The sequence below is a fragment of the Coregonus clupeaformis genome, chromosome 33 (assembly GCF_020615455.1).
Source record: "Coregonus clupeaformis isolate EN_2021a chromosome 33, ASM2061545v1, whole genome shotgun sequence".
Taxonomy (NCBI): Eukaryota; Metazoa; Chordata; class Actinopteri; order Salmoniformes; family Salmonidae; genus Coregonus; species Coregonus clupeaformis.
The window spans coordinates 41,459,529-41,511,100 of NC_059224.1; the positions used below are offsets into that span (position 1 = coordinate 41,459,529).

At 42.8% G+C, this 51,572-nt stretch overlaps 2 protein-coding genes across 4 annotated transcripts; one reads left to right on the forward strand and one right to left on the reverse strand.

Annotated features, from left to right (window-relative positions):
• Positions 1-6,643: 6,643 nt before the first annotated feature.
• On the reverse strand, positions 6,644-16,139 carry LOC121549133 (zinc finger and BTB domain-containing protein 25-like). 2 transcript variants are annotated; one of them, XM_041860994.1, is made up of 3 exons: positions 16,072-16,139; positions 10,676-10,867; positions 6,644-8,753 (listed from the first exon to the last, which is right to left on the reverse strand). In XM_041860994.1, exons 2-3 carry the CDS (start codon positions 10,846-10,848, stop codon positions 7,514-7,516), a joined length of 1,413 nt encoding a protein of 470 aa, XP_041716928.1. In that variant the 5' UTR covers positions 10,849-10,867; positions 16,072-16,139; the 3' UTR covers positions 6,644-7,513. The 2 variants fall into 2 exon arrangements, with proteins under 2 accessions (XP_041716928.1, XP_041716927.1); XM_041860993.1 differs by lacking the exon at positions 16,072-16,139 and adding an exon at positions 12,372-12,478.
• Positions 16,140-16,949: 810 nt separating this feature from the next.
• On the forward strand, positions 16,950-46,390 carry LOC121549132 (zinc finger and BTB domain-containing protein 1-like). Of its 2 annotated transcripts, XM_041860989.1 has the most exons (3): positions 16,950-17,121; positions 42,606-42,772; positions 43,146-46,390. In XM_041860989.1, the coding sequence occupies exon 3, from the start codon at positions 43,150-43,152 to the stop codon at positions 45,244-45,246; it is 2,097 nt and encodes a 698-aa protein (XP_041716923.1). In that variant the 5' UTR covers positions 16,950-17,121; positions 42,606-42,772; positions 43,146-43,149; the 3' UTR covers positions 45,247-46,390. The 2 variants fall into 2 exon arrangements, with proteins under 2 accessions (XP_041716923.1, XP_041716926.1); XM_041860992.1 differs by lacking the exon at positions 42,606-42,772.
• The last annotated feature ends 5,182 nt before the right edge of the window (positions 46,391-51,572 follow it).

Sequence of the window (51,572 nt, forward strand, 5' to 3'; positions counted from 1 at the left end):
TTAAAATGTTCTGCCTTCAGATAAATAGCCCAGCTTTATATATTTTGGGTTATCCATATTTGTCTTAACCACTTCCTATGTCAAATTAATTTTCAAATTAATAAATTAATTCATATAATATAGTCTTAGATAAAGGACAAATCTATTTACTGTATATATAAAGTATAGCAAGGCATATATTACAAGGTAAACATGATGAGACAGCCTGTAATTGCCTTGTCCATCATTCTATCTGAAGAAGCATGTCTATGAAAACATCAGCATAATTTCATACATTATCAGCTTGAGTCCGATTGATAGCTTTTTCTGGGAGAATATGATATGAATCTGACAACTGAAATTTCTACTTCAGTTATGTTAGACCAAAAGCTGTCACAACAACTTACTTCTGTCAGTCAATTTCTGAAAGTAGTTTGTTCAATTTGCTCAAGTTACCTGATAGATTTTTTGATGTATAATTGGAATTGAGAAATGTGTTTTAATATCTCATAAATACTGCACATTATTTAGGCATAACTGGAGGTTAATCAGGGTTTTGAAATAATTAACATGGCAATGCACATGACGTTTACAATTCTAATTGTGTCATTCTCTGTTGATATTCCTCAGGTTTGAGGATTTTTTCTGTTTGGTGGTAAGATGAGAGAACATTTCCATGACAGCTTGCTGTACATAAGTGAGATGCTTCTACATTTTTTAGCAATTAATAGCATTCACTTTGGTGCTGGGCTATAAACTCACCAATGGCGACTGAGGGGAGCCAAGATGGCCAATGCCAGGAAAAGGTTGTCTTGAAGAGGAAGTTGACCGGTCCACCCATACTCCTCCTGGGCAAATCTAAGTCCAAGAACCAGGGAGGTGACAGTTCTAAGGCTCGGACTAAGAAGAGAATCAAACGAATAAACATCAACAATGGGATTCAGATGGATTCCTCTGCCAAACAGTCAAATATAGAAGTTGGAGAGAAGGGATCATCACAACCTGTAGTCACTTCAGATGACCTCCATACGACCACAAAATTGGACGAGGAGCAAGCTTCACCTGAACTACCCACTGAGCCCTCAATGATGAAACCAACAAAGGCCAATTGGAAGGACATTGTAAGACAAGGAAATCAACAAAACATAGTTGGAGAAAGTTATTTTCCCCGGCTCTCATTTGCGTCAGAAGACCATGGAAGTATGCTGCAAAGACTTCAGTTGAGGATGGTGACCAGGGAGTTGTACAAACTGAGAGACTAACTCATACGGAAGCAAACTCAATGGGAGAAGACACCATCTCCTTGAGTGACAAGTATGTCCGCGATGCTCTTGACATCGACAACATCATGAAAATGAGGCGCAGGTTTACCATCCGGACATGGCCGACCTTCAAACGGTTCTTGATGGCATCCTACGTCCGAGGCCAAAGGCCAAAACAGGGAAATGTTGTACAGGAGTTATCTGAAGACGTTCAACAACAACCGTCATTGACCTTCAGGAAGAGATTTCAGTATTTATTGACGTGTGATAGGAGTGCACCTTCAGCTCTGCTCTCTCTGGGCACCCAGGACCTTGGAGACAAGGAGGCTGAAGCGGAGTCAATGGGGACACAAAGCAGGGGACAACAGTGTACATCTGACGTCCAGGAAGTTGAGCTTCTGGAAGAGGTGGCTGAGGTTAGAGGACAATGTACAGAGAGAGTGACAGTGAGTGCCGAAGTGAGCGCCCTGCAGACTTGATCAAGGATGTGTCCGACCAGGATGGCCTTGGGGTAGGGGACGAAAGCTGCGAGAGTCGCCTCCCTACGGAGGACCACCAGTACCTGTTGTTGTGTGGAGAGAGGCTGCTAGTGCAGACGGCTCGCTTGTTGGTCCAGGCAGCCATGAGCGCTGCCATGGATCAGCTCTCAATGGAACAGGGAGGCACTCCCACCACTATCCACAGGGAGGTGCAAGGGTGTCGAGATCACGCTTGACACTCCTTCTGGTGTGTCGTTGTAGCAGATGTACTGTCGTGGTCAAAAGTTTTGAGAATGACACAAGTATTGGTCTTCACAAAGTTCGCTGCTTCAGTGTTATGAGATATTTTGGTCAAATGTTACTATGGTATACTGAAGTATAATTAAAAGCATTCCATAAGTGTCAAAGGCTTTTATTGACAATTACGTTACGTTTATGCAAAGAGTCAATATTTGCAGTGTTGATCCTTCTTTTTCAAGACCTCTGCAATCTGCCCTGGCATGCTGTCAATTAACTTCTGGGCCACATCCTGACTGATGACAGCCCATTCTTGCGTAATCAATGCTTGGAGTTTGTCAGAATTTGTGGGTTTTTGTTTGTCCACCCGCCTCTTGAGGATCGACCACAAGTTCTCAATGGGATTAAGGTCTAGGGAGTTTCCTGGCCATGGACCCAAAATATTTCGATGTTTTGTTCCCCGAGCCACTTAGTTATCACTTTTGCCTCATGGCAAGGTGCTCCATCATGCTGGAAAAGGCATTGGTCGTCACCAAACTGTTCTTGGCTGGTTGGGAGAAGTTGTTCTCGGAGGATGTGTTGGTACCATTCTTTATTCATGGCTGTATTCTTAGACAAAAATGTGAGTGAGCCCACTCCCTAGGCTGAGAAGCAACCCCACACATGAATGGTTTCAGGATGCTTTACTGTTGGCATGACACAGGACTGATAGTAGCGCTCACCTTGTCTTCTCCGGACAAGCTTTTTTCCGGATGCCCCAAACAATCGGAAAGGGGATTCATCAGAGAAAATGACTTTACCCCAGTCCTCAGCAGTTCAATCCCTGTACCTTTTGCAGAATATCAGTCTGTCCCTGATGATTTTCCTGGAGAGAAGTGGCTTCTTTGCTGCCCTTCTGGACACCAGGCCATCCTCCAAAAGTATTTGCCTCACTGTGCGTGCAGATGCACTCACACCTGCCTGCTGCCATTCCTGAGCAAGCTCTGCACTGGTGGTGCCCCGATCCCGCAGCTGAATCAACTTTAGGAGACGGTCCTGGCGCTTGCTGGACTTTCTTGGGCGCCCTGACGCCTTCTTCACAACAATTGAACCTCTATCCTTGAAGTTCTTGATGATCCGATAAATGGTTGATTTAGGTGCAATCTTACTAGCAGCAATATCCTTGCCTGTGAAGCCCGTTTTGTGCAAAGAAATTATGACGGCACGTGTTTCCTTGCAAGTAACCATGGTTAACAGAGGAAGAACAATGATTTCAAGCACCACCCACTTTTTAAAGCTTCCAGTCTGTTATTCTAACTCAATCAGCATGACAGAGTGATCTCCAGCTATGTCCTCGTCAACACTCTCACCTGTGTTAACGAGAGAATCACTGACATGATGGCAGCTGGTCCTTTTGTGGCAGGGCTGAAATGCAGTGGAAATGTTTTTTTGGGATTAAGTTCATTTTCTTGGCAAAAATTCATTTGATCACTCTTCATGATATTCTGGAGTATATGCAAATTGACATCATCAAAACTGAGGCAGCAGACTTTGTGAAAATTAGCATTTGTGTCATTCACAAAACTTTTGACCACGACTGTACAGGCCCCATTTGGTTGGATCAGCAGGGTCTTTTTCATTATGGCATAAATAATATATATTTTGTAAACATTTTGCAATAGAAAATGAAAATGAGCATTTCTTATTGGACCAGTTTCTGTTTCAATCAGTTTTCTTTCATATGGTGTCTAATGAACACGACTCAGGCTTATTGAGAAAAGATACCAATTGTTTTGACAAGTATACATCTGTAAACCACTTTAAAAAAAAGTTGTTTACGACTTGTTGTTAACAGACCAAACTGCTGCTGTCATCTAAAATGCCAGAGAACCGTATTGACACAATTTTTTACAATCTATTTTCTAATATTATACAATAGGTTGCATTCAATTTTAACAATAACTATCACAAACGTTTTAACTGTTCCAGTGTGTCTTTGTGTGTTTTGAGAATGGTGGATCTTATACTTCAATTACAGTTTATCTATATATCGGAATAAGCTATAGTTCTTTAATTAATCAAACAGTTGATGATGTATTTAAGATGTTGATTATTTCACATGATGAAGGTGTTAAGCTCTCACTGAGTAGTCTTGCCCTCTGGTTGCTGTTTAATACATGTTTAAGCATAAATAGCAGAGTTAAAAAGCTTCCTCTCTTATGTGTACAGAGATTATACAACGCTTACACCTGTAACTTGTCATAAGAAAATATGAAGTACCCCAGTCCAAATAGAACTCTGTGCTGTCGTTCTTCTGTGTGAATGTTTACAATGTCATTCTACCATGGGAAAATAATGATAACACACTATTTGACACCTTGTGTGTCAGGAAAAATACACCAAAGTCCCCAGATGACTATTTGCTGCCATTCTGTCATCATTGCTTGTCCTCCTGGACTTCAGAGGAGATGTTACAGTAATTGGAAACAACACCAGCAAACATCTGTCTTCGTCAGCACAACATTTAATACATGGAGGCTTGCTGGTCTTTGTAATCGGATTTGGTTTCCCAAAGGCCTCTTTTAGAGGTGGGGTACTGTGAGGCAAACAGCATTGCATGGTATCATCTGCCTGAATTGTTTTTCATTTACATAATTAGAAGTGGACACCAGGACAATGTGTTATCCAATTATATGAGTCAACTCTCTGATTTGACAAGGAGCAGTGTGTGTGATCACCCCCTTGAAATCTGGTTATGGAGTAAATCACATCAGAGGAGTGAAGGGTGTTGACAGGCTTTTTACATTCCAAAAATATAATGTATTGGGTGAGAATTAATTCAGTTGTGAGGAGGACAATTGGCTATTCTAATTGAGTTATGTGAGTTATATCTGGTTGATTTGTTGTTTTATGTTACAGTATCCCATTCAAGCCCCCTTGTAAAATAACATTAAATACATTTTAGGAAAATAACAGTTTGACAGAGTTTAGTATTATTAAATGTATATAAAGTGCTGGTAGATATTTATTTATCAATATAACTATATTTTTCATTAAATGATCAAACAGACATGCAAAATCTCACTCCCGGTCTACCAATTTTTTGCTTCACCATGTGAAAATGATCTTCCCCAGTGAAGTCTGCAGTGTTTGGTTTCTGTAGCAATAAAAATATCTTACGTTTAACTATAACCTACAAATCATCAAGCAACTGGCAGTTTTTACCATTCCAGCTCTGTTTCTTAGTTGATCAGTTTCTCTGTTAAATTAGGAGCAAAAATAGTTTGCCATTTGTTTGGGAGGGACTCTGAGAATGATTGTCCTTACAGCCTCAGCCTCTTACTTTATGTAACAATATATTTTTAGACATTTTGTTATTATCATCAATAAAACTGGACAGTTAGATGGGTTCCAGCACTAGCTGTCCTAGATTGAATTGGAATGTATATAACCTACTGCTTGAGAGGTGTGCTGTCTCAGTCAGAAGCCATCTGTCAGTTTTAATATTTGATTGTTGAGCTCCAGAGAGGGATGCATAAAACATTCTGTATAGCCGTTCCATTACCCTGCTTCACTCAAAGGACCATGATCGCATCCCAAATCGCCACCCTTATTCAGAAGTGTGTACTTGCACACTCCCAATCATGGATTTATAAGCATAGGATTGGCGTAAGCATTGACTGGAGGGAGTTTCCACCTTTGTTAAATCCATGTCAGATATTTTGCAAGTGCACACTTCTGGAAAAAGGTGGAGAAATGGGACTCAACCCATCAAGCACAGTGTAGAGGAGAGGAGTGATGGTACCTTTTGGGGATGAGTCCTTCAGCTCTTAAGTGGCCTCTGGTGGTAACAGATTGTTACTACAAGAACAGGGAACAAAAAACCCTGGTCCTAGATCTGTTTGTGCTCTTGTCTACTCCATTGTAGTCCTTGTCTATCCATTTGGCATGACAATGAGTGACAAGGAGTTTGCATTATATATAAATAAAGACTGGCACTCAGGTTTGTGGAAACCGATGATTCTTATCAATGAGAAGAGTTACACTGGACAATCTCTTTAAAAAAATTAAAAAAATGGGAAAGGTGACAGATTTACAAAACATTAAACCACATTCATGTTTAAAGTGTATGACAAAGTGGAAACACCATAGAAGTGTAGCCAATTCAAACACACCAGAAGTCACACACATACCAACAGTACAAAAATGAAACACCCAAAATGGCAAATCTGATCACCAACTTCGATAGACAGTATAAACCTATCACAGTACATGCAGACTCCTGGTTTGACATTACCAGATCCATTCTTCTACACATTCTGATAGCCATTACCACATATCCATCAAAGGTGAAACTATAATCTCACTATCATAAAGCTGTAGAGCACTAACGAAGTTCAGAACATCTCTTTTAGTCACTTCTACTCATGTTAGCCTGTTATGAGCTAATATAAGTCCTTCCTCTTAGTGCTAAAAATATTCCTAGTGCTGAAAATATTCCTAGTCAAGGCCGCAGTCGGTCTTCAATGAGGTCTAGAGGGCCGCAATGAAAATTTGATATATTTCCTCACTGTCAAAATTAGCAAAAAATCTTCCTCTATCCATCGTTTGGGGAATTTTAGATGCTCCCTGACTGTCTAGCTTTCATTTCGGTGATTATTAGCGAAATGGACACAGTCAAGAAACTGTATGAATGTAGGTCCATTATCATTTCTACAGTTTCGATTTGGTTTCAGTTGATTTAGAATCAGTTTTGCCTTTTCGATGAATGAATGAATAAGACGGGAAAAACTCAATGAATAAGACAGGGGGGCACCTGATTCTATATCACCTCTCCTGTGACACTTGAAACATACAGCCCCAGGTTTTCCAGCTTGAAAGGTTTTGGGATGACACTTGTGACTTTGTCTCCTTTTGCATACTTGTCCACTTAAGTAGGTAGTACAGTCTTCCTGAATCCTCTGAATTCAAGCTAATTCTCTAGTTTGTTTTGCTAGTTTGTCAGGAGGTAATAAAGAAAACAATAAAACACCAAGGCACTGCTCACGGTTTTGGGGGGGTACTGCAACATTTTGGTCTTAAGAAGTCGTCCCTTGCAAATTCCTGTAACCCTGACAATCCATAACAACATTACATAGGCTCCATTTCAACAGCTACTTATTCGGAAAGTGCACGTTTTCAGAAAGAAATGCAGATACATAGTATTTGCTAATTTCCAATCAATATCAGCTGGTAACATATGACAACAGAGAGAGAACACATTTATCATGTAAAAACAATGTTCTATTCAGACATTCACTGAATAAAATAAGATACGGTTTACACTGGAATCACATCACAGGGTTTTATCTAACCAACAGAGAGATGACGGTATTGACAAAAGACAGGATATAACCGGAGAAGTGGAAGGATAATGACAAAAGGTAAGGAATCCGTGCAACTGAAACAGGGTCATGTTCAGTAGGAATCAAACTGAAGAAAACAAACTGAAACAGGAGGTATTATCTGGAATTAAGAATAAGAAACAATATTTGGGACTTCATGTATTTATTTTATTTCTACAGTTTGTTTGCACTTTCATTCCACAGTGACGGCATCCACGCTCTCTGGTGAAATCTCAGAGTCTAGCGAATAGCAGGAGCTGCCATTGTCCTGAGCTTCCCTGTTGGCCTCCTCCGTCAACATTACTGTGGTGCTTGCCGCCACCCCAACGCCACCACCGCCGCCCTCCGGTGGCCCCTCGCAGAAGTGTCCAGAGGCATGGATGAGCTGGCTGCAGAGGCGGCTGTAGCGGTGGTAGCGTGACGGCTTGCCCGTGTGCGTGTACATGTGCTCCTGCAGCTGGCTCTTCTGGGCGAAGCGCAGGCTACACACAGCGCAGGTGATCTTGCGCTTTCGTGCGTGACTGGTAGTGGAGATGGTGGTGGTGGGGGGTGGACTGGTGCCACTGGCTAGACCACCCCTGCTCTGCCTTAGCCCAGCAGCTAGCTCGTCAGCTAGGGCCTGGCTCTGCCTCAGGGCCTCCTCCAGCTGATCCTGGGGGGCCCCACATTGCTGCTGATTCTCAGGGCCCTCCAGGTCCCCTACCCCGCCCTGGGAGAGGCCCTCCATTAGTCCACTGGGGTCCAGGGTGCAGGCGGCGTGGCTGAACAGGTGCTTGCGGAGCCCCTCGGGGGAGGGACAGCGCTCGCCGCAGCGGGGACACAGCAGCGACAGGGGGCCATCCTTGAACAGGAGGCTCTGGCAGGGGCTGCCGCCCTGGGCCGAAGGAGACATTGGGGACCCTCCCCTTCCCAGCGCCTGTTGGCCCTCCCCTCCCTCCCCTTCCCCCTCCTCTACCCTCTCCTGCTTGATGCGCGTTGAGATGTCTGAGTCGTCGCCGGAAGCCACTGAGGAGACGCCACGGAGGAGACCAGAGAAGGGCTGACGGTCCGAGGAGGGGACGCCCTCCAACCCCACGGTCATCGAGAACTGTGCAGCGTGGGAGCGGCCCGCCCGGGTGGACGAACGCCCGTCCTCCGGGCTGCCTCCTCCTCCGGTCCCTGCACTACCTTTAGGGCCCCCAGTACCCTCTTTGTTGGCCAACTGGGACGAAATCTGAATACCATACAGGTTGGACATACGGACCAGGTCGGTGGCATCAGGGGACCCCTCGTCGGGGATACGGCACAGCTGGTAGGCATGCAGGAACTTGATGCCCTCCTGCAGGCGGCCCTGGTCCACTGGCTGCTTGGGGCCCATGCCCGTGTACATGATGTGGAGCAGGTAGCTGAACACATCCGGCTGGATGTCCGTGGGCTGGATTTTAATGCACTCGCTGTGGAGATGGTAGTAGACAGTGGGAAAGTATTATTGCTGACTATTAGCTTTTAGTCAGCAAAGACAAATTCAATAAAGTATCTCTTAGATTTTGTAGAGTAAGATGTACACTACCAGTCAAAAGTTTGGACACAGCTACTCATTCAAGGGTTTTTCTTTATTTGTACAATTTTTTACATTGTAGAATAATCATGATGACATGAAAACTATGAAATAACACATACGGAATCATGTAGTAACCCAAAAAAAGTGTTAAACAAATCAAAATATATTTTATATTTGAGATTCTTTAACTAGCCGTCTTTGCATTGATGACAGCTTTGCACACTCTTGGATTTCTCTCAACCAGCTTCATGAGGTAGTCACCTGGAATGCATTTCAATTAACAGGTGTGCCTTCTTAATGCGTTTGACCAAGTCCATATTATGGCAAGAACAGCTCAAATAAGCAAAGAGAAACGACTGTCCATCATTAGAGAGATGAAGGTCAGTCAATACAGAATATTTCAAGAACTTTGAAAGTTTCTTCAAGTGCAGTCGCAAAAACCATCAAGCGCTATGATGAAACTGGCTCTCATGAGGACCGCCACAGGAATGGAAGACCCAGAGTTACCTCTGCTGCAGAGGATAAGTTCATTAGAGTTACCAGCCTCAGAAATTGCAGCCCAAATAAACGCTTCATAGAGTTCAAGTAACAGACACATCTCAACATCAACTGTTCAGAGGGGACTGTGTGAATCAGGCCTTCATGGTCGAAATGCTGCAAAGAAACCACTACTAAAGGACACCAATAAGAAGAAGAGACCTGCTTGGGCCAAGAAACACGAGCAATGGACATTAGACCGGTGGAAATTTGTCCTTTGGTCTGGAGTCCAAATTGGAGATTTGTGGTTCAAACCGAACTGTCTTTGTGAGCCGCGGTGTGGGTGAACGGATGAACTCTGCATGTGTAGTTCCCACCGTAAAGCATGGAGTAGGAGGTGTTATGGTGTGGGGGTGCTTTGCTGGTGACACTGTCTGTGATTTATTTAGAATTCAAGGCACACTTAACCAGCATGGTTACCACAGCATTCTGCAGCAATACGCCATCCCATCTGGTTTGGGCTTAGTGGCCACTATCATTTGTTTTTCAACAGGACAATGACCCAACACACCTCCAGGCTGTGTAAGGGCTATTTGACCAAGACGGAGAGTGATGGAGTGCTGCATCAGATGACCTGGCCTCCACAATCCCCCGACCTCAACCCAATTGAGATGGTTTGGGATGAGTCAGACGGCAGAGTGAATGTAAAGCAGCCAACAAGTGCTCAGCGTATGTGGGAACTCCTTCAAGACTGTTGGAAAAGCATTCCAGGTGAAGCTGGTTGAGAGAATGCCAAGAATGTGCAAAGCTGTCATCAATGCAAAGGGTGGCTACTTTGAAGAATCTCAAATATAAAATATATTTTGATTTGTTTAACACTTTTTTGGTTACTACATGATTCCATAGTGTTGATGTCTTCACTATTATACTACAATGTAAAAAATAGTAAAAATGAAGAAAAACCCTTGAATGAGTAGGTGTGTCCAAACTTTTGACTGGTACTACATAAATACAAAACTAGCTCAAAATATCATATTTCTGACAGCTCTCCAAGTAAAACACACAAATATCATATACATTTTGTATATTACATCCTCAAAGATCATATCTTAACAGTCAGTGCAATATGAGTCAACACAGAACATACCTTCGAATGTCCAATATCATTGAAACAACCTCTGATGACCACTATTATGCTAGCCTACATTGTATATGGACACTAGACCATGCTACTGTACAATGCTAACTATTAACTTGAAGTGGGTAGGCCTAAACATAGGTATTTAACAACACCATGAGTGTGATATTGACAAATACTGTTCATAAAAGCTAGCAAACCTTGACTGATGAATGAAGATCATCTTGAAGTAGTTGGAGAAGGCAGCCAGGATGGCCCTGTGGGCCTTGAAGTATACGTTACCAATGGCAACGGTACAGTCGCACAGGAAGCCAAACTCCCTCTGGATGTTGAGCTGCTGCAGGAGGAACAGGCTGTGGCTGGACACGTCCATGACGCCACTTCTTGACCTCCTGCCACACGCACACAGTAATTAATATTGTATTATATACACTGGTTAAAATTAAAATCGGGAGAGGATATGTTGTGCAGACCTGGGTTAAAATAGTATTTCATTCCTATCAAATACTTTTAGCGTGGTGGGTGTGGTTTGCACTTCAGGGACTATTCCATTGTGCCTGGTAAGCTCAATAAACGACTAAATACACAAACACTATTGGTACCCATGCAAGGTCTGATTGCTGTGCAATGGCAAAATGTGGTTCTATATGACTAAACTCTTCCCCCACCCTATAAAACACACACCAAACATATGTTCATAAATGTCACACCTCTGACTCATGCACTAAGGCATTTCTCAAGGTGTTGCTGAAACAATGTCATACTCTGCTGGTCAAAGAACTGAAAGAAGCATCTCTCGGCCAGATGTTGGCATCTCCGTAACTTTCTACCTGTAGACATCTTAGATAATAAAGGAGTTTCACGTCTGGTGTGACAACATTGACACGCAAAACATTGTGGAACAGTAGGCTAACCTAAATACTTTGACAAAAAACAGTTCCCGATGTCGATGTAGCCTTGTAGCAAGGTTTTTACATTGCAACTGAGCGTGGGGTCAATAGAATTTACTGTTACACGGCAGTGTTAATTTTGGCACCTATTTTAGATTAAGTTTTAAAATACATTTGTCTTAGTTACATTTTAGTCATTTCATCCTTCATTAGTTTTAGTTATTATCAGTCAACTAAAACTATTTTAGTTTAGTTTTAATCACAGCCATTTTAGTCACATAGTCAGTGCATTTATTTTGATTAAATAATGAATATTTAGGCTACCTCTAACTTCCATCATCTGCACATTCTGATAGCCTTGTCCCCTCATATACTGTACCTTAGCTGACAACATTGATAATTGTGGCAAATTGTAACCAATGCCAGACATAATTAACCATATAGGCTATAAAGCCTTGGCTACAGGTTAAACAATGTACAGCTCTAAATTCTCTCCCCATCATTACCGTCAAGGGGGGTAAATAACAGTGGTTTCATTGAAAAGGCAGGAATTTGAGCTTTCCAAAAATGCTAGAAGTATTATTGTTGCAATCCACCGGGCATATTTATATTGTAGCCACCCTTTATTCAAATGTATCCATTAATGTTGTCTACTTCAAAGCAGATGGGACAATCCGATAGACTGTCAGACATTGCAACAAAGCATGCATTCTGCAACCACGACAGGGTCAGCTTTCGACGAATGGAATACGTAAATAACTGAAAATACCATCCTAAAAGATTGTCAATATGCCAGTCCCCTATGTAGCCTACAACCCACAGCTGGTCTCATGATAAATTCGCCAACTTGTTTCACGACAGCATAACATCCATTCACACACGTCTGCGTTGTATCAAGTGTTTCTACCGACCGAATCAAGTGTTCCTTATAGACTAATGCATGCATTTGGATACCCCCTCCTATTTGCAAAACAAAGCACATACGATAATTGGGAGTCCTTCTTACCACCTATTTGAGAAATACAGATTTATATTTCGTAGCCTATTTGTTGCTGCAGAGAAATTCTCGCACAGTCTCGCACGTCTTCATATGTGATTGTCAACTGAGCCTGTTATTCGTCACGTGACTGTACTGCGCCGTACATTTGGGACACTCTTTTCACTGCAGTTTGCCCGGTAGGCGGTGCTATACGTCACGGTGGGCGTAGATTTCAGCGCGCACAGTGTCAAGAACGAGCCGAGCACTCGCTCATGTCCGGATTGTGGAATCTATTTAACACACTGCGCTAAACCATATATGTCGCATTTCCACTGAGGATTTACCCGTGTTCTTTTTCCATCTATGCAGGCCAGCACCTGTGTCTCACTTGGCCATGGCTCCTGCGAACCTGCTCTAACTTGGAGACAAGCAGGGCCGGCTCCAGGCATAAGCGGTTGCTTAGGGCCCCAGGCCACTAGGGGGCCCCCAACCCCCAGTCAGGTCTCAACTTATTGTTTAGAGTTAGAATAGTAGAATACACAAGGTGCAAGTTCGAAATTTGGTTGAATCAGCAATTCTTCTCTTGTTATGTCAGTCACAGCCAGTCACTCAATTAGCCAGATCAGCTAACATTTTTTAGATTGGTAAATTAGTCTAGCCAGCTATCTAAACTTGTAGTTATCATGGCCGAATACCAACCGTTCACGCAGGGCATATGCCCAGGGGCCCTGACCTCCCATTGATTTTGTTAGTCACTCTCACTCAGATATCATTAACATGGCATAAGTCATGGCAAAATGAGTAGAATTGCATGAAATGTGCTAAGAAAATAAAACTCCACCCTATGGCAAAATGTGTAGAACTGCAGAACACTTAATACATGTTTTGTGGAACTCAGTCAGGGTCTCAATTTACTGTTGAGAGTTAGAATAGTATAATACACAAGGTGCAAGTTTGACATTTGGTTGTGCATCAGCAATTTTTGTATTGTTATGTTATGTCAAATCTATTCATGATCAGTTTAATATATTTAATTCAAGTACATTTATTAGATTGGCTCATAGCCGCAGGAAATACAGGTGCTAAGGGTGTTTTTTTTTGTTTGTTTTTTTACAAAAGTAGTGCACTGGGCCTTTACTAGTATTAGCGGACCGATAATCGTGGGAAAAAAATGTTTTCAGCATCTCCACTTAGGCAAAAAAGGTAGTTGTATAATTAACAAGTGTCTTGCAGGATTCAATAGAATCTTGCAGGGTTTAATACACAGCCTTAGTTAAGGTAGTAAATTATCTTAGAGCCAACACAGATGCCAAACAGCTCTCTACTCTTGGATTTAAGTGCTGCATTCGACACTGTTGACCATGATGTCCTTCTGGACAGACTGGAGCAGTGGGTTGGCCTCTCCGGTCCAGTTCTAAATTGGTTAAGGACCTATTTAACTGGTCGAGAGTTTTTGTCACCCTTGGTGAACATAACTCATAGAAAATACATTTCACATGTGGCATTCCACAAGGTTCGATTTAGGGTCCGGTACTGTTCAGTTTATATAGTGTTACTCCTTGGCAGCGTTATCAGAAAGAACAGCATTGATTTTCACTGCTACTCAGACGATTCACAACTTTACATTTCTGTGTCACCAGAGGATTTTAGCTCCACGGATAAATTATTAGATTGTATTAGTGATTGAAATACTTGGATGGTTCACAACTTCCTCCAGCTAAATCAAGACAAGACCGAGGTATTTATTGTTGGAGCCAAAGCACAGAGAGAGCATCTGGTCGCACATTTTAATTCACAGGCATTAAAGATAAAACACCAGGTAAAACACCTAGGTGTTATTTTAGATTCTGAACTAAATTTCGAATCACACATTGGGAATGTGACCAAAATAGCTTTTTACCACCTGAGGAACATTTCCAAGGTGCGGCCGTTTCTCTCTCAGGCTGATACAGAGAGACTCATCCATGATTTTATTACAAGCAGGCTTGACTACTGTAATGCTCTCCTGTCTGGTCTACCCAAGAAAGCCATTGGTCAACTGCAAAACATACAGAATGCTGCAGCACGGGTACTGACCAGGACCAGATGAAGAGCACAGTTTTAAGGACTCTGCACTGGCTGCCTGTGAGTTTTATAGTTCATTTTAACATTCTTCTATTGGTTTTTAAATCAATACACGGTTGTACACCCCAATACATGTCAGACATGCTTTTGAGTTACGTACCCAGTAGGTCCCTCTGGCACTGGCCTTTTAACTATCCAAAAGCCTAGGAACAAGAGGCATGGAGAGGCAGCCTTTAGTTATTATGCCCCCAGCCTCTGGAATAGCCTGCCAGAGAACCTGAGGGGGGCCGAAACTGTGGATATATTTGAAAGAGATCTTAAAACCCACGTTTTTAGCTTTGCTTTTCCTTAGGATGCTTTTTAGTCGTTCAGTTTTTATTGTTATTGTTTAGTTTTTTTTATCCTCTTATGTTTGTTGTGCACTAAATATTTCAGTGTTTATCTTCATTGTTTTTATTTTATTTTTCCTGTGAAGCACATTGTGTTGCATTCCATATCTGAAATGTGCTGTATAAATAAAGCTTGATTTGATTTGATTGTTGCCCCGTCCCTTTCTCTGCAATTGTCATTCTAACAGAATCCAGAAAGAACAAAACCATGTCCTCAAACATTTACACCAAAAGGTGCAAAGTTATGGGCAAAGACATAAAACATCCACATCATGTCATGTCCCATCAGGGCCCATGTGCTCTTGGTTGAGCATGGTGCTTGCAATGCCAAGGTTGTGGGTTTGATTCCCATGGGGGACAAGTATGAAAATGTATGTACTCCACTGTAGACTTACAGTTAAGAGTGTCTGCTAAATGACAACAACACAATGTCAAATTAAGTATCTTTCTTTATCAAATAACATGGAAAACAACCACTTTTTGAGTAGTATTAATGTACGATCCTTAAAAAACACTAAATGTAAATGTACATTACTGTATTGTACACATGCTGGTCATCTAGGTTTGTAGCTGTAGACTTTTCATCACCATGAAGAAAAACAATGCACAATACAGTAATTTAGTACATTGAGACATCAAGTGGGTTGTGATGATGTGGCTCAGTTGGTATAGCATGGTGCTTACAATGCTAGGTTTGTGGGTAAAATACCCATGGAGGACCAATATGAAAATGTATGCACTTCCTACTGTAAATTGCTCTGGATAAGAGTGTCTACTGAAAAGGAAGGAATAGACCATTTCAGTTTTCACATAGAAATAAGTTGCATTTGCAAAGTATTTCAAGAAACTGGAAAACATATAGGCTATCAAGCAAGCATTTTTATATTCCACAAGTATTATCAGATTAACTGTTTTCTACAGATAATTATCAGACTCAAGTTACAAATGCACTCAAATAAATGTAGTTTACATTTTTTTATAAAAGTAGTGCACAGTCCTGTATTAGCTGACCAATATAGAGGTCTTCAGCGCAGGCAAAAATTATTCTGCACTTCCCGCAGCTAATGATTGGCTTGATTGTGGCATTGACGTTGTTGGTTGTCTAGCAAAACTAGACGTTACACATCGTTCACTTTTGAAAAACTGGTCCTGCCACTTGGTAGCTATCGTTAGTTCAAAGCAAAATGATGTACTAATATGAAAGTGCAATTGTAAACTATAAAGTATAAACCCACCATAGCTTAATGTATGAATTAGATCACAGGTGGAGTTACCTGGTTACGGTCTCAGTTCAGTTATTTCATTCCACTCCTTGCAGGCTACCCCGTGTCATTTGCCAAAGACATGGGAAATGACCAGGAATTACTTTGGCAAATGACCGGAGTGGCAAGGAGTGGAATGTTTGCTAAAACGACTGGTACCCAGCCTTGGTTGAACGTTGACGCGCTTCGGACAGTCCCATGACATTGGGACAGTCCTTGCACTTTGAAACCGACGCACACCGTGACGTATGGCACCGCCCACCGGGCAAAATGCCATAAAAGAGTGTGTCCCATGTGCATTTTCTGTCAGGTCATACAATGTATAAAAATCACCTGTGTGTTTTTTTTGTAAATACAGTGTGTTTTACGTTATCCTAAAAAAAATATGCAGAGGAAACTTTCTAATGTACATGCCATGCTCAGTCAATGAGCGCAGTAAAGTTCTAATAAACGCATGCCTTGGAGATTTGAATGTTTATTCTAATTTCCCTTTATGCTGAAATGTAGCTGAAAGATCCAGACCTAGGGCGACTTCTGTAAAACTTTCAGATGAATCAAATGTGTAGCCTAAATCATCCTCATCGGTGGTCATTCTAGTAAATGCCTGTGCATGTGGAGACGAAATAAATAGGCAATAAACATAGCATATTAATCAAATTAATGCAGCGGAAGATACACCTAATTTAATTGTATAGGCCTACATGTATAATATAATAACTAGCCTACTATGCCAGTATCACATAAATCAAATGTTCTATGTTCGTCAATTTTACTTGCAAGCAATCAGCTGAGTAATGTTAACTGCCTTCTTATTCTACTGTACACCCAGTCTCGGGAGGGTTGGATTTGCGTGAGTTGGGCTCGATCAGGCTTAGTGCGGTGAACGAGCTCAAACAGCGGCTGTGCGGAAGTTCTTTCATCCGTGCTGCATAAGGGTCTTCGCCCTCGCGATTATTCTCGTCACAACTTTATGCTTGGATAAAAGCGGTTCAGGTGGAACATCTGGACAGTACAACCCAACTTGAGTTTTACTACATCCACAATCGGCCCCCTTTATTGTCGGTGAGTATTTATTCAGTGTTTTCACAGGGTAAACATTCCTGCGTTAGGAAAAACCCTGTGCCTTTTTCTCATAGCGTGAATGCGGGAGGCAGCGCGGGGGTGGCAGTGCGTGCTTGCGTGAGATATCCGACAACACTGCCGTGGAGCTCTCTCCATTTTGGTTTCACTTTGTTTGGTCGCCCGATATTTTCCACAATTACCACTCTGTTGCTCCGATCGGAATTATTCTAAATCTGTTTAGTTGATTATTACTTTTATTGCGGTATGATTGACAGCTATGATGCCCGCACGACAGTCTCCAAAATTGGCCAAATAAAATGCGTGGGTGGGATGAAAACCTCTCAATTTGAGCCGTCGAGAAGTCCTGACAAAGAAACTGCTATTTTGAGCCAGAAATATGAGGGCATCACTGTACTGACTGCACATTCTCAAAGTAGACCATTGATGATAGCAGAAAGGCTAGTGTACAGATGTTAGACAGATATTTAATTGTGGTCAACTACGTTCAAATGCATTCTAGACTATGTTATAGATTTAGGCTTGAATAGCTGAAAGACATTTCTGATGAACTCAACTTCCTTCACCATGGAGTGGTTTAGTCAGCTAAAGCTTGAAAAAAAATGCTACAAATGCTTAGTTATTGCAGACTGAACTCCACTATGTCAACACTGTAGAACCTATGTCATTGACAGGCTGTATATCACATCAAAATGATAAGCTATATAGAAATCGGTCCTTTTTGCTTCTCGAGGAACACACACACAATCTGAGCAGTTGGATGCCAGAGTCTGCCACGGTGTAGCACGCCTGGAGTTTAGGGGTTAAGTGCCTTGCTAGAATAACCGAATCCCGACAGATTTTTCCCTATTGCACCCTCTGGTTGCAGGCCCACCCCAGCTAACAAAAAACGTTCCCACAACTTTAGAGAAGTTTCCTTAAGAGTCTCGTTAGGTCATTAACTAATGTTTTCATAGGAATGTGCCCATGATATGCAATGAATATTTCCAAGAGACCATTCCCTTATTGTCTAATAGAATTTACCCAGAACGTAGTTACCATTTTATCAGAATCTAAGATATGAATGTTCTAGACACATTTTATGGGAACGTTGCAAGAACATTCATGTGTCCAGTTTTTTGTGGATTAGGAGAATATTCCATCAGCGTCCCACCAGACATACATAGAATATGGTTGCCATGTTCTCAGAATATAAGATATCAATGTTCTAGACACGTTTCATGGGAATGTTGCAGGAACATTTCTGGGTATCAGTTGTCAGGACGTCGCCTGATGGTCCCAAAGAAACGTTCTCCTTCCAAAAAGTTTAATTACAACTTGTTGCTGTTTCCGAGCCAATCAAGGCCCTGATTGGTGAACCACTGATCAATTCATAGCTCTTTGTCTGTTGCCAAGGTTGGGGATACTCACACACAGTGCTTTTAACATAGTGTTTTCAACTTATATATTTTACACACTTTGAAGTAGATGATTACATTGTGCATGTTCACTTATACAGTAATTATTATTCATATTATGTTCTCACCTGGGATTTGAACTCACAACCTCTTGGTTCACGGTACTCCGATCTTCCCGTTACGCCACCATGTCCAGTCATTGATTTGATTTACTTATTTCAACAATTTAAGAGCTTTCTGCGTAGTTGTCTAATGTTGGTGGAGCATGTTAATGTTTTAATGATAATCCTGAATCACTATGATTAATAAAATAGTTTTTTTTGTGAGTGTACTTTTAAAGTTGCACTATGCAGAAATCGCTCAGCCATTTCCTATTTAGCAAAATTTTAATAGTTCGCCTAATTTCAGTTTGTGACAAAATAAGCTAGTATAGTGTAGAGAATCATTGTACCATCTAAACCACTGTGAAATATATTTTCCATAACCCAAAATATTGTATTTTCAGCTGTTTGAAGCTGGTGTACAAAACCAAAAGTAAAAGATGCAAAAACGAAACTTAAGAACTTGAAGCATATAAATAGGGCACATAGAACAGATCTACCGCTTCGTAGACTTGCTTACAATGCGAATGACAGATGTATAACTCACATTTCTATTTGAATTTGGTCTGGTTGCCCAAAAAGTCACATAATGCCACTTTAACAGAGCTGAGATTTACTTCAAAGTGCATTCACCCTATTGCTTACACCTATAAAGTTGTTTCATTTACATAAGTGCCTAGGATTTTTTTCTGGACAGGGCCTGACTATACTGGCCCAATAAGCACATGCCCTAGAGATATCCCTTATTGGGATAGTGATTATGGCGTTTGTCATTGGTGCTGCTGGGTTTGAGACCCGCTAGGGGAATCACCCTACTTTCACATTCTTAGCTAAATATGTTAATGTCGTTATTTGGGAACAGTGACAACACACCTATCTGATCTAGATAAAATGAGTTTCTCAATGGCTGCGTTTACACAGGCAGCCCAATTATGATCTTTTTCCACTTATTGGTATTTTGACAAATCAGATCAGCTCTTTCTACAACAATTGGGCAAAAGCTCACGTTTGTTCGACGTGGTACATGTGGTGTAGATTTCAAAAGTTCTATTTGAGATGCTCAGCTATGTAGAATTAATAAATACTGATAATTTATGAGGTAGTGTAAATGTGGTCATAATCTGTGCCCAAGTGGAAATCCTACAGATTCCCATATTTCAATGAGAAACTCATTTTAATTAGATCAGATAGGTGCATTGTAACTGTTGGCAAATAATGACATTATTTCCCCTAGTGGATCAAACCCAGGCCACCAGCAGCAATGATGAACACCCTAACCACTGTCCCAATAAGGGATATGTCTAGGGCGATTGCTTACTGGGCCAGTAAAGTTAGTCTCTGTCCTGTCTAGAAGAAACCCTACCCCCTCCTCCCTAGGCACTTGTGTAGATCTGAAATAACTTGATAGGTGTAAGGCTGTAAACAATGGGGTGAATGCACAGTAAATCTCAGCTCTGTTAAAAGTACACTCAAGAAAAACTTTTATTGATCATAGTGATTCAGAAGTATCATTAAAACAGGTTAACATGCCCCACCAACATCAGACAACTATACTGAAAGCCCTTACATTTCTGAAATAAGTAAATCAAATCAATGATGAGAAAAGTCTGATTAACCAATACATGACACGGACATGGTGGCGTAGCAAGAACATTGGCATACCGTGAACCAGGAGGTTGTAAGTTCAAATCCCAGATGAGGACTGTTGAATAATAATTCCTGTATAAATGAACATGAACAATGTAATCAGTGTGTCAAATATGTCAGTTGAAAACACTGTACAGTATGTTTAAAAGCACTGTTTGTGTAAGTATCCCTAACCTTGCCCACAGACAAAGAGCTGAAATGGATCAGTGATTCACCAATCAGGGCTTTCTTTGGGACCATCAGGTGACGCCCTGACAACTGATACACAGAAATGTTACTGCAATGTTCCCATGAAACGTGTCTAGAACATTCATATCTTATGTTCTGAGAACATGACATGTTTGGTGGGACATTGATGGAATATTCTCCTAACCCACAGAAAACTGGAAACATGAATGTTCTCATGAAACGTGTCTAGAACACGGCAACCATGTTCTGTGTATGTTTGGTGGGACATTGATGTAATATTATCCTGTCCTCCCAAGTGGCGCAGCGGTCTAAGGCACTACTACAGCCTGGGGTTGTGACCAGGAGCCCCATAGGGCGGCGCGCAATTGGCCTAACGCTGTCCGCGTTAGGGGATGGTTTTTCCAGGGGGCTTTCCTTGGCTCATTGGGCTCTAGCAACTCCTTGTGGTGGGCCAGGTGCCTGCAAGCTGTCGTCAGTCGAAATTGTGTTCCCTCCAACACATTGGTACGGGTGACTTCTGGGTTAAGCGAGCAGTGTGTTAAGAAGCAGTGCAGCTTGGCGGGTCATGTTTCGGAGGACACCTCTTCCAAGCCTGTTGGGGAGTTGCATCGATTAGACAAGGTCGTAACTACCAATTGGGTAAATAAATAAATGGTCACATGAATGTTCTTGCAAGGTCCTATGAAATGTCTAGAACATTAATATTGTATACTCTGAGAACATGGTAAACATGTTCTGGGTATGTTCTGTTTGACATTAAAGGGATGTTTTTCTAACTCTAACTCCAAAACATGCTAAAAAGGTTCTCAGAAGGTTTTTGCTAACGTAGATAGAATGATCCCCTAACTAACGGAAAACTGGACACAAACATTAGGGGAACATTAAACATTCTCTCTCCTTAGAATTGTTAGCTGGGACCTCTCTAGAGTTCCTACCCCCACACTAGTTCAAGACAGGCTGGCTGTACTGGATATTATAGCGAAGTAACACTCACACTTGTCTTTTCTTACTAGCACTAACTTTGCTGGTAGCTGCTTATTGAGGAAAACATTAGCTTACTATGGCTGTGATATGCAGTTCAATGCACTAACTGTAAGTCACTCTGCATAAAAGTGTCTGCTAAATGACAAAAATGTAAAAAAAATGTTTTTATAGAATTAGGCTATCAGTCAATTTGATAATATAGCCCTATGTGTTTGTGTGTGTGTGTGTGCATCTGCGTGTGTGTGACAAGTATTTTCTTTAGGGTGATCTTATCGCGACAGTGTTCTTTTTAGTTTACCTTTTTGTGGCATAATTATGTGCCACATCATGCATACCTTTAAAAAAAATACTATTACAACATCCAATGTTTAGCCCTATTTTGTGGACTTAAAGATTGAATCCGCAGGTCGTGGGCACCCCCATGCTACTCCACTTCTTGTGTTGTGTTTTCACTTTGAACGAAAACAAGGAGGTTGAGCCTTGGGATGGCCTTCTGGGCAAGGTGTGTCTTTGCGCTAAATTCGGCCCACTCGAATGACCCTGCTGCCATGGCTCCAGAGTTGGTGAGAAAGGGAACGTCTACAGCTGCCAGAATCAAACACAGAGCAGATGAAGTCCACAAGCTAGCTAACTGTCCTGGTAGCAGGGACAACATTTTCAGAAAATGTAGACAGAAACAAACGCCATTCTCGGTTCTTGGATCTGAATCAACTCGACCCCAAAAGAGAAAAAGAAGCGAGAAAAAGACTGCTCATGACCAATCCAGAAACCGGATGAACATTGGAATTCATTTTGAAAAGTGGAAGAGTGACGCCGAAATGGCCACCGTTCTCAAGGACTGGTAGTGTTGGATTGCATTTTTTGCCTGCTAGCTACGTTGTTGCTAACCTTAGTGTGTTCAATGTTCAAGCAAGCTAACACGGCTACTTAGGTAGCTAGCTAACATCTGTATTCGGACTGTTTTGTACCCAAAGGAAGGTAACGATAGCTACATCATCTAGCTACACTGCATAAACCCCACAAGATGCCCAATGCCTTTATTTCAATTAGATAACATTAGCTAGCTAAAGCTAGATATGCAGATTGTTGACAAGATAGTGTGTTTGGTTTGTAGATGATAATGCTAGCTTTTATTTTTTTATTTTTTTATTTCACCTTTATTTAACCAGGTAAATCAGTTGAGAACAAGTTCTCATTTACAACTGCGACCTGGCCAAGATAAAGCAAAGCAGTGCGATAAAAACAACAACACAGAGTTACATATGGGGTAAAACAAAACATAAAGTCAAAAATACAACAGAAAATATATATACAGTGTGTGCAAATGTAGCAAGTTATGGAGGTAAGGCAATAAATAAGCTATAGTGCAAAATAATTACAATTAGTATTAACACTGGAATGATAGATGTGCAAGAGATGATGTGCAAATAGAGATACTGGGGTACAAATGAGCAAAATAAATAACAATATAGGGATGAGGTAGTTGGGCGGGCTAATTTCAGATGGGCTGTGCACAGGTGCAGTGATCGGTAAGGTGCTCTGACAAATGATGCTTAAAGTTAGTGAGGGAGATAAGTGTCTCCAGCTTCAGAGATTTTTGCAATTTGTTCCAGTCATTGGCAGCAGAGAACTGGAAGGAATGGCGGCCAAAGGAGGTGTTGGCTTTGGGGATGACCAGTGAGATATACCTGCTGGAGCGCATACTACGGGTGGGTGTTGCTATGGTGACCAATGAGCTAAGATAAGGTGGGGATTTGCCTAGTAGTGATTTATAGATGGCCTGGAGCCAGTGAGTTTGACGATGAACATGTAGTGAGGACCAGCCAACAAGAGCGTACAGGTCACAGTGGTGGGTAGTATATGGGGCTTTGGAGACAAAACGGATGGCACTGTGATAGACTACATCCAATTTTCTGAGTAGAGTGTTGGAGGCTATTTTGTAAATGACATCGCCAAAGTCAAGGATCGGTAGGATAGTCAGTTTTACGAGGGCATGTTTGGCAGCATTAGTGAATGAGGCTTTGTTGCGAAATAGGAAACCGATTCTAGATTTAACTTTGGATTGGAGATTCTTAATGTGAGTCTGGAAGGAGAGTTTACAGTCTAACCAGACACCTAGGTATTTGTAGTTGTCCACATACTCTAGGTCAGACCCGTCGAGAGTAGTAATTCTAGTCGGGTGGGCGGGTGCAAGCAGCGTTCGGTTGAAGAGCATGCATTTAGTTTTACTAGTGTATCGCGTCAAATTAGCCTCTAAAGTCCATTGCTCGCGAGATGGCGCTGTCGAGCAAGATAAAACATAATTGAGCAGCATAGAGTCGAGAGCGCAGAGGATGAGTGCCGCGAGCAGAGGATGAGTGCCGCGAGCAGAGGATGAGTGCCGCGAGCAGAGGATGAGTGCCGCGAGCAGAGGATGAGTGCCGCAAGCGCACAGACCAGTCGAGAGTGCAGAAATGAGGTCTAGAGAGCAGAGGATGTGTCCCGCGAGCGGACAGGCCACACTTGAGAGCTTGCAAGTGTGACTTTGGGTGACATTGCCGCAGATCAAAAAGAAAAATGTCTGAATAATTTAAAAACAAAAAACGTAAGCAAAGAAGCATGATTCAAAATACATTTGAAAGCATCGATAGTCACGTCTTTGTCAAGTTTTCACTCTCAATTTCTCAATTTGCTCTCTCAAGTCTTGGCACCTTTTGGGTTTCAATTTCTATTGTTTTCCGATTGGATTTCAGGCTGGTGGGGGGGCGGGCTTAGAGGCGGGTGCGTGTCTAGAAACTTTAGATTGGTCACTTACACTGGAGTAATGGACAAACTAACAAATACTGGCCTTTGGCCAGTCCAGTGTTGTGTTGTGTGATTGGTTGAGTCTTCTTGGATTGGATCCACTTCAAAGCTGTCTGTTAAGCTTGCTAGCCGGCTTGAAAAGTAAGCACCAAACGACTTGGGAAACCCAGCTTCAACTTGATACATAAGCAATTAAATAGCTATACTGTACTTTCAGCTGCGTAGAATCTACTTGCTAAAGTTAGCTAGCTAACTAATTACTTCTTAGCCAGCAATGTTCGTCTGTAGGGCCTAAAATGAACATGCAGGGCCTAAAATGAACACCCGCTACCTGCCAAATGCGGGTCAATTTTGGCATTGGCGGGTAAGATGCCTATTACACCAGCCACGTTGGCGGGTGGTCAGGGCTCCACAGTTTTTTTTTTTGTGTGTAGAAATAGTCAAGTATGATAACATTTATAGTAAAATAAATGCTGCAGTAGCTGTTTTCAAAGTATTTCTGCCATTTTGTTTCATAGCGGGTAAATTCATCGCACAAAGTCAAAGAACTACGAATCCTATATAGCCTATTCCACCTTGCGCTGCAACACTGCCTGGCTGGAGGCTGTGCATACGTGAAGGGCATAAAAGTAGGACTAATTTACTTGAAACAAAAGTCTACTGAAGCGAGACTCTGTCCTTGTGTTTCTTGGCAATTTACATTGTTTTGTTCACAAGCTAGGTTGTTTTTCAATATTTGAGTTTCAACTGCTAGGGAAGAGAAGACAATTCTTCTACTAGTCAGACAATCTCACAGGCAGAAACAAGACTTGAGTTGTGTTACCATGGTAACCTCCTGCCCTTAAAGGGGCAGGTGAACATTTTTTTGATATTTTTGTTAAAAGACTCCGGTCACAAAAAATGAAATTAAACAATATACCACATTACTTCTTACTAGTAATGCGTTTATTGTTTTAGAAACATGACAAAGAATGCTCATCCGTGTTTTTGTTGGTGTAATGCAAAACATTTTATTTTGTTTGGGAAAAAAAATCTAAGTGACTAATTGATTTTTTACTTCACGTGGAGTATGGGCATAATGTGGCTGTGATCTAACAAGTTCATTCATCATACACTAGGTCCTGGCCATAATTGTAATATAGCTAAATATAATGACTCCATTGTTGGAAATAACATGTGTGTACACATATAATAATTGCATAACGATGATAACAGTGAAAGAAAGGAAGGACTAGTGGGCTAGTTAAGAGAGAGTGCATGAATTGAGATGAAGGCAGGATCCAATATTAAGGGGTTTTATTAAGCCCAAGGGCACACACACACGCAGCATATGGGGATTTTGAATTATATGGAGACACGAAGGGGAGAACCTGCTACATTAACAGTACATAACCAGTGCCAAATAATATAATGTAAACTGAAATTAATTTGATTAACAAGCTAAACTCAGGTTAACATGTCATCATGGTACACACAGCATTCAGGACTGAGGACAAAGCAACGGCATGCATTCACCAAAAATGTAACTGAGGAAAACATATTTGTTTTATAGTAATTGTCTGATTGGGAACTACCATTGTCTATCAAATTACAGTGTCAAATTATTTTAATTTGGCATTGGAAGTTTTATTGAGTACAGGCAGTAATACAGGAGTCAACTCACATAGGGAGCCTCATCAGATCAGATGTTATCAGCAAGCCAGAGCCATCTGTGGAAAGAGGACAAGTAGAACAAAGATATGTGCAAAAATATAAAATGGATCATTCAACATAAGATTCCACCTAAAACAACGACATGAGCTCTGTCCCAATTAATCTAAGCTATCTATCAATGAGTACAGAGTGAAGCCCGTCCCTGCCTCAAAACACTGGTCTGGGTAGCACTAAATATCTGGAGATGAGAGAGAGGGATGTCACAAAACACTGCACTAAATCACACACAGAGAAAAGTGTGTGCAAACAAAACACAGGTATGTAATAGGGTGTATACAGACTTAGAGTAGACTCATATACACAATGTATATCCTACACTACACACATACTTGCATATACAGACCCATTACTCTCTCTCACGCGCAACAAACATACAGTTGAAATCAGAAGTTTACATAAACTTAGGTTGGAGTCATTAAAACTAGTCTTTCAACCACTCCACACATTTCTTGTTAACAAACTATAGTTTTGGCAAATCGGTTAGGACATCTACTATGTGCATGACACAAATAATTTTTCCAACAATTGTTTACAGACAGATTATTTCACTTTAAATTCACTGTATCACAATTCCAGTGGGTCAGAAGTTTACATACACAAAGTTGACTGTGCCTTTAAACAGCTTGGAAAATTCCAGAAAATGATGTCATGGCTTTAGAAGCTTCTAATAGGCTAATTGACATCATTTGAGTCAATTGGAGGTGTACCTGTGGATGCATTTCAAGGCCTACCTTCAAACTCAGTGCCTCTGCTTGACATCATGGGAAAATCAAATGAAATCAGCCAAGACCTCAAAAAAAAAATGGTAGACCTACACAAGTCTGGATCATCCTTGGGAGCAATTTCCAAATGCCTGAAGGTACCACGTTCATCTGTACAAACAATAGTACGCAAGTATAAAAACCATGGGACCACGCAGCCGTCATACCGCTCAGGAAAGAGACGCGTTCTGTCTCCAAGAGATGAACGTACTTTGGTGCGAAATGTGCAAATCAATCCCAGAACAACAGCAAAGGACCTTGTGAAGATGCTGGAGGAAACGGGTACAAAAGTATCTATATCCACAGTAAAACAAGTCCTGTATTGACATAACCTGAAAGGCCGCTCAGCAAAGAAGAAACCACTGCTCCAAAACCGCCAAAAAAGCCAGACTACGATTTGCAACTGCACATGGGGACAAAGATCGTACTTTTTGGAGAAATGTCCTCTGGTCTGATGAAACAAAAATAGAACTGTTTGGCCATAATGAACATCGTTATGTTTGGAGGAAAAAGGGGGTTGCTTGCAAGCCGAAGAACACCATCCCAACCGTGAAGCACGGGGGTGGCAGCATCATGCTGTGGGGGTGCTTTGCTGCAGGAGGGACTGGTGCACTTCACAAAATAGATTGCATCATGAGGAAGGAAAATGATGTGGATATATTGAAGCAACATCTCAAGACATCAGTCAGGAAGTTAAAGCTTGGTCGCAAATGGGTCTTCCAAATGGACAATGACCCCAAGCATACTTCCAAAGTTGTGGCAAAATGGCTTAAGGACAACAAAGTCAAAGTATTGGAGTGGCCATCACAAATCCCTGATCTCAATCCTATAGAAAATGTGTGGTTAGAACTGAAAAAGTGTGTGCGAGCAAAGTCAGTTACACCAGCTCTGTCAGGAGGAATGGGCCAAAATTCACCCGACCTATTGTGGGAAGATTGTGGAAGGCTACCCGAAATGTTTGACCCAAGTTAAACAATTTAAAGGCAATGCTAACAAATACTAATTGAGTGTATGTAAACTTCCGACCCACTGGGAATGTGATGAAATAAATAAAAGCTGAAATAAATCATTCTCTACTATTATTCTGACATTTCACATTCTTAAAATAAAGTGGTGATCCTAACTGACCTAAGACAGGGAATTTTTACTAGGATTAAATATCAGGAATTGTGAAAAACTGAGTTTAAATGTATTTGGCTAAGGTGTATGTAAACTTCCGACTTCAACTGTACACAGAGAGAGACTAGGTGTGTGTTTACTGTGATCCAGGATGGAAGAATGTCATCTGGTTGTCGTCATCAGGCATAGTGTTGGCACAGCGGCTGTTTGTTGAGATCACACAGGGGCTCATCACTGTCATCAACATCTCCTCCCACTGGTCTGGTAACTACGCCAACACAACAGGTTTCAAGTTTTATTAGTTGTGTATATAAGGGAGACGCATGGTATACATTGTCCAATGAAATGTTTACTTGCAGGTTCCTTCTGGACAGTGCAACAACGATAAGAAATAATACAAGATAAGAATACAAACATAAAGTAAATGGCAGTAGAATAGAATCTACATTTTACATAAGTACAGTGAGGGGGAAAAAGTATTTGATCCCCTGCTGATTTTGTAAGTTTGCCCACTGACAAAGACATGATCAGTCTATAATTGTAATGGTAGGTTTATTTGAACAGTGAGAGACAGAATAACAACAAAAAAATCCAGAAAAACGCATGTCAAAAATGTTATAAATTGACTTGCATTTTAATGAGGGAAATAAGTATTTGACCCCTCTGCAAAACATGACTTAGTACTTGGTGGCAAAACCCTTGTTGGTAATCACAGAGGTCAGACTTGTCTTGTAGTTGGCCACCAGGTTTGCACACATCTCAGGAGGAATTTTGTCCCACTCCTCTTTGCAGATCTTCTCCAAGTCATTAAGGTTTCGAGGCTGACGTTTGGCAACTCGAACCTTCAGCTCCCTCCACAGATTTTCTATGGGATTAAGGTCTGGAGACTGGCTAGCCCACTCCAGGACCTTAATGTGCTTATTCTTGAGCCACTCCTTTGTTGCCTTGGCCGTGTGTTTTGGGACATTGTCATGCTGGATTACCCATCCACGACCCATTTTCAATGCCCTGGCTGAGGGAAGGAGGTTCTCACCCAAGATTTGACGGTACATGGCCCTGTCCATCGTCCCTTTGATGCGGTGAAGTTGTCCTGTCCCCTTAGCAGAAAAACACCCCCAAAGCATAATGTTTCCACCTCCATGTTTGACGGTGGGGATGGTGTTCTTGGGGTCATAGGCAGCATTCCTCCTCCTCCAAACACGGCGAGTTGAGTTGATGCCAAAGAGCTCGATTTTGGTCTCATCTGACCACAACACTTTCACCCAGTTCTCCTCTTAATCATTCAGATGTTCATTGGCAAACTTCAGACGGGCCTGTATATGTGCTTTCTTGAGCAGGGGGACCTTGCGGGCGCTGCAGGATTTCAGTCCTTCACGGCGTAGTGTGTTACCAATTGTTTTCTTGGTCCCAGCTGTGGTCCCAGCTGGTCCCAGCTGCCTTGAGATCATTGACAAGATCCTCCCGTGTAGTTCTATGCTGATTCCTCACCGTTCTCATGATCATTGCAACTCCACTTGGTGAGATCTTTCATGGAGCCCCAGGCCGAGGGAGATCGACAGTTATTTTGTGTTTCTTCCATTTGCGAATAATCGCACCAACTGTTTTCACCTTCTCACCAAGCTGCTTGGCGATGGTCTTGTAGCCCATTCCAGCCTTGTGTAGGTCTACAATCATGTCCCTGACATCCTTGGAGAGCTCTTTGGTCTTGGCCATGGTGGAGAGTTTGGAATCTGATTGATTGATTGCTACTGTGGACAGGTGTCTTTTATACAGGTAACAAGCTGAGATTAAGAGCACTCCCTTTAAGAGTGTGCTCATAATCTCAGCTCTTTACCTGTATAAAAGACACCTGGGAGCCAGAAATCTTTCTGATTGAGAGGGGGTCAAATACTTATTTCCCTCATTAAAATGCAAATCTATTTATAACATTTTTGACATGCGTTTTTCTGGATTTTTTTGTTGTTGTTCTGTCTCTCACTGTTCAAATAAACCTACCATTAAAATTATAGACTGATAATTTCTTTGTCAGTGGGCAAACTTACAAAATCAACAGGGGATCAAATACTTTTTTCCCTCACTGTATAATACAGGAAGGCGCAATTTGTAGTCCAATATTTACACATGTATTAGGGAAGGGGAGGATTGGGGGAAAGTGTATACATTTAGCAGTATAATAAGAGTCTGGTAGCAACAGTTGTGATGTGCGTGTAGCATAAATGTATATGTGTGTGTGTATGTCTGTGTGGGTGTGTGCATGAGTTCTAAGGTGTGGAGAATCAGAGCAGGTGGTCAGTCCAGATCAAGTGTTCAGCAGTCTGATTGATTGTAGATAGAAACTGTCTCTGAGCATGTTGGTATCAGACCTCATGCTCTGATACCGCCTGTCAACAGTAAAGGAGAAAACAGCTCGTGGCTGGGGTGTGCAGGGTCCTTGATCATGCTGCATGGCTTCCTCAGGCACCATTTCGAGTAGATGTCCTGGATGGAGGGCCTTGCGGTCATGGACGGATCAATTCCCGTACCAAGCCGTGATACAACCGGTTAGGACGCTCTCGATGGTGCAGTGGTAGTATTGGGAGAGGACCCGGGGCGGCATGCCGAATTTCTTCAGCCGCCTTAGGAAGTAGAGATGATGTTGCACCCTCTTAACAAGAGTGATGGTGTTGTTGGTCCATGACAAGTCCTCGTGATGTGGACGCCAAGGAACTTAAAACTCATAACTCATTCTACTACAGTCCTGTTTATGTGGATTGGGGCATGTTCCCTCCTCTGCTTCCGGAAGTCAACAATCAACTCCTTTGTTTTGCTGCCATTGAGGGAGAGGTTGTTGTCATGACACCACAATGCCAGTTCACTTACCTCCTCCCTATAGGCTGACTCGTCGTTGTTGGTTATCAGGCCTACAACGGTGGTGTTGTCAGCAAACTTGATGATGGAGTTGGTGTCGTGCAAAGCCATGCAGTCGTGGGTGAACAGGGAGTACAGCAGAGGACTGAGGACACACCCCTGGGGGGCCCCTGTGTTAAGAGTCAGTGTGGAGGAAGTGTTGTTGCCAATCCTCACAGCCTGTGGACTGCCCGTCAGGAAATCCAGTTGCACAGGGTGGTATCCAGACCCAGGGATCTGAGCTTGGTGTCGAGCTTGGCGGGAACAATAGTGTTGAATGCTGAACTGTAGTCAATGAACAGCATTCTCATATACGTGTTCTTCTTGTCCTGATGTGTTACGGCTGTATGAATAGCGATGGACATGGCATCTTCCATGGATCTGTTGGAGCGGTAGGCAAATTGGAGTGGGTCCAATGTGCCTGGCATGCTGGGCTTGATGTGGGCCATGACCAGCCTCTAGAAGCACTTCATGATGACCAAGGAAAGCGTGACAGTGTGATAGTCAATTGGGCATGTCACCTTGTTTTTCTTGGGCACTGGGATGAGGGTGGTCTCATTAACCCTGTTTTGTACTGATGGGAAATAAATGTCTTCACGACTTCAAGTGTTGTACACATCTGTTTACATCCCTGTTAGTAAGCATTCTCCTATGCAAAGATAATCCATCCATTTGACAAGTGTGGCATATCAAGAAGCTGATTAAACAGCATGATCATTACACAGGTGCACGTTGTGCTGGGGACAATAAAAGGCCACTCTAAAATATGTAGTTTTGTCACACAACACAATGCCACAGATGTCTCAAGTTTTGAAGGAGCGTGCAATTGGCATGCTGACTGCAGGAATGTCCACCAGAGCTGTTGCCAGAGAATTGAATGTTAATTTCTCTACCATAAGCCAACGTCGTTCTAGATAATTTGGCAGTAAGTCCAACCGGCCTCTCAATCGCAGACCACGTGTAACCACGCCAGCCCAGGACCTCCACATCTGGCTTCTTTACCTGCGGGATCATCTGAGACCAGCCACCCAGACAGCTGATGAAAGTAGTATTTCTGTCTGTAATAAAGCTCTTTTGTGGGGAAAAACTCATTCTGATTGGCTGGGCCTGGCTCCCCAGTGGGTGGGCCTATGCACTCCCAGGCCCACCCATGGCTGCACCCCTGCCAAGTCATGTGAAATCCATAGATTAGCTTTGATTTAAATTGACTGATTTCCTTATGAACTGTAACTCAGTAAAATCATTGAACATGTTGCGTTTATATTTTTGTTCAGTATACTTGTTAGTGTATACAAGAACCGGAGCACATGACTTGACAAGGCATTTACAGTTTTTGACAAAGTAAATACAATGTTATCACTTCAGAGATCATCACCCCAAAAACAAGCCTACTGCCTAGCCTAACTGTAGCGCAAAAGCTAAAAACGGTTGCCAGATTTGGTTGAAACCATTTTAGGGGATTTTGTGGGAAGGTTCGTTTAATTTGTGGGGGATTTCAAGTCCATGGGAGGTTGAAATGGAGGAAGGTATCGTGTGGGGATATGATGCAGAAAATATTACTATGATGGGGATTTATCAATAAATGGGGGGCAAACACAGGAGAAGTTTTTATAAGCTAAATAAAATTAAACCACCCTGAGGTACCATAGTTACAATCTGATGACGGATTCAAAACAACTGGGAACTCATAAATCTCTGACTTACAACTTCAGTGAGTTCAAGACAACTGGGAACTCTGAAAAAAATGAGGTCCGAGTGGGATAACACGGAATTCCAACTCGGGAACCCGGCCTCTTTCTAGAGCTCCTACTTTCCGACCTGAAGATCACTGACGCCATGATTTGACCTCATATTTTTTGGAGTTCCCAGTTGTCTTGAAAGCACCATAAGTCAGTTGAGTGAACCATCTCTACACCTCATTTTGTTATAACATCTTTGGTCTGACAGACGCTTACGTGACAACCAGAATGCATTGTATGATGTCAACAAACATGGCGCCACACATAGCTGGCAAATAGCTTAGCTTTAGCTCATCATAACCTTAAAAAAAAAATGTTTTTGTCACATGCGCCGAATACAACAGGTGTAGACCTTACAGTGAAATGCTTACTTACAAGCCCTTAACCAACAATGCACTTTTAAGAAAGAATACCCCAAAAAAATCACGAAAAAATACAACATCAAATAATACGAAATAAAAGTAACAACCAGTTAAAGAGCAGCAGTAAAAATAACAATAGTGAGGCTATATACAGGGGGTACCGGTACCGAGTCAATGTGCGGGGGCACCGGTTAGTTGAGGTAATTGAGGTAATATGTACATGTAGGTAGAGTTATTAAAGTGACTGCGTAGATAATAAACAGAGAGTAGCAGCAGTGTAAAAGAGGGGGGCGGGGGGATGAAAATAGTCTGGGTGGCCATTTGATTAGATGTTCAGGAGTATAATGGCTTGGGGGTAGAAGCTGTTTAGAAGCCTCTTGGACCTAGACTTGGCGCTCCGGTACCGCGTGCCGTGCGGTAGCAGAGAGAACAGTCTATGACTAGGGTGGCTGGAGTCTTTGACCATTTTTAGGGCCTTCCTCTGACATCGCCTGGTATAGAGGTCCTGGATGGCAGGAAGCTTGGCCCCAGTGATGTACTGGGCCGTACGCACTACCCTCTGTAGTGCCTTGCGGTCGGAGGCCGAGCAGTTGCCATACCAGGCAGTGATGCAATCAGTCAGGATGCTCTCATAACAATGAAGGCAATGCGGGCACCAGCTAGAAAATGTGCCAGGGGGAAAAAGTTTGCAAGGCCTCTTCTGACTAGAGATGTGCACTGGGGAAGTGCTTCTTGGGCTATCGTCGAAGAGAGAAGTTTGTCCGGTTCAGTAAAGCCTCAAACATAAATTGTCCGTAACAGTGAAATGGGCTACTTCTTATGTGAATTAATGAGGAGGCAGAACACACCTCAATTCAAACTGTTAGAAAATAAAAGTCAGCACACACTCTGAGGACGCGGCCAGGGATGCCATCTGGGCCGGCGGCATTTTGAGTATTCACTCTTTTGAGAGATTTCCTCACGTCAGTTTCGGAGAGGGAAAGGACATGGTCGTCTGGAGCAGGGAGTGTCTTCCTGGATGGCTCGGTATTGTCTGCGTCGAAGCGAGCATAGGTGGGCACCGCACAGCTGGATTTGCCTTTGTAGTCCATGTTAGTCTGTCGTCCTTGCCACATGTGACCCAAATCTGAGTTGTCAAACATAAATTCAAGTTTGAGTCTGTATTGTTGTCTTTTTGCTTCCCTAATGAATTTGCAGAGCTCGTACCTGCTTACCTTGTACGTGTCGCACGCCACCGAGTCATCGGGGTTCGTTCTGCTGACATTGAATGCTGCAGTACGGGCTCTCAGCATTGTACGGATATCTCCGTTCATCCAGGGGTTTTGGTTGGGGTATGTCCGGATTGTTATTGTGGGTACAACATCATCAACACATTTCCTAATGAAGCCTGACGATGTATATTCCTCATTGTTGGATGAGTGGATGAATCTTTGAACATATTCCAATCAGTATTCTCAAAACAATCCTGCAGCATTGAGTCTGCCTCTTCTGTCCAGCGCCTCACTATTCTCTGTGTTGGTGGCTCCCTCTTGAGTTGCTACTTGTAGGTGAGAGTAGGAACAAAGAGATGTGGTCTGATTCGCCGAAGTGGGGGCGGGGGATGGCTTCATACGCGCCACGGATGTTTGTGTATACATGGTCAAGCACGCTGGATCCTCTTGTGGGGCAGGATACATGTTGGTGATATTTTGGGAACATTTGTTTTAGACGGGTTTGATTAAAGTCACTCGCAACAATAAAGACTGCTTCCGGGTGAGAGGATTCTTGCTGGCTAATGATTTTGTACAGTTCGCTGAGTGCCGCCTTGGTGTTTGCTTGTGGCGGTATGTACACAGCTGTGATAATAACACACGTGAATTCCCTCAGCATATAGTGGGGTCGGCATTTAAGCATCAGAAACTCCAGATGGGGTGAAGAGGAGCTTGCGATGTTTTCAACTTCGGTACACCAGGATTTGTTTATGAGGAAGCATACCCCTACACCCGAATCTTACCAGAAGCCGCCACTCGATCCATTCGGAATATGGAGAAGCCATCTGGATGAATAGCAGAGTCAAGTTTATTGTCCGTAAGCCACGTCTCCGTAAAAAGACACAGCATTCCCTGATGTCCCTCTGCGATTGAATACTTGCTCTGAGTTCACAAAGTTTCTCTTCCAGCGATTGGACATTAGCCATCAAGGATACTAGGAAGAGGAGGCCGTGTAGTCTGTATTTTCAGCCTAGCTTGGAGTCCCCCTTTCCTTTCTCTTCTTTGTCACCAGCGTTGCCTCAGGTCATCTCGGCCAGGAGCAAGAAGTAAGCCCGCTGTTCGGGGAACAAAGGAGCGAATGTAGTATTCCAGATCCGGGAGGCGGAGAGATGTGTGTAGCTTCCGATTCATGATCCAGAAGTGTTGCACAACAATTCTGAGCAAGCAAAGTAATAATTAATGCAGAAATAGCCATAAAAAAAGCAAAGTCGAGCAGGAACCGGCAAGACGCACGCCCTCCTCAGCGCCGCCATCTTTAGGTACATAGATATTGGAGTTTGATACCCCAGGTCAAGACTCTACTGAGGAAGGTGAAGGGATACATGTGTGCTGAGTTGAGTAAGACACAAGATGAGTTAGGGAACACCCATGACCCCAAAAGCCTTAGAAGAAAGTTACGTCAATTTGACTCACAGGTCAAAACTTGGCCTCCTCTGCCTCGAAGTGGTCCAGGGCGATGAAGTAGAAGCCTGAATCCACCTTGTCAGACATATGTTCTCTACACACACTGACCCATCTCCTGAGAACAACTGCAGTGAGAGAGTAAAAATAGGAAATGTCATAGAGTTCATTTGGAGTTGGAAAGTTTTAACATCTTAGTGTTGCATGCAAGGTAACAGTCCATTTTAAGACTGCTGCTGTATCAAAAGAGGCCACTATGGATAATCATTTAGCCAAATAAATGATAACATACTATGTGGGACTGAGTCGAGCTGTACCAATCCATGCCACTCGTCAGTCAGTATGGCTCAGTATTGAACAGCCTACTGTTATTTCACTCCCAACCCTTGTCGTGGAGAGCTATCCTCCTATAGGTTCACTTCATCCCTTACCTAACCTTGTACGTAGGTTAGGTAAGGGATGAAGTGAACCTATAGGAGGATAGCTCTCCATTCAGTATAGAATCATCCTCTGTATAGAACCACCTTTCTAACCAAATAGACAGCAGTTGGTCAAAGTCAATAACATGTCATCCTCTCTACATGACAAATGTCCTAATAACAGCAATTAGAGGAACTCTCAGTACCACAGTGTTTCCTCTGCATTCATTTAAGTGTGGCGCTGCACCATGGCAGAATAATTTCCACCATACCAAAAGAAACATCCTATTTCTACCAAACATACACTACCAGTCAAAAGTTTGGACACACCTACTCATTCAAGGGTTTTTCATACTTTTACAATTTCTTACATTGTAGAATAATAGTGAAGACATCAAAACTATGAAATAACACATATGGAATCATGTAGTAACCAAAAAAAGTGTTAAACAAATCAAAATATATTGCCACAGGAATGAAAGACCCAGAGTTACCTCTGCTGCAGAGGATAAGTTCATTAGAGTTACCAGCCTCAGAAATTGCAGCCCAAATAACACATCTCACCATCAACTGTTCAGAGGAGACTCTATGAATCAGGCCTTCATGGTCGAATTGCTGCAATGAAACCACTACTAAAGGACACCAATAAGAAGAAGAGACCTGCATGGGCCAAGAAACCGGTGGAAATGTGTCCTTTGGCCTGGAGTCCAAATTTGAGATTTTTGTTTCCAATCGCCGTGTCTTTGTGAGACGCGGTGTGGTTGAACGGATGATCTCCGTATGTGTATTTCCCACCGTAAAACATGGAGGAGGAGGTGTTATGGTGTGGGGGTGCTTTGCTGGTGACACTGTCTGTGATTTATTTAGAATTCAAGGCACCCTTAACCAGCATGGCTACCACAGCATTCTGCAGCGATACGCCATCCCATCTGGTTTGGCTTAGTGGGACTATCATTTGTTTTTCAACAGGACAATGACCCAACACACCTCCAGGCTGTGTAAGGGCTATTTTACCAAGAAGGAGAGTGATGGAGTGATGCATCAGATGACCTGGCCTCCACAATCCCCCGACCTCAACCCAATTGAGATGGTTTGGGATGAGTCGGACCGCAGAGTGAAGGAAAAGCAGCCAACAAGTGCTCAGCATATGTGGGAACTCCTTCAATACTTTTGGAAAAGCATTCCAGGTGAAGCTGGTTGAGAGAATGCTAAGAGTGTGCAAAGCTGTCATCAAGGCAAAGGCTATTTGAAGAATCTCAAATATAAAATATATTTTGATTTGTTTAACACTTTTTTCTTTACTATATGATTCCATATCATGTCTTCACTATTATTCTACAGTCAAACTTTTGACTGGTAGTGTAGTTTCAATAAAGGTCTGTAAAGCACATTCGCTTTTCTTGGTAAATAGATAATCTGTCTGGGTTCAACACAGTTCTGAAGGTTATTTAGCTCTGTGAGCTGTTGCAGGCAGCCTGCAACTCAAGAAACACAGCGCGCCAGTGACCAATGTGCGAGTGACCAGTGCGCAATACAGAAGCTCTAAGGCGCAAAACACAATTCACTTGAATCACATCAGAGCGCTCCTGCGTGAGAAACTGCAAGAAAGGTACGTTAGCTTGTTTGTTTGACTAACGTTAGCTAGCCAACTAGTTAACTTCATAAGCTAGCTATAACCCAAAAACTCTACTAAAATAATTTAGATCTATAATATTGCTGCCACAATTGTAATTGCAATTAGCTATCTAATATCCACAAGTATGTTGGTGATAGAAACATGGTTAACTAATGTTACTAGGCTAGCAAGTTAGCTAGCTAGTTCATTTGGGACTATATCAAGTGCAAGCAAGAAAGCTACATTTATCTGTCTTCGATTTGATCATTTTTTTCTCAGTTGAGTTAATTGAACTATTTCCAGCCACAGCAGTGAAAGAGAAAGGGGGAGCAGGGACAAGAGTGTCGGGTAATGTTAACGTAGCTAGCTAACGTCAAATCAGCTTGAATTAAATGAAACTGTCTTTAGTTAGCTAACTCTTTGAAAGCTTAAGCTATCGTTTTTATAAGAAGTGTATGGCTTACTTTACTAGACAGAGAAGAGGCAGAATCCTGGGAGTGAGGTAGGGATGCATGAGGGACATGAGGAGAGAGCCATGAGAGGAGAGAGCCATGAAGGGAGATGGAAGGAGAAAAGGAGAGAGGAGAGAAGGAGAAGAAAGAGGAGTAGATAAAACGGGGGGAGAGAGGAGTAAGGCCAAGTGCGCACCACCGGCAATCTGGATGGCACCCAAAGTGGCTTAAAAATGACAGACTGAAGCCGTGGCTATATAATACACAACATGGTTAGTCAAAGGGCTAAAAATGTTTGTGCATATTTAGTCTGTACTAGTCTACAGCATTATGTGTTTATTTCTGAGCCAACTCCACCAGGATCTCGATGACCCAATGGGTCTGGGCGCATTCAACATCAAGAGGGAGGAGGAGAGGGAGAGGCCAGGTGGAGAAGACCAAGACCAGGGAGCAGTTCTTGGCTCAGTTCAGAGAGGAGGTAAGAACATTTGTTTTCAAATGCTGTGATGAAACCAATGTTACATTGTGTGTTGGATAAACTAAAACAAACAGCTATTAATCACTTATCTTCTGGTTTGTGCTGTAATTAGGTCATGGATCCATATATTTTTGGCCTCCAAGACAGTCTAGACCAGAAGTTCCAACACCTGGAGATTCTGGGGGCCTTCAGTGTGTTGGGACCTCAGGCTGCGTTCTCTAGTGAGAGGATAAACACCTTCAACCTGACCCTCCTCTCCAGGCAGTTCTTGCAAGTGCCAGAGGCTGCTGTGCTGCAAGAGTGGCTCTCTTACAAGCCTTACAAGCAACATGTGCTAGTTGGAGCATTCAAGGTATCGCATGAGTGTGACAATCTTTTGAAGAGAACATTTTAGGCCAGTGTTGCCTAACCCTTTTTCCTGTTGGCTCTTCTTCAATGTTGTACGTCTTTTAGTTTTTCATGTATTTCAGGGGTTGGACCAGCTGACTGCAATGACAAAGCTGGCCTCGCAGTTTGTTGAGTGGGGGCAGTCTACCCCTGCCTTAGCCAGCTGGCAGCAATCGCACTGACTATACCAGTGTCTTCCATTAATTGTGAGAGGGACTTCTCTGAAATGAAACGAGTAAGAACATTTAAATGTGAAAGTAGATCCTCTTTGTCCCTCTCCCTTCTCTTATTATTATTTCTGTTATTGCAGGTCAAAACAGACTAAAGGAACAGACTGCAGTGAGAGCAGCTAGCCGCCTGCATGCAGCTGTCCATCAACGGACCCCCCATCAAGGAGCTCAATTACAGGAGGGCGTTGGAAGTCTTTTTCCAAAAGCCCAGAAGAATAAAGTGCTCTGACAAAGGCTGTAAACTATGTCAGAACCTGGAAAGAGATTTCCAACACCCTCCTTTTGTGATGAACATGAATTAGTGGGCTCTAATTCATGTTCTATCAGATGTTCCTCTGTTAATTTTGTCAAGATAAACTTTTTTATTTCAGAAAGAAGGTCTCTGTTGTGTTTCTTTAGATAGCTGCAGCACTCAACCTTAAATTGTATCCTGTATACTATAATACTTTTACCAATAAGTTATTGCGCTCATTTCTGGGGGTGGAAATGATATTTTAGATGGTTTATTTGAGTTTTTTTCTTTTAAAAAGTCACCAGAACCAAGCTTTTCAGTAATTATACATATTTTGTTTTGGTGGGGAGGACCCCGGAACACTTTTCCCCCACAGCTAACACATTTCCCAGAGGAAACACTGCAGTACCACTAATGATTAAGTTACGGGGGTGATTGATAGAAGTCATGGTTACCTGCAAGAAGGGATGGAGAGAGAGATGGTTAGAGGTTATTATCTTTTATTGTAACTGCACAAAAACTGCCAGAGTAAAAGTAATCAAATCTGTATTTTAAATAGACTGTTTGATCCCTCTTGGCTCCCCCTCAGCCCATCTCAATCAAGGGCCTCTTACCCAGTGAGGGCCTTCCCTGTCTGTTCTCACCCTGCCTCTCCCTCCTCCACCACTCCTTCCCAGTCATGTTGGTCTTCCAAGTCCTTCTTCCATACAGCTAGCTAGCTACAGTGCTCGTTTAAACCAAAGATACTGGTAACGTTTATGTGGTTAAACGCTAACTAGCTATCTGCTAGCTGATGCTAACCTAGCTTGCCTAATCAATATCCTGCTTTAATAACAGAAGCTCAAATAACTAGTTACCTACTTCAATTTCAATACAGCAACAGCACACAAACATTTCTCAGGGAGATACTGGTGCAGACAATCTGATTTTGAGGGAACCTGATGTTGTAGAAGTTGTGGAAAAATAAACAGCAAAAGAGAGGTAAGAAATGCTATGAAATTTTTTGTTATGCTTTGTGATTCAATAATTATTTGGTTGTTAATCAACCACATTTTCCTGTTCAGCACAAAAATACAAAATGCAATATTTTACTGAGTTACAGTTCATATAAGGAAATCAGTAAATTGAAATAAATGCATCAGGTCCTAATCTATGGATTTCACATGACTGAGAATACAGATATGCATATGTTGGTCACAGACACCTTAAAGAAAAGTAGGGGCGTGGATCAGAAAACCAGTCAGTATCTGGTGTGACCACCATTTGCCTCATGCAGCGCGACAATCTCCTTTGCATACAGTTGATCAGGCTGTTGATTGTGGCCTGTGGAATGTTGTCCCACTCCTCTTTAATGGCTGTGCGTAGTTGCTGGATATTGGCGGGAACGGAACACGCTGTCATACACGTCGATCCAGAGCATCCCAAACATGCTCAATGGATGACCTGTGTGGTGAGTATGCAGGCCATGGGAGAAACTGGGACATTTTTAGCTTCCAGTAATTGTGAACAGATCGTTGCAAAATGGGGCTGTGCATTATCATGCTGAAACATGAGGTGATGGCGGCAGATGAATGGCACGACAATGGGCCTCAGGATCTCGTCACGGTATCTATGTGCATTCAAATTGCCATAGATAAAATGCAATTGTGTTTGTTGTCTGTAGGCACTCCATTCACAATGTTGACATCAGCAAACCGCTCGCTCACACGATGCCATACATGCTGTCTGCCATCTGCCCAGTATGGTTGAAAGAGGGATTAATCCATGAAGAGCATATTTCTCAGCATGCCAGTGGATATCGAAGGTGAGCATTTGCCCACTGAAGTTGTTTATGACGCCGAACTGCAGTCACGTCAAGATCTTCCCTGAGACGGTTTCTGACAGTTTGTGCAGAAATTCTTCGGTTGTGCAAACCCACAGTTTCATAAACTGTCCGGGTGGCTTTTCTCAGACCATCCCGCAGGTGAAAAAGCCGGATGTGGAGGTCCTGGGCTGGCGTGGTTACACGTGATCTGCGGTTGTGAGGCCGGTTGGACGTACTGCCAAATTCTCTAAAATGACGTTGGAGGTGGCTTATGGTAGAGAAATGAATTATTAAATTATCTGGCAACAGCTCCTTTGGACAGTCCTGTAGTCAGCATGCCAATTGTGCATCGTGTGAGAGAACTGCACATTTTAGAGTTGCCTTTTTATTGTCCCCAGGACAAGGTGCACCTGTGCAAGGATCATGCTGTTTAATCAGCTTCTTGATATGCCACACCTGTCAGGTGGATGGATTGTGTTGGCAAACAAGAAATGCTCACTAACAGGGATGTAAACAAATGTATTCACAAAATTGGAGAGAAATACGTTTTTTGTGTATATGGAAAATTTCTGGGATCTTTTATTTCAGCTCATGAAACATGGGACCAACACTTTACTTGTTGCATTTATATTTTTGTTCAGTATAGCTTTAGCTAGCTAGCTAACATTAGCGTAGTTGAAATAAAGTCATTGGGCGTCTTGTGGGTTTTATACAGTGTAGCTACATTATCTAGCTATCGTTAGATTCATTTGAGTGCTAAACTGTCCGAATACAGTAGCCGCGTTAGCTAGCTTCAACATTGAATACACTAAGGTTAGCAGCTAACGTAGCTAGCAAGCTAAAAACTCAACCCAACACTTAACTACCAGTCCATGAGAATGGTGGCCATTCCGGCGCCACTCTTCCAACTTTCAAAATGTATTCCAAAGTTGATCCGGTTTCTGGATTGGTCATGAGCAGTCTTTTTCTCACTTCTTTTTCTCTTTTGGGGTATCGTATCTGAAGATTATGCCTTTGTTAAATGTTTTGGAGGAACAAAGAATGTTGTTTTATGATCTTAGTTCAAATGTAGCGTTTGGAGGGTGATGCCCCAGGGGAGACTGGTGATTGGCCAGAAGAGGGAGTCACTCCTCTTTTTGCATTGTTTATAAATAGGGGTTAAGAGATGAGACGTCAGAACGGCCATGGCAATCGGGGAGCCGTTCTCCGGACACCGCGGGTCTGTACCTATGCTGTAAATCTCGTGATTTTAATAAAAGCTTTGAACACGATGCAGCATAGCGGACTCTTTGTTGACGGCAATAATTGCCACCATTCATCATATACGACAGGGGTCAAGTTCATTCAGATCTAAGAACCGAGAATGATGCTTATTTCTGTTGACATTTTCTGAAAATGTTGTCCCTGCCACCAGGACAGTTTATCTGCAAACAAGTTAGCTAGCTTGTTGGCTTAGTCTGCTCTGTGATCGTTTTTGGCGGCTGTAGCTTGCAAGTGACTTTCCCTTCCTCTCCAGCTCCGGAGCCATGGCAGGAGGGTCGTTTGAGTAGGCGGGATTTAGCGCAATGACACACCTTGCCCAGAAGGCCAGCCCAAGTCTGCTCAGGGCTCAACCCTCTTGTTTTCATTCAAAGTGAAAACACAACACAAGAAGTGGGGCGACCTGCGGATTCCACCTTTAAGGCATGAGGGTTTACTCTTTAAAAATAAAAATAGTTCAATAAGCAACCATTAATGTGTAAATTATCCAATGCCTAGGAGGGTGGAGTAGCTACAATTTTTAGTTTTCATGTTACGTTTGTTGGGTCTCCTCTTGGGTTGTGAATAGACTGATTCAGATTTGTATCTTATATTGTTGTATTTAACCTTTTATTTTACAATGGTAATCATTAAATCTTAATTTAACTTATAAAGATGTCGTAAGACATGCAATTGGTCTCTGCACAAGTTTACACACTTGTGTTTTCGAACAGATTTGGTGCTACATTGCTGTTATTTAGCATCTGTAGATTGAAGCATTGCTTTGCTAATTCTCTCCTCCCCCCTACTTTTCCAGGGTGATGGCGAGGCTGAGCCACAGCGAGCATGTCCTCCAGCAGCTCAACAACCAGCGGGAGTGGGGCTTCCTGTGTGACTGCTGCATCGCCATCGGCGACATCTACTTCCGGGCCCACAAGGCCATGCTGGCCGCCTGCAGCTCCTACTTCCGCATGATGTTCATCCGGGACCAACAGGGGACGGCGCGCATGGACCTCAGCAACATGCAGATTAGCGCGGAGTGCTTCGACCTAATCCTGCAGCTCATGTACCTGGGCCGCATCGTGGTGGGCAGCTACGAGTTCGAGGAGCTCAAGGCCTCAATGGCCTACCTGCAGATGTACTACATCCCCGACTCCCTGGAGGACCTCCGGGACATCAGAAGCACTTCAAACCTCACACCGTCCTCCACTGCCTCCTCCTCTTCCTCCACCACTTCGTCCAGCTCCTCTTCCTCCGCTGGCCCGGCAATTACCGGCAAAATGATGTTTGGAGTCCGCATGTACGAGCAGCAGAAGCCAGGTGCCCCAGAGAGCGAGCCCAAAAGTTTGCCCAAAGTTGCAATTACTGCTGTGCCTGTGCAACCAAGCATTCCTGTCCCAGTCAACAGACCTCCACTTGTGGTGGAGGATGTGGCGCCCCCTTTGGTAGTAGTAGCATCACCGTTTCTAGACAATGTAGCTGAGCAGCCTTGTGACCTGCGCAAGAGACCCAGCACCCGGAGCGCCACCTTGAAAGAGCGCCCCCGCTTCGGGCGCACATACACCTGCGACGACTGCGGCTTTGTTTTCAGCTGCGAGAAGCTGCTGATTGAGCACATCCTCACCTGCACCAACCGTAAGGCCTTCCAGGTCCCCAGGACCAGCGCAGAGGCAGACAACGATTCCAGGAAGGTGGAGAGCTTGTCCTCTGAGGGGATGGAGGAGTACAGGGTGGTCTGCAAGGCTAGAGAAGATTGGCCAGACCACAAGTCTGACTCCGACACAGTGATCAGGTCTGTGGCAACTGGTACGGAAAACGAGCCTGGGTCTGCCAGGAATATCACCATCAAGGTGGAGCCGGAAGAAAACGTGGTGTCCAAGATGGATGACATTAAAGTGGTCCAGGTGGGAAATATCAGTGCGAGGCACAGTGCACTCAATGACACTATGAGGGACTCGATTAAATTTGACCAGGAGGCCGAGGCTGGTGTTTCCGTCATGGACGACAGCAACGAGCCATTTGAGGGGCACATGTCCAGCAATGAGGATTCTGGCATACCTGCTAAAATGCACAAGATTAAAGAGGAGAAGAAGGACGGGGAAAGTTTGCCATGTGAGCTGTGCGGAGAACTTCTCACGGAGGAGTACCAGTCAGCCCACTACATCTCCAACCACATGGGCCACATCTGCGCCTGCGGGAGGTGTGGCCAGGTCCTAATCAAGGGGCGGCAACTGCAGGAGCATGCTGAGCGCTGTGGTGAACCTCAGGGTGCGGACACTGACTCTCATGGGGAGGAGGGCGACTCGCCCCTGCCGGAGGACCTGCCGGCCATGGATGAAGGGCTACTGGAGGGGGGTGACCTAGCCTGCCCCCACTGTGGCCTGCTGTTCCAGAGCGAGAGCCTGGCTTTGGAACACGCTCTGACCTGCCACGAGCAGGAGCTATTCCGCCCTGCCCTGCTGGAGGATGGCGGCGTGGAGCCTGACCACCGGCGCAAGCATTTCTGTGCCATCTGTGGCAAGGGCTTCTACCAGCGCTGCCACCTGCGAGAGCACTACACTGTCCACACCAAGGAGAAGCAGTTCAGCTGTCAGACGTGTGGCAAGCAGTTCCTGCGTGAGCGGCAGCTCCGGCTGCACACCGACATGCACAAGGGCATGGCACGCTACGTCTGCCCCGTGTGCGACCAGGGCACCTTCCTCAAACACGACCATGTGCGCCACATGATCTCGCACCTGTCGGCCGGGGAGACCATCTGCCAGGTGTGCTTTCAAATCTTCCCCAGCGGCGAGCACCTGGAGAAACACATGGATGTGCACCTGTACATCTGTGGCGTCTGCGGGGAGAAGTTTCGCCTTCGCAAGGACATGCGGAGCCACTATAACTCCAAACACACTAAAAGACTGTGTCCTGCCTGAATAGATGTCTGTTACTTCAAAGTAACGTGAGAACAAATGAATGCACTTAAACACCAAAAAAATAGAAAACCTACAAAATCTGCACTTTCAAAATGTATGCCTAATCGAAGTGTCTTATTGCCTAAAAGTTTAGGCATACATTTTTGAGTTTGATGTCAATTTGTTTTCCACCCCTGTACTAAACACACATTGTCATTTGATGACATTGCCACATACAGTAGACAAATCCTCAGCACGTTTGCCACACACAGTAGACAAATTCTTAGCACATATTTTCATGTTTTAAAGCTTTTGGAATCTTGTGTCTAGCAAACATAGCCTATGCAATACACAGTTAATGGAATGAAGTGAATTCAACTTACGTTTTTTTTTTTTACATTGTAATATGAATCCACACTTCAATATAGCCTTGTTGAGCAGTTACTATACCAGCACTTATACATTTAAAATAAGAATGGCCTTTGTATGGTGCCTTGCTTTACAGGGGTGCATGAGAGTGGCATTGCATTCATAAACATTGTATGCCAGTCGATGCCAATTCGCAATGTTCACATCTTTGTCATTTCAATGTGAAGCATTAGGGGACATGGACAAGCATAATTGAATATCTCAACAAATAGAATGATCTGGCTCCCTGTATTTTCAAATGATGCTACGAAATGAAAAGAGAGGCACGGATTGTTTAGCCCAATCATAACATAGGCTACATCACAGTTTTCCAAACTTCTGTTTCAGACAGACTCTGAAATTCCTGTCTTTAAGCCCCAACTTATAGTTTTTAAAACATAAGGGAATGTTTGTACCAGAGTTAAGACATGACTACAACCCATAGCCTATATCAAGATATCAACTAAATAAGTATGATTTTCATTAAAAGTAGTTTTTAAGTGGAAAGTTAAATGGCTGTGAGAACTTCAGATTGTAAATAGGCGACATGTCAAGACACAAAAACACTAGGATTGCTCCACTGGTTGGAACCAGAACAAATAGAAACACATACTGTACTCTTGGCAATGGTTATCACCTAATTCCCTATGAAATTGTTCATGCCACAAAGGCAAGAGCATGCACTCGCTCTTTTGCTTAATCAATTATTTAATGTGTTTACTATGCAATGTTGGGCTATACACAACTCTGAAACTTTTATGACTGTGTGAGAAAATGGTTATGATGTCTACATTTTGATTCTTATTCAGATTTCATGGCAAGGTAGAGGTATTGTATATTACCTATACAATTAGCAACATAACTTCTGGACCCAGTGACTATAGGACAGCCAGCAATTTGGCTTTACAGACAATTCAAAAACTGTAATATTTCCTTTTTGCATACTGTACACAGCCTAAAACCATTAAGTCTGAATCCACTCTTGGGAACTTTTATGTACTAAGCGATGACTTCTATTTCTTTCATCTTACATTTTCCTTCTCTTCAGCTTGGATAGGTATCAAAGTCACATTTGTGTTCTTTAGTAGTAAGCTTCCCTTTACATTTGCCTTTTTATTAACTTGGCTGCATTTACACAGGCAGCCCATTTCTGATCTTTTGCCACTGGGGAACTACTTGAGCAATATGTCTCCTGCATGTTAGACAGTATCACGCACGTGTTGCTACTGTGAAATGTGAATCCTTTTGTTTGTTGCACTGCAGAGAGAACATAATCTCTGAAAACATCTTGACACGACATGCAGTAGTGTGGGAGCTGGTGAAGCCTCTTAAGCCATCACAATGTAGCTTACAAAATGACCATGTACAGTGGGGGAAAAAAATATTTAGTCAGCCACCAATTGTGCAAGTTCTCCCACTTAAAAAGATGAGAGAGGCCTGTAATTTTCATCATAGGTACATGTCAACTATGACAGACAAAATGAGATTTTTTTTCTCCAGAAAATCACATTGTAGGATTTTTTATGAATTCATGTATTTGGTCAATAACAAAAGTTTCTCAATACTTTGTTATATACCCTTTGTTGGCAATGACACAGGTCAAACGTTTTCTGTAAGTCTTCACAAGGTTTTCACACACTTTTGCTGGTATTTTGGCCCATTCCTCCATGCAGATCTCCTCTAGAGCAGTGATGTTTTGGGGCTGTCGCTCGGCAACACGGACTTTCAACTCCCTCCAAAGATTGTCTATGGGGTTGAGATCTGGAGACTGGCTAGGCCACTCCAGGACCTTGAAATGCTTCTTACGAAGCCACTCCTTCGTTGCCCGGGCGGTGTGTTTGGGATCATTGTCATGCTGAAAGACCCAGCCACGTTTCATCTTCAATGCCCTTGCTGATGGAAGGAGGTTTTCACTCAAAATCTCACGATACATGGCCCCATTTATTCTTTCCTTTACACGGATCAGTCGTCCTGGTCCCTTTGCAGAAAAACAGCCCCAAAGCATGATGTTTCCACCCCCATGCTTCACAGTAGGTGTGGTGTTCTTTGGATGCAACTCAGCATTCATTGTCCTCCAAACACGACGAGTTGAGTTTTTACCAGAAAGTTATATTTTGGTTTCATCTGACCATATGACATTCTCCCAATCCTCTTCTGGATCATCCAAATGCACTCTAGCAAACTTCAGACGGGCCTGGACATGTACTGGCTTAAGCAGGGGGACACGTCTGGCACTGCAGGATTTGAGTCCCTGGCGGCGTAGTGTGTTACTGATGGTAGGCTTTGTTACTTTGGTCACAGCTCTCTGCAGGTCATTCACTAGGTCCCCCGCGTGGTTCTGGGATTTTTGCTCACCGTTCTTGTGATCATTTTGACCCCACAGGGTGAGATCTTGCGTGGAGCCCCAGATTAAGGGAGATTATCAGTGGTCTTGTATGTCTTCCATTTCCTAATAATTGCTCCCACAGTTGATTTCTTCAAACCAAGCTGCTTACCTATTGCAGATTCAGTCTTCCCAGCCTGGTGCAGGTCTACAATTTTGTTTCTGGTGTCCTTTGACAGCTCTTTGGTGACTGTTTGAGGTTGTGGACAGGTGTCTAACATACTGATAACAAGTTCAAACAGGTGCCATTAATACAGGTAACGAGTGGAGGACAGAGGAGCCTCTTAAAGAAGAAGTTACAGGTCTGTGAGAGACAGAAATCTTGCTTGTTTGTAGGTGACCAAATACTTATTTTCCACCATAATTTGCAAATAAATTCATTAAAAATCCTACAATGTGATTTTCTGGAATTTTTTTCCTCAATTTGTCTGTCATAGTTGACGTGTACCTATGATGAAAATTACAGGCCTCTGTCATCTTTTTAAGTGGGAGAACATGCACAATTGGTGGCTGACAAAATACTTTTTTCCCCCACTGTATGGGGGTTGTCTTTTAGTTACCTTAACATGGTGACATCCCTTCAGGGGATAAAATAAGCATTATTAATGAGCAAGCAAGCTAATTTTGTATGATCCACAACTCAGGGCCCTATTGAATCAAAAGCAGGGTAAAGGAAATTGAAATTATCATTTTTTTCCCCTTCACACAGTAACAGTTCTGCAAGAACCATGCATCTTACTGTGTATAACTGTACCTTATGAGCTAACATGGTTGTGAGGATGTCAGTGTGTAGCGGTAGGACGGAGTCAGGCGCAGGACACAGAGCTAGTAGACAATGTACTTTACTCATGAAAATAAATTAACATAATCTCCACGCAGGGAGGACAAGTACCGCTCACCAGTCGATGACACCAAACATAGAACAAACACGCACACAACACAGTGGGAGCCAGAGGGTTAAATAGGGAACAAATCATGAACATAATGAGAACCAGGTGTGTACAATAAAGACAAAACAAGTAGAACACAGAAACATAGATCGGTGGCAGTTAGTACTCCGGTGACGAGGGGCAGCCTCGGCTGAATTCGTGACAGAGGAAGACATTTTTTTTCCTTAACTATTGGACGGAAATGAGTTTGAGAACCTAAACCGGTGTTATACAAAAGCATAGGTCATTTATCATTTTTGTGTTTTTACTGCTGCAATTTGAATTTGTTATTGGATTTTAGAACCAAAATAATGCATACATACACTACCGGTCAACTGATTGGCTCAAATGCATTAAGAAGGAAAGACATTCCATAAATTAACTTTTAAGAAGGCACACCTGTTAATTGCATTCCAGGTGACTACCTCATGAAGCTGGTTGAGAGAATGCCAAGCGTGTGCAAAGCTGTCATCAAGGTAAAGGGTGGCTATTTGAAGAATCTCAAATATAAAATATATTTTGATTTGTTTAACACTTTTCTGGTTACTACATGATTCCATATGTTTTATTTCATAGTTTTGATGTCTTTACTATTATTCTACAATGTAGAAAATAGTAAAAATAAAGAAAAACCCTTGAATGAGTAGGTGTTCTAAAACTTTTGACCAATAGTGTACAATCTGTTAACTCATGTCACCCCAAGTGATGCTGATTTCCCTTGGTAAAAGGTAGAGCTAGTACACTCAAAGGTTAATTGTCTAGCTGTTTGTTGCTTTTCACATTAGTGTTAAATGGCCCTTGGGATGTATCCTGTTTCAAAAGAGCAAGAGTGATGAGTCATCTTTTAAGGATGAGAATTGTATCACTGTCACTGTTTTTGGCGGTCATTTCAGTGGGTGGTGTTGTGTTGGTACCAAGGTCAAGCTCGGAAATGTCAGTTTTGTTGGTTGACTGATGTTTGGGTATCTGAGAGGTCAAAACATTATCGTACCTGTTTGTAAGGCTGTTTTGAAAGGTTGAGGTTATTTAAAGACTAAATGTTTTCATTTGGATAAAGATGCCTTTTCTCAAGCTCTGAATAAACCAAGTGGATACTCTCCATGTGAAAAACCATTTTGTTTGTGTCGAACTCCAGTGGGTTATGTTAATTAGTCTTTCATGTTGTCTCCCATGACTTAATTACCACATACAGTGGGGAAAAAAAGTATTTAGTCAGCCACCAATTGTGCAAGTTCTCCCACTTAAAAAGATGAGAGAGGCCTGTAATTTTCACCATAGGTACACGTCAACTATGACAGACAAATTGAGAAAAGAAATTCCAGAAAATCACATTGTAGGATTTTTTATGAATTTATTTGCAAATTATGGTGGAAAATAAGTATTTGGTCACCTACAAACAAGCAAGATTTCTGGCTCTCACAGACCTGTAACTTCTTCTTTAAGAGGCTCCTCTGTCCTCCACTCGTTACCTGTATTAATGGCACCTGTTTAAACTTGTTATCAGTATAAAAGACACCTGTCCACAACCTCAAACAGTCACACTCCAAACTCCACTATGGCCAAGACCAAAGAGCTGTCAAAGGACACCAGAAACAAAATTGTAGCCCTGCACCAGGCTGGGAAGACTGAATCTGCAATAGGTAAGCAGCTTGGTTTGAAGAAATCAACTGTGGGAGCAATTATTAGGAAATGGAAGACATACAAGACCACTGATAATCTCCCTCGATCTGGGTCTCCATGCAAGATCTCACCCCGTGGGGTCAAAATGATCACAAGAACGGTGAGCAAAAATCCCAGAACCACACGGGGGGACCTAGTGAATGACATGCAGAGAGCTGGGACCAAAGTAACAAAGCCTACCATCAGTAACACACTACGCCGCCAGGGACTCAAATCCTGCAGTGCCAGACGTGTCCCCCTGCTTAAGCCAGTACATGTCCAGGCCCGTCTGAAGTTTGCTAGAGTGCATTTGGATGATCCAGAAGAGGATTGGGAGAATGCCATATGGTCAGATGAAACCAAAATATAACTTTTTGGTAAAAACTCAACTCGTCGTGTTTGGAGGACAAAGAATGCTGAGTTGCATCCAAAGAACACCATACCTACTGTGAAGCATGGGGGTGTAAACATCATGCTTTGGGGCTGTTTTTCTGCAAAGGGACTGATCCGTGTAAAGGAAGAAATGAATGGGGCCATGTATCGTGAGATTTTGAGTGAAAACCTCCTTCCATCAGCAAGGGCATTGAAGATGAAACGTGGCTGGGTCTTTCAGCATGACAATGATCCCAAACACACCGCCCGGGCAACGAAGGAGTGGCTTCGTAAGAAGCATTTCAAGGTCCTGGAGTGGCCTAGCCAGTCTCCAGATCTCAACCCCATAGAAAATCTTTGGAGGGAGTTGAAAGTCCGTGTTGCCCAGTGACAGCCCCAAAACATCACTGCTCTAGAGGAGATCTGCATGGAGGAATGGGCCAAAATACCAGCAACAGTGTGTGAAAACCTTGTGAAGACTTACAGAAAACGTTTGACCTGTGTCATTGCCAACAAAGGGTATATAACAAAGTATTGAGAAACTTTTGTTAAAGAAGAAGTTACAGGTCTGTGAGAGCCAGAAATCTTACTTGTTT

What these genes read in the sequence shown, in the direction of transcription:
- LOC121549133 (XM_041860994.1), bottom strand. Translation starts at nt 10,848, where the DNA reads ATGGACGTGTCCAGCCACAGCCTGTTCCTCCTGCAGCAGCTCAACATC. An exon ending in ATCTTCATTCATCAGTCAAG is followed by an intron (nt 8,754 to 10,675) that starts GTTTGCTAGCTT and finishes CCATCTCCACAG; the next exon opens with CGAGTGCATTAAAATCCAGC.
- LOC121549132 (XM_041860989.1), top strand. Translation starts at nt 43,150, where the DNA reads ATGGCGAGGCTGAGCCACAGCGAGCATGTCCTCCAGCAGCTCAACAAC.